Below are 56467 nucleotides of genomic sequence, written 5' to 3'. Positions count from 1 at the left end.
AAAAAGCATTCACACGACACACAGCCTCTCAACACTGCTCAACATTACAATCCTCCCAGGGTTTAAAAAGCATTCGCACGACACACAGCCTCTCAACACTGCTCAACATTACAATCCCCCCAGGGTTTAAAAAGCATTCACACGACACACAGCCTCTCAACACTGCTCAACATTACAATCCTCCCAGGGTTTAAAAAGCATTCACACGACACGCAGCCTCTCAACACTGCTCAAGCGTCACTTGTTCTGAGATAGTTTACATATTGCAGCACAATCACCCAGTAGGAAGGTGAAGCATATTTAAGTTTGTTTTAATCTTGTCTGAAGTAATGAAAGGTGTCTCGAGTAATTGGCTCACCACAGAATCACATATTTCAAGTAAAAATATATTTCTTATCAAAGCAGCACCAAAGGCTCCTAATGTTATATATATATATATATATATATATATATATATATATATATATATATATATATATATATATATATATATATATATATATATATATATATATATATATATATTGAAACACATGAGATTTGGTTCAATTTAATTATTGCATGTCTGCCTCAGGTTACATTAAATGCTTGATGGTGCTTTTTGAACAAAGAAAAAGACTACTTGAAATTTCAAAATGATTTTATTTAAATCACAAGTTACATAATATACTTAATCACAAAACATCAAAACTTACACCAAATATGTCATGCACGTTTAGACTAGGGATGGTCATTTCAGTGTATTTTAATAATCGAATACACGTAACCCAGTGATTACACTGTTATACTTTATAGAGACGCGTCACTGGCTAACAATGCTAACATAATACCCAATGAAGTAATACATAAAAAAATAAGATAAAACTATCATTGAAAAAATAACAATTGTTATTTAACAGTACTTATCTTTAGCAATGTATAGAAGTTACGAATTAAGAACGTTTTGAAAGGATATAACTCTTGCTGGGTATTTTATAGTTTACTCCACATTTCTGTCACGTTCGCTCAAAACAATTTCCTTTTTTTTACATACAAAATATAATTGGGATCTGTTCTTGTTTGGAGTTTTTAAATAGTTTTTCCTACCAAATTTGCTGGCAGTGATATTTTAGGTTTGTAGGGAAATAAGCACAGCTGGTAACATGTCCTTCGTGCTTCTTCCACAAGGGGTCGCCCTCTACCTATTTTATCTCTAGCCAAAGCCAGGAATCAGCTTTTATTATTATTATTTATTTCTTAGCAGACGCCCTTATCCAGGGAGACTTACAATTGTTACAAAATATCACATTATATTTACATACAATTCCCCATTTATACAGTTGGGTTTTTACTGGAGCAATCTAGGTAAAGTACCTTGCTCAAGGGTACAGCAGCAGTGTCCCCCCCACCTGGGATTGAACCCGCGACCCTCCCGGTCAAGAGTCCAGAGCCCTGACCGCTACTCCACACTGCTGCCTCTGCCTTTTCCTTTGCTGTCGACGAAGTGAGACACATGTCGCCAGTTGAGACGTTTCTTTTTTACGCGACGGTCTTGCTCTACCACAGCTGGATGTCACAAACCAACATCTGCTGTGAGAAGAATCTGGTGTCCAGTCTGTTCTATCAGTTAGACGTAGTTCTGTTTGAACGTGTTTGAACGTGTTTGAACTGTCTCCCTTCCTGGAAGGATAACAGCAGGCTTGTAAGAACCAGTCCTGAAGCTCTTAGGTAGAAAACACAGGCTCGCAGGAAATATTTTAGGTTCCTTTTGTCAAAGAAAATGTTACTTTAATAAAATGTCTGGTTAGAAAGGATTTTTAAATTTAAATACATTATGAATGGTTTGTTTTTCCTTCACAAGACCAAGGAAAGAGACTCATTGAAGCAACCTGAGCTGATGCATCATTATGTAAATGCATTGTATTGTACTGAAGTAAAAACTGGGCTGTGGGTTTTTCAGTGATGTATCTCTTAGAACACGGCTCCTAATCCTCCTGATCTTCGAATTCAACTTTAACAATAATTTTTTGTTTTCTTCTCCTCCCCTCTTTTTCCTTCTTCAGCTCCCCCTTTTCTGTATGCTCTCTCTCTCCTCTGCTCCAGCACTCTGGATTTCTCCCTCTCTCTCCTCTGCTCCAGCTCCTCCTCCAGCTCTCTCCTTTTCTCTTTCTCTCTCCTCTGCTCCTCCTCCAGCTCTCTCCTTTTCTCCCTCTCTTTCTTCAACTCTTGCTCCCCCTCTTGTGCTCTCTTCAGCTCCCTCTCCTGCACTCTGGATCTCTCCCTCTCTCTCCTCAGCTCCAGTTGTAGCTCCAGCTCTCCTGGCCTCTCCTTTAGCAGTTTGCTCTTTTCATACCCCACCCTGTCAATCTGCTCATCTCCCTTATTCCCTATTAATCAATTCTCTGCCTTTTGTATCCGAGTACATCTCCATGGTGTAGCAGCCTCCACTTCCCTTCACCATGTTGTCTATCTTGTCCAGGATCTGTGTGACCTGAGTGCGATCGCTCCTGTCCTCATTGTTGAAAACATGATACCTGTTCCCACATTTCTCAACAAGCTGCTGGAGCTCCTCACCAGCTTCCTCAATGTGCTGCTCAATTGTCCTGCCTCTCAGACGATCCCTGTAGGTGAAAAGGATCATCGTGTTCCTCACAGCTCTCTCACCAAACAGCTCCTGCACTTTATCCAAGGGTTTGCAAACCCACGATCCACTGAGAGTGTCTTTCATTCCTGTTAGATACATGGGTATCACCAGGAGGAAAGCGTGGGGTCCTGGGGCAGACAGAGAAACACATCTCTCAATCTCGACCCGGTCTGTGTCTAACAAGTCTGGAGTGTCGGCCACAGTGACCCGTCTCCCAAACACTTCTCCTGTTCTCTTCACACACTCCCTCGTTACTGCAAAGAAGCTGAATTCAGATCTGAACTCCTCTCTGCCCAGGATGGTGTTTCCTGCTGCACTCTTCCCAGCCCAGCGTCTCCCAAGCAGCACGATCCTCAGCTCAGAGGGGCTGTGCAGCTCTTGAGAAACAGTTTCTTCAGCCTCTTGTTCTGCAGCCATGATTCCCCGCCCTGTTAAAGAGAAAGAACAGTTTGTTCCTCTTAGAAATTAAAGCTTTCCATGTGAAGCCCTGGATTAGTTTTCTCCTCTTGTTGTCGTGCTGTGCTGAAAGAACACTCCCTGTCACACACAGCACTGGCATGTTCCTGTATGTGTGGAGCTGCTGTACAGGGACACAGCTAGCAAGCTCTTCAAACAAATAGTGCACATTAATCAGGAGAATCAGTGAAGTGTCTGAATTGTTTGTCAGCAGGGTTGTAGCATTAGCGGTTTGATTTCTTGTTTGTTCTTTCATGTGCGGGTGTAACAGTGTCCTAATAATTTGTCCTGAGAACCTCAGAACACTCAGAACTAGATTTTTTCACACTAATTATTTATTCAATTTTTTTTTTTTAAATTTAGTCGTTGCCAATTAGTTTTATTATTTTCTCCCCAATTTGAAATGCCCAATTACTTTTCGGCTCAGCTCACCGCTACCACCCCTGCGCTGACTCGGGAGGGGCGAAGATGAACCCACGCTGTCCTCCGAAGCATGTGCCGTCAGCCGCCCGCTTCTTTACACTCTGCAGACTCACCGTGCAGCCGCCTCAGAGCTGCGCCGTGAGCCGAGGACACCCTGGCCGACCTAACCCTCCCTCCCCCGGGACGACGCTCGGCCAATTGAGCGCCGCCCCCTGGAAGCTCCCGTCCACGGTCGGCTGTGGAATAGCCTGGATTCGAACCGGCGACGTCCAGGCTGTACAGCCTGGACGCAGGGGTGGTAGCGGTGAGCTGAGCCTAAAAATAATAATTGGATATGCCAAATTGGGAGAAAAACTGTGTAAATCAATTGGCGACTACTAAATGTATTCAAAGAAAAACACAAAGTCTATCTAGTATTATAAACCCTGATTAACCTTCCTTTATAACCTTTATAGGTAGCGTACAGATAAGTATGGCAGGTATTTCATTTGAAACACAGAGCGCTCCCTGTGGCACACACTGGGTGCGTTAAGTAAGTGAGCCGCTCAGAGCGGCTCAGTATAAGAATCATTTTAACAGCTTGCTCAGTTCCGCTCCCGCTGAGCTGCTCACAGCGCTCCTGAGCATTTTTCATCAGTGATCACAATGAGTGCACGGGGATCGCCACCTGCAGGAAACAAGTGGAGGTGACAGACGGAACTGACAAATTTACTTTGTATGTCACCGATGATGAATTGGTTCGACTTAAAGAAGGTATGTATTAATACATAAGATAGTAAAAATTACTGTCTTCGAACTTTTATCATTTAATTTCATTTTTCTAAATTTAGCGCTGTTTTATAGTTATTGATATAGCGCTGTGTTATAGTTATAAATGTATTATTATTATTTGTAGTATTAATATTATTATTGATTTTCAGATCAATCCTAAGCAATGTCGGTATTAAACACAGTCAGATATAATGCTCAGTCCAAACAGAGCACCGAGCTCAGTGAGGTGCCGGGATCGGGGCAGTAACTTCACACAGGGCAAGATACTTTGTATTTATCTCTTTATATACTGTGTGGATGATTTAAAATGTAGCATCTTGGCATATTAAGATTTATCGGTCGTTGCATTGTAATTTGTCAGTTGGAGTAAAATACCAACACAATTAAGATTCATTTTAAAATGAAACATTCTTAATGTGTGCCCTCGTAAACTCAACCGGAGGAATCTCTTCGGAGCGCTTCAGAGCGGTTCTCTTTAGTTTTTGAACGACCTAATAATTAACGACTTAATACTGATAGTACTATTATTAACAATTTTTTTACATGAGTTTTCAACTCTTAAGTCTAATACTACTGTAATTATTACTGCTGCTCTTCAGTTTGATTTTTATTTTTTTTGTGTGCGGTGGTACTGTTTAAAAAAAACAAACTGGTTAGTGCTAATTGGTGTTGAACAAGGCTAGCGTGTAGACAACGCTGCCACGCTGCTGTTGATAGAACACGGCCGGATTAACAAGGAGCAGCTCTACAAACCTGGCCAGAAGAAACGTGTCTGGGACAGAATAGCATTAAATATTCAGGCGGTTGGATACAGTTTTGTTCAGTAGTGTGTGACAAAAAATTGCGACATTTTAAAATAACTTACAAAACTGTGTCCGACAATAATAATAAAACCGCGAGAGGGAACAAAAACAAAAAACAAAAAAACGTGGGAATATTTGGATGTAATGAATGAGATTCTTGGTAGGGATCCCTCAATAACCAGCTGCTGTGTTTGAGACGATGCTGCTTCAGCAAAAAACACAGCCGCAGCAGCATCTCCTGAAATGCAGGCCGAACCTCTAGTAACATCTACATCTGCATCAGTATCACCCAAAACCCCTCAAAATCTAAAAGATCAGAGTAGCCCACCATCATGGTTTAAGAAATACGCCAATGAAAGAGGACAGTGCCCAAAAATGTAATAAATTAATAGAAACAGGTAATAAACAACTGGATATATTAAAATGAAAGGAATAATTTGCTGAGGGATGGATTTTGTGGTTTTATTTTATAATAATAATAATAATCATAAATTACAGTGCTCCTCACACCAAGGTCTCTCAAGCCCTGTGCAATTTTATGTCCAAGAGTGACACATTTTGGAACCAAGCATTTTAAAGTCGTAATATATGTATTGATAATAATCTGTAATTGCATATATGAAATTAACAGAATTTGTTAATAAATTTAATGAAATTAATACATGTATCATTTGTGTTTTTTTTATTTTTTATAAATCTTAAGATACATAAAAAAAACTGCATTTCTGTCTTTGTTTATTTCTATTCTTAGACAATAAATTTAAAATACAAGTATCTTAGAAATAAACATAGAAATAAATTGCAGCACGGTAGTCCAGCTGTAAACAAAAGCAATGGTGTAGGCATTTCATAAATAATTATTTTATTAAAATCAAAAAAGGCTACTTGTGATGGATTGGGGTTGTTAAAGCGGCTGAAGCAGGCAGGCAGCAGGCAGCTGAGAGCCGGAATGGAGGCACGGAGACAGAGACGCGGTTTGAACAGGCGCGCAGCATTTATTTACAAGACACAAACACCACTCACGTACAATACCAATCATGGTAAGGTACGGAGAACATATACGGCGAGCGTATTAAAAAGCAAAAATAAACACATTTACAAACAAAACAAATCAAATGGCCTTGGACGGGGCGTCACGCAATTACAATGACTAATTAATCAATCTGTGTACATTAATCACAGTAAATCACAGTACATTTTCTGCAGCAGCACTGCTTGTTGCTGGTCCAGCACACCCGGTAAGGGCTGCTGGTAAAATATTTTCTATATCATCGTCTATGGTTAATATTCCTGATTTTAGGAATTCAATACCAACGAGACCCTCATTTCGTGTCATTTCATCAACCATAACATCACAAATATCAAAAAGCAAATAATTACGAGTCACCATTTTAAAAGTCGCTCAGCGCTCTCGTTTAGTAGAAGTCGTTTAAATTCAGCTCAGTGTGCTTTCTGAGCGTTCTCACTCTGAGCGGCTCACTTACTTGACGCGCCCAGTGCTAGGGGGCGGGACGGGTGGAGGCTGTTAACTACCTGTAATATACTTTTTATTGTTTAAGGATGGGATCCTTGGAGTCGGATTGAGAGGAATCAGTCTACACTGTATTGTTTCCATGGCATTGTAAATGTGAAGCTGGCATGTGAAATGCTTTATGAGATATTAGCAGGTGAAGCTGCAGCAGTGGTGGCAGAATGACAATTACAAACAAGCGCCCCCTCTGGCCAGTTTTATTACTGCATGTCCTGTAAATGAAAGATGCCGTGTCTCCTGGTGTATCTAAAACATGAGAACTCGTCTAAAACACAGAATACCTGCTCTGCTGGACAGGTCCATTTCCACCTCACACAGCATACACTGTATATATACAGTATAACAGTCATTATTAGCTAGTGGAAGACAGCTCCATTTCCACCTCACACAGCATACACTGTATATATATAACAGTCATTATTAGCTAATGGAAGACAGCTCCATTTCCACCTCACACAGCATACACTGTATATATATAACAGTCATTATTAGCTAGTGGAAGACAGCTCCATTTCCACCTCACACAGCATACACTGTATATATATAACAGTCATTATTAGCTAATGGAAGACAGCTCCATTTCCACCTCACACAGCATACACTGTATATATATAACAGTCATTATTAGCTAGTGGAAGACAGGTCCATTTCCACCTCACACAGCATACACTGTATATATATAACAGTCATTATTAGCTAGTGGAAGACAGGTCCATTTCCACCTCACACAGCATACACTGTATATATATAACAGTCATTATTAGCTTCTGGAAGACAGCTCCATTTCCACCTCACACAGCATACACTGTATATATATAACAGTCATTATTAGCTAGTGGAAGACAGCTCCATTTCCACCTCACACAGCATACACTGTATATATATAACAGTCATTATTAGCTAGTAGAAGACAGGTCCATTTCCACCTCACACAGCATACACTGTATATATATAACAGTCATTATTAGCTAGTGGAAGACAGCTCCATTTCCACCTCACACAGCATACACTGTATATATATAACAGTCATTATTAGCTAGTGGAAGACAGGTCCATTTCCACCTCACACAGCATACACTGTATATATATAACAGTCATTATTAGCTAGTGAAAGACAGGTCCATTTCCACCTCACACAGCATACACTGTATATATATAACAGTCATTATTAGCTAGTGGAAGACAGGTCCATTTCCACCTCACACAGCATACACTGTATATATATAACAGTCATTATTAGCTAGTGGAAGACAGCTCCATTTCCACCTCACACAGCATACACTGTATATATATAACAGTCATTATTAGCTAGTGGAAGACAGGTCCATTTCCACCTCACACAGCATACACTGTATATATAGAACAGTCATTATTAGCTAGTGGAAGACAGGTCCATTTCCACCTCACAGCAGCTTAGCTGATAAGAGTTTATCTGTCTTTCTTTCTTTCTGTATTATTTCACCTTGATGAAACAAACTCATTTCTATCGTAGAAGAACAATTACAATCTCACTCACTGTCGGGGGGGTTGAACTCCTTGCTTTTTCTTCTCCTGACAGGCAGCTTGGATTCCTCTGATTCATTCTCCACCTTGCTTTCAGACACTGCAAAAGAACAAGACAGGTCCATTTCCACCTCACACAGCATACACTGTATATATATAACAGTCATTATTAGCTAGTGGAAGACAGCTCCATTTCCACCTCACACAGCATACACTGTATATATATAACAGTCATTATTAGCTAGTGGAAGACAGGTCCATTTCCACCTCACACAGCATACACTGTATATATATAACAGTCATTATTAGCTAGTGGCAGACAGGTCCATTTCCACCTCACACAGCATACACTGTATATATATAACAGTCATTATTAGCTAGTGGAAGACAGCTCCATTTCCACCTCACACAGCATACACTGTATATATATAACAGTCATTATTAGCTAGTGGAAGACAGGTCCATTTCCACCTCACACAGCATACACTGTATATATATAACAGTCATTATTAGCTAGTGGAAGACAGCTCCATTTCCACCTCACACAGCATACACTGTATATATATAACAGTCATTATTAGCTAGTGGAAGACAGGTCCATTTCCACCTCACACAGCATACACTGTATATATATAACAGTCATTATTAGCTAGTGGAAGACAGGTCCATTTCCACCTCACACAGCATACACTGTATATATATAACAGTCATTATTAGCTAGTGGCAGACAGCTCCATTTCCACCTCACACAGCATACACTGTATATATATAACAGTCATTATTAGCTAGTGGAAGACAGCTCCATTTCCACCTCACACAGCATACACTGTATATATATAACAGTCATTATTAGCTAGTGGAAGACAGCTCCATTTCCACCTCACACAGCATACACTGTATATATATAACAGTCATTATTAGCTAGTGGAAGACAGGTCCATTTCCACCTCACACAGCATACACTGTATATATATAACAGTCATTATTAGCTAGTGGCAGACAGGTCCATTTCCACCTCACACAGCATACACTGTATATATATAACAGTCATTATTAGCTAGTGGAAGACAGCTCCATTTCCACCTCACACAGCATACACTGTATATATATAACAGTCATTATTAGCTAGTGGACGACAGCTCCATTTCCACCTCACACAGCATACACTGTATATATATAACAGTCATTATTAGCTAGTGGAAGACAGGTCCATTTCCACCTCACACAGCATACACTGTATATATATAACAGTCATTATTAGCTAGTGGAAGACAGGTCCATTTCCACCTCACACAGCATACACTGTATATATATAACAGTCATTATTAGCTAGTGGAAGACAGGTCCATTTCCACCTCACACAGCATACACTGTATATATATAACAGTCATTATTAGCTAGTGGCAGACAGGTCCATTTCCACCTCACACAGCATACACTGTATATATATAACAGTCATTATTAGCTAGTGGAAGACAGCTCCATTTCCACCTCACACAGCATACACTGTATATATATAACAGTCATTATTAGCTAGTGGACGACAGCTCCATTTCCACCTCACACAGCATACACTGTATATATATAACAGTCATTATTAGCTAGTGGAAGACAGGTCCATTTCCACCTCACACAGCATACACTGTATATATATAACAGTCATTATTAGCTAGTGGAAGACAGCTCCATTTCCACCTCACACAGCATACACTGTATATATATAACAGTCATTATTAGCTAGTGGAAGACAGGTCCATTTCCACCTAACTATATATATATATATATATATATGCGCCAATTAAAACATCAAAAAACATCAAGTAAAGATTTACAAAGATACAACCTCAATTACGCTGTTGTATTGTACAAAACTGACACAAAACAGTTGCTGCTTGTGCATTGAGCAGACACCTTTGTTGTCTTTTCTTGGCAGTCAGCCACGTTGATGTTTGTGTACTCGGATAGTCAGGTCTTTTTTTGCCGATTTTAATAGACGCATCACTGTACTGGACTCGAATTTAAGACGCCAAAAATGATTAAAAAAGCATTTCTTAAATAAGAAGGTAAAAATGTATATTCAGTTAAGTTTTTTTTTTAATAAACAAATAAAACAGACTACCTCTATTTTCTTCGAGAGACATCCTCCCTCTCCTACGTGTCGAGACAAGTTATACACACACATACATACACACACGCACGCAGACACGCACGCACACACACACGGACACACACACACACACACACACTAGGGCTTCTGGCTTTCACTGTTTTCTTCTGACTTTTTGCTTCTCCTTTACAAATTAATTTCACAATTAAGAGTTTCTCTGTTTTAATTCAGAAAACAAATAATTTACGGCAGTTCTGACAGCACGCGTGAAGAAGATGCCAGCGCCCAGAGTGAAAGGAAAGTTAGCTTCCAAATGTTTTTTAAACCTCATTCCGTTTAGAAAAACGTCCTTGTTTACACATGTACCAGCAGAGAAAGTTGAATTGATCACAACGAGCGATCACATTCATATCCCTTATATGCAAAAAAAACCTTACTGCATATAATTCATTATATTTTAATATTTTGCCAAAAGACACGCATTTTTTTGTTTTGTTTCAAAAATTAGATGTAAAGAAATGTTTCAAAGCTATAAAATTGAAAGGTCACCACATTACTTTTTTTTTTCTGTATGCCTAGAAGGCTAAAGAAAGCAGACAAATTTATATATTTAAAAAAAAAACATTTTTTCTAATGTTTTTATGCAAAAAACAACAAGGTATGTCTTTGCTAAAGTTCACAAAACTAAATTCAATGTACAGTCATCTTTCAGACAAAAAAAAAAATTGGTTAAGAACAAATAGGTAAATAGATATTAGTCTTGTTAAAATGAATTACTGAATATAAATTTGACCTTTGACCGAATGCATATAAAATGACCCAATCTTAATTAATTGTTAGTAATTGGCTGGAAATAACTTGTGCATTCAGTGTGCAGACTACAGGGAGAAAGGCAGCGCGACGTTATTCAACAACCAGGAGCGCAAGGAAACCCAGACCAGTAAGGTGACTTATTACTAATGGGATTAAATAATGTTACTCTGTATTTCTTGATGTTCGTTAGACTGAATGTGATAATCAGAGTCAATATGGAGGCTAGGGTTACTACTGTTAATTGCCATTTAGGTATGAGCTGCTCTCTCAAAGCTCCACTGTGCAAAGTTGTTTTTTTTTGTAATTTGCAGGATATGATTTCTGAGCACCTCTATTTAAAAAAAAATAACAGAACCCCATATATATATTCCTTCTAATTTAAGATGCACTTAATGACCCAGTTAAGATTTTTAAAATGTGGCCCATATTTCTTTATTAAACTGTAAGACAAATTCAGAGGGAGATTCAATAAAATACAAAGCCGCTTCATTCCCCAGTTCTATGGTGGTATTGTGAGAGCCTGTGAAAGTTTTCAAAAAGTTGTAGAACAATTTTACTTACTCTTGGGGGGTAAGAATTCTTTACTGTGTCTTCCCCTGACAAGCAGCTTGGATTCCTCTTTCTCCAGCTCCTCTTCCTTCATTTGATTCAACTTCTCCATCAGCTCCTCTTCTCTCCTTCTCTGTTCCTCCTCATATTTCTGTTTCATCTCCTCTTCTCTCCTCCTCTGTTCCTCCTCATATTTCTGTTTCATCTCCTCTTCTCTCCTACACTGTTCCTCCTCATATTTCTGTTTCATCTCCTTTTCTCTCCTCCTCTGTTCCTCCTCATATTTCTGTTTCATCTCCTCTTCTCTCCTGCTCTGTTCCTCTTCATGTTTGTGTTTCAGCTCCTCCACCTCTCTTTGTTGTTCCTCTTTATATCTCTGCTTCATCTCCTCCAATCCCTGATGCTGTTTCTCATAATTCTGTATCACCTCTTCTAGCTTTCTCTGCTGTTCCTCTTCAAGTCTATGCTTCATCTCCTCCACTCCTCTGCACTGTTCTTCATACCTCTGCTTCAGCTGCTGCTCATTCTCACTGTATTCCTCCTCATATTGCTGCTTCAGCTCCTGTTCTTTCCTCAGCAGCTCCTCCTGATGCTTCTGCTTCAACGTCTCCACTTCCCGACGCTCTCTTTCTTCATACTCCTTCTTCTGCTTCTCTATCTCTCTGTGCAGCTTGTTGTTATACCTGTGCTTTATCTCCTTGATTTCCTCGCTGTGTTCCTCCTCATGCTTCTGCAGTGGTCTTCCTTCCCTCTCTCTGTATTTCTGTTTCAGCTCCTCGATCTCCCTGCGCTCTTCCTCTTCATATTTCTGCTTTAGTTCCTCTGCTTTGCTCCACAGTTCCTCTGCAAACGTCTTCTTCAATTCTTCTACTTTCCTAATTTGTTCTTCTGCGTATTTCTGTATTTGCTTCTGTATATTTGTACACTGGGTTTCGTACTTGTGTTTTATCTCCTGTGCATTCCTGCGCTGCTCCTCTTCGTATTGCTGCTTTTGCTGCTCTGCTTTCACTCGCTGAGCTTCGTATCTCTGTTTCACCTCCTCTGCTTTCCCAAGTCTTTCCTCCTCAAGTTTCTGTTTCATCTCCTCTGCTTTCCTCTCCTGTTCTTTGTACTTCTGGTTCAGCTCCTCCTCTTTCCTCAGCAGCCCCTCTTCATACTCTTTCTTCAGCTCCTCCACTTTCCTGCTCTGCTCCTCTTCATACTTCTGTTTCAGCTCTTTTTCCTTCTGATGCTTTTCCTCCTCATATTTCTGTTTTAACTCCTCTACTTTCCTAAGATGTTCCTTTTCATATTTGTGCTTTAGCTCCTCTTCTTTCCTACACTGTTCTTCATAACTCTGTTCCCTTCGTGTCAGCCTTTCTTCTGCCTCCTGGTACAGGAAGCTGCCTCTGTTTCCCTTCACCATGTTGTCTATCTTGTCCAGGAGCTGTGTGACCTGAGCGCGATCGCTCCTGTTCTTATTGTTGAGAACATGATACCTGTTCCCACATTTCTCAACAAGCTGCTGGAGCTCCCTGCCCTGTGTCTCAATGTAATCTTCAATGGACTGTTCCTCCAGAAAGTCTCCATGAGTGAAGAGGACCATTGTGTAGGCCAGGGCTGTCTCACTGAAGATGTCTTCCATTGCTTGCAGAACTGTCTTTTCTTCATCAGTGAATCTCCTGGCTTGTAGCACCAGGAGGAAAGCGTGGGGTCCAGGTGAAGACAGCAAGATGCATCTTCTAATCTCGTGGCAAATCTCCTTCAGACACCCAGTGATATGAAGCAGGTCTGGCGCGTCGATGACAGTGAGCTGCCTCCCAGCCACGTCTCCTCTTCTCTTCTCACACACCCTGGTTACTGAGGACCCGCTGATCACTGATCTGAACTCCTCTCTGCCCAGGATGGTGTTTCCTGCTGCACTCTTCCCAGCCCCAGTCTTCCCAAGCAGCACCATCCTCAGCTCAGGGGGGCTGGGAGGCGCTTGGGTAAGGGGAGCCTCTCCTTCACCTACAGACACTGAAAAACAACAAGAAAAATGTACAGTACTGACACAAAGTATGAACACAACAAATGATTTACAGAACGACTGGGGGTGGGGATTGTATTGCCCCTGTTTTCCTCATTCAGACCCCTGAATGACTAAATATTTTGGTATCCCTAAATAGATAATTGTTTCCTCTTCAAAAATCATGCTAAATATTTTAATTTCTCACAAGTAGAATGGTTCCCCGAAATGTTCTGCTTTTTCTAGGAAAGCAGCACCACTGCAGACAGGGATTTGTTGGTGGATAACTTCACTCAGGCGACTCTCTCGCTAAATATCTTGATATCCCTGAATAGACAAACGAATGTGCAGATTTTAATGAACAGCCTCTCTCATAAGTTCTGTGGTACCTGAAACACGATCCACGTGCTCCCAATGCGAAATGACATTTCCTCTTCATTTTACCATCAGAAATAGGACAGCCCTGCCTTGAATATTGTCCCAGCATCGGCAGTCGGCACTCAGAAAAATCATTTTTTGGGTAAACTAGAGAGCAAATCCTCTACCTAGTCATTCTGCATTGTTAGTAAATTAAATCATATTTAGGGTACCATTGAACTTGTGGGACAGATAGCTCATTAAAATATTTAGCATATTGTTAATGAGCAGATAATTATCTATACCAATATAATAAGTATGGAAGGGGCTGGTGGTGCAGTGGTTAAAGAATGGAGCTTGATACCAGGACGTTCCAGGTTCAATACTAGCCACTGACTCCCTGTGTGCGTGCGTGCGTGTGTGCGTGTGTGACCCTGAGAATATTACAATATTATTATTTTAACTGAACTTACTGTTGGGGGGTAAGAATTTTGTGCTGTTCCTTCTCCTGACAGGCAGCTTGGATTCCTCTGCCTCTTTCTCCAGCTCTCCCTCCTTCATTTGCTTCCTGAAGTTCTCCATCAGCTTCTCTTCTCTCCTCCTCTGTTCCTCCTCATATTTCTGTTTCATCTCCTCTTCTCTCCTCCTCTGTTCCTCCTCATATTTCTGTTTCATCTCCTCTTCTCTCCTCCTCTGTTCCTCCTCATATTTCTGTTTCATCTCCTCTACTGACCTGCTCAGTTCCTCTTTGTGTTTTTTATTGAGCTCCTGTTCCTTTAGTCTAATCCTTTTTTGTACCTCCTGGTAAATATAATTTGGAAGGTAGAAGTCTCCACTTCCCTTCACCATGTTGTCTATCTTGTCCAGGAGCTGTGTGACCTGAGTGTGATCGCTCCTGTCCTCATTGTTGAGAACATGATACCTGTTCCCACATTTCTCAACAAGCTGCTGGAGCTCCTCACCAGCTTCCTCAATGTACTGCTCAATCATCCTGCCTTCCAGATGATCCCCGCGGGTGAAAAGGATCATCGTGTTCCTCACAGCTCTCTCACCAAACAGCTCTTGGACTTTATGCAAGGCTTTGCAATCATGTTGTACTATAAACTCCCACACTGCAGTGTGACCGTTAATAAATTCTTTTGGATACACAGGTATCACCAGGAGGAAAGCGTGGGGTCCCGGAGCAGACAGAGAAAGACATCTCTCAATCTCGACCCGGTCTGTTTTTAACAAGTGTGGAGTGTCGACCACAGTGACCCGTCTCCCAGACACTTCTCTTGTTCTGTTCTCACACTCCTGTGTTCCTGTAGAGAGGTTGGGTCCAGAACGGAACACCTTTCTGCACAGGATGATGTTTCCTGCTTCACTCTTCCCAGCCTTACCATACGAGCTTCCCCCAAGCAGCACGATCCTCAGCTTAGAGGGGCTGTGCAGCTCTTGAGAAACAGTTTCTTCAGACTCTTGTTCTGCAGCCATGATTCCCCACCCTGTTAAAGAGAAAGAACAGTTTGTTCCTTAGAAATGAAAGCTTTCCATGTGAAGCCCTGGATTAGTTTTCTCCTCTTGTTGTCGTGCTGTGCTGAAAGAACACTCCCTGTCACACACAGCACTGGCATGTTCCTGTACGTGTGGAGCTGCTGTACAGAGACACAACTAGCAAGCTCTTCAAACAAATAGTGCACATTAATCAGGAGAATCAGTCAAGTGTCTGAATTGTTTGTCAGCAGGTTTGTAGCACCAGCAGTTTGATTTATTGTTTGTTCTTTCATGTGCAGGTGTAACAGTGTCCTAATAATTTGTCCAGAGAAGCTCAGAACACTCAGAACTAGATTTCTTCACACAAATTATTTATTCAGTTTGAAACCCCCCAAAAATCTGAGGTTTCACAACTGTATTTCCAGTACTAATTAAAGGAGCAGTGGTCCATAGTTTATAAAGAGATGACACTGTTATGAGCTCATGTTTAAAATATATATGCTAATTAAAGGAGCCTCATAGTTTATAAAGAGATGACACTGTTATGAGCTCATGTTTAAAATATATATGCTAATTAAAGGAGCCCCATAGTTTATAAAGAGATTACACTGTTATGAGCTCATGTTTAAAATATATATGCTAATTAAAGGAGCCCCATAGTTTATAAAGAGATGACACTGTTATGAGCTCATGTTTAAAATATATATGCTAATTAAAGGAGCCCCATTGTTTATAAAGAGATGACACTGTTATGAGCTCATGTTTAAAATATATATGCTAATTAAAGGAGCCCCATAGTTTATAAAGAGATGACACTGTTATGAGCTCATGTTTAAAATATATATGCTAATTAAAGGAGCCCCATAGTTTATAAAGAGATTGCACTGTTATGAGCTCATGTTTATTAGATACCTGTGTGAAAACAAGCAAGTAGAAAATCCTCAAACTCTTTCAATTCTAATTGAAGTAAACTAACCTTTATATTTAGATTTACTTTCACATTCACTCTGAATCATTTGCATACAATTATACTGTGCTCAAACCTTCAATACATATCTGAACAGAACAGAGAGGGTTCAATTCATCATCTAAACAGAATAAGATACAGATCAGGATCCAAAGTGCATGTAAATGGTATTACATTTCCCTATTGTCCAGTTTTTATTGCTGCCTGTCGGACTCTGTCCTGTAAATTTAAGGTGTGGTGTCTTACATTTTGAAAAACAGCATTGTATATCTACAGTATGAGAACTCGTCTAAAACACAAAATACCCGCTCTCCTCCCTGCCCTCCGGGTTTAGAAATCACATTGTTTAATTGAATAGTTCTGCTCGTTATTAGATTTATTTTGGAAATTAATTGATCACATTTGCCATGTTAAAAAGCTGACTTCATGTTTATCCAACAGGAATCGTGTGTGGCCAGGCGTCCGTGGATGACGTGTCATTTTCAGTTTTGAAAACGTATTTTATTAATTTAATTAAAATATTAAAACCAAAAAGATACAGCCTTAGGAAGGTTTCTAAAGAACAATGCCATTGTATATTGAAAGCTGATTTCATATCCAGCTGGAATGGTGGGTGCCCAGGCTTCCATGAATTGTCTCATTTATAATTTTTTATGTTTATAAAGTTTTTGTTTTATTACTTTAACTTAATTTTCAATACAATTTAAAAGCAAGCGACAGCCTGAGCAAGCTTTGAAAAGCACAAGGCTGGATCATTGCACCGTCTCTAAATACCTGAACTGGAAAGCAAACCTGCCCTGCCCAGTCTCTCACATTGATTTCTAGCTTGTTACTTTTCACTGTTTCTCACTCAGTGACTCTATACTTGTTATAAGAGTCCTGCCGTCCAGCACAACATTAAGTGAACCGATTCTTTACAGAAATGAAGATCTGAAGAAATAACTCACCAGGGTCTGAACCGGCGGCCGCCATCTCTCCCTTCTTCTGCTCCCTAGTGAAGACAATGGCGCTGGAGTCCAAAGGGAGCTTGATCTCTACAGTTGTTAATTCTTTAGTGCCATATCACCTGTACTTACATGGTTTTACTGTTTTATTGCTGTAAACAGTCTACTGCCAGTGAGCAAAGTTTCCTGTTCACTCAATAGAGCTGACACACTTTAGACAGAGTCCATTTTACATTCAGTTGATTGCTTCATCAATATATAGTACTTTATAGGTACCATGATTTCCATTACATGAGAGTAGGTGTTAAAACTTAATGCTGATATTGGACTCAGCTCTTACCAAGATAAGCACCAACTGAGACGTAGCTTCATTTACTGTAAACTAATGTGATCTATCTGCGTCTCCTTCCAATAGATGTAGAGATCCTTCTGTCCGGTGTTGATGGCTGAAGTGTAATGCTGGCTCCAGGGATCAGCTTATTTTGCCTCCCCAGCGCATCAGCACACACAACGGCTGCAATGCTGGCTCCAGGGACCAACTACAGTGCAGCCTCCCTAAAAACCGTCTGGACTGAGCTGAGTAGGGTACATCTCTGGGGTCTTCAAATGGTCACCTTCCACGCTTGGTGTTTCGTCGACGGACCCACGACACCTTAAGAGGGCTTGACAGTTATTCTGGCATCCCAGCATCACCCCCCTCCGTCCCCCACTCAGCTCAGCCCAGCTTACTTACCTTCCTTTACATCAACGTTGTTTTCTTTCTACTGTGCTTGAGATCCCCAGAATCTTTTAGTCTCAACCACAGCCAGTTGCTGCTCCATTAATGGTACTGTAATTTAGAACACTGATTCTATCCAAGAAGCATCATGTATATTAGACTAATACTGAACATAAGACACACTAGAGGTCCTGGACTTTATACAACACTGATTCTATCCATGTCGCATATATTTATTATACTGCTGGAACGAACGTGCTGTTTACATGTTCAGATACTATTGTAGTTACATTGCAGTTACTATGGGCTGCGATATTCAGAAAATAATAACATGGCAGAGACCGCATTGCAGAACAAGCTGAATGATAACTGAGTTATAATTAAAAGATTGCTCTCGTTTAAATGGAGGGTATAGCAAGCTGCACAAACACAGACACACCTCAAGTCACATCAATAAATGAGATACAGTTCAAAATACAGGTGCAATAATTACATGGTATACTGTAGTTATAATTTACTAATATTTACTGCATTCTCAACAACACAGAGAAGAATTCACATTGAAACAGGCGTTTATTATTGAGAGCCCCTGAGATCACTACAAACCCTGCAAATGCATGTGAATTGTAAAGGGCTTGTTATCCTGTATCCAGGGTCAGACTGGAGAATGAAGGGATCCACACACAGGCTTGCAGGTAGTCTATAGTGACACTTTTATTAATACACTGCTTGGTACACACACCTTATAGTCCTCTGCTATACACAGCGTCTCTGTGCTTAGCTGCTGAAGGAATATTTATTAGTATAAAACAGGGTGTATTCATTATACACTGGAAAATAATATTCCACTTTGGAATAATGCTTTTTACATTATTTACATTTTATTGTTAAATATCATTTAGAGAAAGCATATCAAATCATGCAGATTTATCAACAAGTAGAAGTCTGAGACAAACTTTCTTATTTCATTTCAACTAAAAGAAAGTGACCTGTTAGTTCAAATAAAACAAAATGAAAATCAATATTTCTTACGTCATGAATATAATCTTACCCTTGACCTTTTCTCGTGCAGAATAACTCAGAGCAGTGAACTCCCGCAGACACACAGGTTCAGTTCTGTTCTGTTCACTGATTATAGCTCTTAAGCTGAAGGAACACGGAGTCACTTTGTGGCTTGTAACTTGGTTTCAGGAGACGAGGTTTCAGGCCACTGCGCGGCACACCAGGGGAGACTTGGGGTTTGATACAGCAAAGCTGCCTCAAACTAGGTCTCCCGGTGATCTCCTGGAACCAGGTTTCAAGCCGCTGCTCCTCACTTCCTGTTCCCTCAGCTTCACATCTTGTTGATAAGAAAGCAGATGATCATAAACATTGATTATCACAGTGGTGAGCAACACATTCAAATCAGGGTTCAGCTGTTTATATACATTGATCATCACAGCGGTGAGCAACACATTCAAATCAGGGTTCAGCTGTTTATATACATTGATCATCACAGCGGTGAGCAACACATTCAAATCAGGGTTCAGCTGTTTCTATACATTTTTTTTTTTACTGGAGCAATCTAGGTAAAGTACCTTGCTCAAGGGTACAGCAGCAGTGTCCCCCACCTGGGATTGAACCCACGACCCTCCGGTCAAGAGTCCAGAGCCCTAACCACTACTCCACACTGCTGCCCTAGAACAGTCCCCCCCTGTTCAAGAACCTCACCCCCTCTCAATAACACCACCCCCTGTTCAATAGCAGCACCCCCTGTCTCACTGCTCTTGACTGGGTTCCTGTGGTGCTGCCTCTATTGCTTCTGCTACTGTGTGCAATACTGTCCCGATCGCAGCCCCTTCTCTCAGTGCTGTTGCTACTGCACTGATCACTGCCCTTTGAGCTGCTCCTTCTCTTACTGCTTCCTTTACAGTGTGCATTACTGCCCCTAGTGCTGTCTCTTGTCTTATTGCTCTGGATACTGTGTGTAATACTGCCCCTACCTCAGCCCCTTCTCTCAGTGCTCCTACTACTGCACTCATCACTGCCCCTAGTGCTGCCCTTTCTCCTCTCGCTTCAGCTGGCTTTTCATATCTACTTATAAACTCATTGGCTCTCTCTGCTTCTCGTCTAAGGATTTCCTGGTAGCGTTGCCTGACTGCCTCTATCTCTCTTCTGTGTTTCTCCTCGTACTCTCCCCTCTCTCTCTCCCCCTTCTCCATGCACTCCTCCTTCTCTCGCTCCGCCCTTTCTCTCTCCTCTCTCTTTCTCCTCAGCTCTTCCTCCAGTTTGATCCTGTGATTCTCTTCCTGTTCTTTCCTCAGCTCTTCCTCCAGCTCTCCTATCCTCTCCTCTAGCTCTCTGATCTTCTCATCTCGTTTCTGGATTTCCAATCTCATCTTCCTTTTCGTGTTCTCCAGTTCTTTCTGGTGCTTTGCCCTCAATTCCTCTTCCTCCCTCAATATCGGCTCTTCCTTCTCCTTCAGTATCTCCTCTTGTCTTTGTCTGATCTTTGCTTCTGCTTGCTGGTACATCTCACTGGTGTAGTAGCTGCCGTTGTTTCCCTTCACCATGTTGTCTATCTTGTCCAGGAGCTGTGTGACCTGAGTGCGATCGCTCCTGTCCTCAGTGTTGAGAACATGATACCTGTTCCCACATTTCTCAACAAGCTGCTGGAGCTCCTTGCTGCCTGTCTGAATATAATCCTCAATGGTCTTGCCTTGCAGTTTGTCACTGTGTGTGAAAAGGAGCATCATGTGCCTCCTCACAGCCTCCTCACTGAATATCTCCTGGACTGTCTCCACTGCTCTCCTCTCTTCCTCTGTGAATCGGCCCACCGGTATCACCAGGAGGAAAGCGTGGGGTCCCGGGGCAGACAGAGAAACACAGCTCCTAATCTGGAGTTTGTCCTGAGAGAGCTCTGGAGTGTCGATCACAGCAACACGTCTCCCAGCCACTTGTCCTTTTCTCTTCTCACACTCCCTCGTTACTGCAGAGGAGCTGGCTTCAGATCTGAACTCCTCTCTGCCCAGGATGGTGTTTCCTGCTGCACTCTTCCCAGCCCCAGTCTTCCCAAGCAGCACCATCCTCAGCTCAGGGGGGCTGGGAGGCGCTTGGGTATCTGCAAGGGGAGCCTCTCCTTCACCTCCAGACACTGAAAAACAACAAGTGTATTGTTTCAGAAAAGTGAAATGTCACATCTGTGACTGTGCTTGACTTTGCTAACGATGTCTCTAAAGCACCACAGATATTCTATGATTAACCTGCAAGTCAGATGTCTACATGAAATATTGCTGTAGTATTCTACAATATTGAAAAACACTCTTTATAGAGAGTGACAGGATACAGAATGATTTATTAGTATTTTTTCTAATAGTTTATTTGCTATTATTTAAAGCATCAATCAATATTTCTTTGTTCTAGAGTCGCAAGCAAGCTTCAATGTCACAACTAATAACACAGACTGACTGCAGTTCAATACAGCAGGTAAGCTAGCAATGATTTTGCCTCAAGAGGTCCCACAGAAAGACTGAACTTCGTATTTGTCTCAGAAAGATGATTTTACTGAACTGACAGTCGGGGGGGGAATTAAAGGAATACTTACAGTTGGGACGATGTCCTTCAATGCTGTTCCTTCTCCTGACAGGCAGCTTGGATTCGACTGCCTCTTTCTCTAGCTCCTCCTCCTTCATTTGCTTCCTCAACTTCTCCATCAGCTCCTCTTCTCTCCTCCTCTGTTCCTCCTCATATTTCTGTTTCATCTCCTCTTCTCTCCTCCTCTGTTCATCCTCATATTTCTGTTTCATCTCCTCTTCTCTCCTCCTCTGTTCCTCTTCATATTTCTGTTTCATCTCTTCTCTCCTCCTCTGTTCCTCCTCATATTTCTGTTTCATCTCCTCTTCTCTCCTCCTCTTTTCCTCCTCATATTTCTTTTTCATCTCCTCTTCTCTCCTCTTCTGTTCCTCCTCATATTTCTGTTTCATCTCCTGTTCTTTCCTGCTCAGTTCCTCTTTGTGTTTCTCATTCAGCTCCTGTTCCTTTAGTCTAATCCTTTCTTCTACCTCCTGGTAAATCTCAGATGATATTGGGAGGTAGCAGCCTCCACTTCCCTTCACCATGTTGTCTATCTTGTCCAGGAGCTGTGTGACCTGAGTGCGATCGCTCCTGTCCTCATTGTTGAGAACATGATACCTGTTCCCACATTTCTCAACAAGCTGCTGGAGCTCCTCACCAGCTTCCTCAATGCGCTGCTCAATCGTCCTGCCTTCCAGATGATCCCCGCAGGTGAAAAGGATCATCGTGTTCCTCACAGCTCTCTCACCAAACAGCTCCTGGACTTTTTCAAGGGCTTTGCAATCCTGTTCTACTATTAAATTAATAGAGTCAAGCATTTTTTTTGGATACACCTGCATCACCAGGAGGAAAGCGTGGGGTCCCGGGGCAGACAGAGAAACACATCTCTCAATCTCAACCCGGTCTGTGTGTAACAAGTCTGGAGTGTCGACCACAGTGACCCGTCTCCCAGACACTTCTCCTGTTCTCTTCACACACTCCCTCGTTACAGCAGAGAAGCTCAATCCAGATCTACCCTCCTCTCTGCCCAGGATGGTGTTTCCAGATGAAGTCTTTCCAGCCCTGCTTCCCCCAAGCAGCACGATCCTCAGCTCAGAGGCGCTGTGCAGCTCTTGAGAAACAGTTTCTTCAGCCTCTTGTTCCGCAGCCATGATTCCCCGCCCTGTTAAAGAGAAAGAACAGTTTGCTCCTCTTAGAAATGAAAGCCATGGCTGCTGCTGACGCTGTGACGCGCTCGGGAGATGTTTTACATTCACTTTGTATAATTACAGACATGTGTGGTAAAGTATCACACTCGCGGGGAATGAAAATCAGCCGCGGAGAAGCTTTTATACTGCAGATTATCCGACTCGATAAAGTAGGCAACGTCGAGATGTACTATAAAGAAGAAAAAGCGTGTATTTTACCAAATAAGACTGTAAAAAACTATGAACTGTAACAACTGATTCTGTGCGAGCTCGTTTCAAACTGAAACCGAAAGTAAACTTGTTCTTCTTTCTTCCCTTTAACCTGATAAAACTCTTGTTTCGACGCAGTCTCGTAATTATTACATCGCCCTCGACTTTAATAAGACAGTCATGTTTTTAACTCACCGGCACCGGGTTCAAAACCCGCAGCTGCCATCTCTCTACAGCGGCGCTTTGACGAGGCTTTTCAAACGGCAAGGAAGCAGGGGGCGTGTCTCTGGGACGTGACGTCAGGATAAGCCGCAGCCAGGTGTTACAACACCGGCACAGAAGCGGATCAAACCAACCGCTGAGGATCTGTTAATATGAAGGGATCGCTGCTGTACCGACATGAGAACGGATTGGATCAAATGCGCTGGCGAGGCTTCTTCAAATTGTAATGCGCGGATAATACAAGAATGATATTTAAACAACAGGGACTAGAACCTGTAGAAATGTGATACAGCCCAGCCCAGCGCATTGCAGTTAAAGAACTACAGCTCCCAGCATCCCTCACCATGGCCGCGGGCGCAGAGGCATGCTGGGAGCTGTAGTCCTATAGCCAGGGCTGTCTCGATTCACAATAACTACGACAGCGCAGCGAGAACTGAAGCGCACTGAAACACAGACGCCCACACTAGAGCAAAACCAGATTTCTATACACAACCATTGAGTAAAGCCACAGTAAAATGAAGTTTCTTAAAACGAAAACAAAAAAATAAACAAAAAAATATACAAAAGCATTTGAAACTTTACAAAAAAAACACACTCACTCGCACAATTCTACCGCTGCCTCACTTCTGAAACCTAACATTTTTTAAAACACACAGGGTTACTATGAATCCAGTTAAGGCAGAATTAAAATAACATGGAACAATTAACCGGGACAGAATCGTCAAGATTGTGTAAAAGTTTATATATATATGGATATGTATTATGGATTTTCTCGTTGTTGCTGTATCTTGTAAAGCTCTTTGTGACGGGGGTCCGCTATGAAAGGCGCTATATAAAATAAAGATTGATTGATTGATTGATCTGGATAGCAACACATTTCTATTGAATTTTTTTTTTCCTTCACACGGACGCAGGGGGAGCGGCGGTCATGTGACTGAAAGACAGCGCTAAAATTATATTACTAATGCTAACTAAGATTTTAATTTAAATTAAAATACAATTAAAAATGATGCACATTTCCCTAAAATTAGTACAAATAATTAATGAAACAACAAAAAAACATTTACATTTTTCAAATAAACAAAAAAATAAATAAATAAATAAATATTTGTTTTAAAACAGTGCTGTGTCTACGACATCCTCTTTACAACCACAATAATGCGAGCACAGGCTCCACCCCCTGCCCACCCCCTCTCCCCTCCCTCCTCCCACCTCCCCCCTCCCCGTCCCTTAGAGAAAAGGCAGGTCAGAGAGCCTTCTTAAAAAGACAGGAAGCTTGAGAGCTAAACAAATAAGCTGTTAAGTGAGTTCTCAAGAACTCAGAATAATAAATAAATGCAACATCAATAAAGATACAATCAATAAAGAATACTACAACTACTAATAATAATAATACTAATAACAAACTCACCTCAAAACAAACTCAGAATATATTGTTAGGTCTTCATTTCTGGAAATGCTTTTGACATGACCCAACCCATATATAGATATCACAAATAATAATAATATAGAGAAAGCAGAGCGGGGTTTGAGAAGGGAGAGGTTTAGGGTAATGATGACATTCAGAAAGCAGAGCGGGGTTTGAGAAGGGAGAGGTTTAGGGTAATGATGGCGTTTCTGAAAACGAAAGAAAACTTTTAACTTCCCCTCAGAATCGTGTTCTCCTTTTTAATTGTTAATATTCCGACATATTGTACCGCCCTCGTATTTTATTAAAAACACAATCAAAATACACAACTCACCAGCGTCCGGGTCTAACCCTGCAGTAGCCATCTCTATACAATAACGGTAATGTTTGCGTCTTTCTCCAGTTAAAGATGCTGCGACACTGTTTACAGGAAGACTATGACAAGCACTCAGTGACAGGATGTTTGTGGGTTTCAATACGCAGATCAGAGCGCCCTCTGAAAAAGAAACAGTTTAACACGAACAAGGCTTGTATCGTTTCAAATGTTTGACACAGAATTAGACCAAACTCTCTAAGCATTCTGGTGTATATTAATTTTCTCTACAGCCTAGAGATCAATAAATAAGCAAGCAAGTACCAGACTGTTAGATGTGCTCTCAAGAACTCAGAATAATAAATAAATGTAACATTAATAAAAATACAATCAATAAAGAATACTACTACTGCTACTACTAATAATAATAACAAACTCACCTCAGAATATATTGTTAGGCCATTTGAATGTCTTCATTTTGGAAATGCCTTTGACATTATTATTATTTTTTATTTATTTCTTAGCAGACACCCTTATCCAGGGCGACTTATAATTGTTACAAGATATCACATTATTTTTACATACAATTACATTATTTTTTACACATTATTTTTTCATACAATTACCCATTTATACAGTTGGGTTTTTACTAGAGCAATCTAGGTAAAGTACCTTGCTCAAGGGTACAGCAGCAGTGTCCCCCACCTGGGGCTGAACCCACGACCCTCCGGTCAAGGGTCCAGAGCCCTGACCGCTACTCCACACTGCTGCCCTATGACATGATCCAACCCATATATAGCTATCATAAATAAGTCAGTTCCTTTCTATATATATTGTGTATATATATAGATGTATATTATATAATGATACAGACCTGAATGAGGGAGACGCTCGCTGCCGTTGAAGCTCCCGGCTCGCGCTCCTCCTCACTCAGCATTCCAGAGCCGTGCTGTTTCTTTATTGCTGCCCTGCAGTTTTCCCGCCTGGGCAGAGCTGCCTGGTAAAGCCATCAGGCTGGTATTCATGTAAGGGAAAGGCTGCAGTGGCTTCTTCGGGTTCCTTTCTTTTCGCTGAACTCCTGTCTCTGGAATTGCAGGGGAAGTCTGTGGCTGTTTGTCCCGGTTTGAGTTTCAGCACCCGGGACAGTGTGAGCGCGGCTCCAGTGTTTGGAAGCAGGGGGCTGGGTGCTGCAGTCGGAGTGGAGCTTGCCAGGTTTCTGAGCTGAGCTCCTGAGCCGGAGCGGAGCTGGAGGTGGGGATGTGGAGCTGAGGTTTCGGAGCAGCTCCACTATTTCCTGCCTTTCACATTTAAAAAAAAATCCTTCCTGAATGATTCAGTTTAGAATCAACACAATAAATAAGTAAATAAAATACCTACATGTAAATTCAGAAGTACTTTATAATGTACAGAATATTTCTGTTGATATAAGGGGCTGTCCAGAAGGATCAACTAAAATCATGTATTCTGGTATCTGCAGCCATTACCTTTCATAAAACCCAGTGCAGGCTTATAGAGAGGATCCTCATAATCACACAGTAAGAGGAGAGGGAGTGATAGATTATAGTGCTTATAGAGAGAGAGAGGATCCTCATAATCACACAGTAAGGGGACAGGGAGTGATAGATTGTAGTGAAATACCATCTGAAACGTACACAGGAGGCTGGAATTGAATAATAAAATAATAAAGCTTGGTGAAGATTGGTAACAAATCAAGGCAATGATGTTCACAATGTCGTGTGTGACAGACAGGCTGTGAAATGTATATTAGAGTAACACTGAACATAAGACACACTAGAGGTCCTGGACTTTATACAACACTGATTCTATCCATGTCACATATATTTATTATACTGCTGGAACGAATGTGCTGTTTACATGTTCAGATACTATTGCAGTTACATTGCAGTTACTATGGGCTGCCATATATAGAAAATAATAACATGGCAGCGACCGCATTGCAGAACAAGCTGAATGATAACCGAGTTATAATTAAAAGATTGATCTTGTTTAAATGGAGGGTATAGCAAGCTGCACAAACACAGACACACCTCAAGTCACATCAATAAATGAGATACAGTTCAAAATACAGGTGCAATAATTACATGGTATACTGTAGTTATAATTTACTAATATTTACTGCATGCGCTTCACACCCGATTCTGTTATTGTAAGGATGGAGCTCCATACATTAACAACATGGGGGTTATTATTGCAAGTACATTTACTAAATAATGTAACTGAATATATTTTGAAGTGTATCCAATACATGTATTAAAAACATCTTTGCAATGCGTCTCTTCAGTCATTCTGCACTCTATGCAAACCCACAGGCACAGAAGCATTACTTTGGAATAAATCAACAAATCCATACAACAGGTCAACTTTCCAGCGACTACAATATCCCTGAGAAACTTGACCAGCTGCAACCAGTTTGCTTGTTGAACCCGCAAGACAATTCATTACTAGTATTGTACATTTCCAAACAAACCAGGCTAGATGCCAGGTGAACAGAATACCTTCCAGCCAGGATCTGCGCATGTGCACAATCTGTCCTGAAGAGGGCAGCCGAGTCAAGCATTATACAGCAACACCGAACAACACACACAGGGCTCTATGTAATAAACGCAATACTGAAACCAACGAGTTTGAGATGTTACATACTGAGTGACAGACCCCTAATGGGTAAATGTATGAGCCGAACCCTTTAGTTTCACAGCTAACCTCAACAAAATAAGGGTTCAAGAGAAAAGCGCCGAACTGAGAATGTGATTTTTATTGCAGCAACTCCAGCGCAGCGAGACAGAATATCTCAGTTTAACAGCGTGTTCCCTGGACCGTGTCTGCTGGCTGTTTGTGAACCAATTCCGCTTCGTGTCGGGCAGCCTTAAAAATGAATGCGCTTTGTAGCGTCACTCTTTATAGAAACTCAGTCTGACACGAGTGACCCAAGACAACGCGAATATGCCAACAGACCCTAATTTCACCGGGGCAGCCCCGATCACAATCCTTACTAACATCCGACAGGAAAAGGGCGCCGTTGCCAGGCAACGAAAACAAAAAAAAAAGGATTTCTGAATAAGAACCCGGGCTAATAAGAAATACATTTCCACACATTTTACCAAAATACAAAATCCACACCTGAATATAAAAATTTTTTCATTCATATTTAAACTTTTTAAATTACATTTAAACACAACAACGGTCGCTGACTTCATAAGAAATCAACGTCATCTCAATTTACCAAAACACAAAATTCAAACCCGAACTATTTTTTTCATTCATATTCAAACTTTAAAAAAAAAATTAAAAACATCTCTTAACCCATCCGTAACCCGATAATAATATTAATAATAAAAATAAAAACACCTACCTGATAACTTGTATTTTCTCCACAGATTCCCCTTCGTAGGCTAATGCTGACCATTCTTATATTCCGTTAATAGAAACATTTTCACACAACCACCCGGTGTAAACGAGACTTTTGAAATGTATTGATACTACCGTATATTATTTTAAACTGTATGTACTAATATCTTATTTATTGATGTGTAATCTTTAACTCCACGCTAATATATTCAGGCAGCGCCGCTTCAGCCGTTGGGATTCGAACTCCTCCAGTTTGAATTGGCAGCTCGCGCTGCTCAGGGTCCGCGCCGCTGTGTTGTTTGTTCATTTTTGGCGGGCAATGCCGAGGAGATGTAAACGGTAAAAGCCCTCAATAAAAGCACATCCTTACAGGTGTCGATACAAACAGCAGCAGCCCGGGGCTTCTCCTACCAGTTCTCTCCTCTTCAGTAGTCAGCGCCGTCATTTTTTCCCCCCCCGAGTTGTTCTCCCGTCTGCAGCGTCACGGAGGAGTGTATCGGGGTTTGAACAGGTGGCGTTACTGTGGGTTTGATGTGGAGCGGTGAAACCTCAAATACAGTCCCGGGGCGGGACCGCTGCAATGCGCGCACTGCAGCCTAAACTAGACACCCCCCAGACTGACCCCCCCCTGCACAGCACAGCCTGCCTTTGCGTATCAAGCGCAGCCTCGTCTCTGCAATTGCAGGGGGACGCTCTGGCTGCTCGTCCCGGTTTGAGTTTCAGCGCCCCGGACAGTAAAGGGTTAATCGGAACCAGACTCAGGCTGGGAATCAACGCTGTGGTTAAACTGGTAACACAATGATTTAACACGAACATCAAAAATAATGTTTTCTTAAAATCGGTTTTGATTAATTAAAATTAACTAATTAACTGAACTACTACAGAGTGTTGTTGAAACGCCAGAAGTGAAACTGATCAAATCACTGTGAAGCTGTAAATACTCCCACAGGGTAGGCAATGGGAATCTTCTTCATGTAAAACCTGGACTGGCTCAAACCGCTCTGCAATAGGATCCACGCTGTCATCCTGTATATATTGAAGGTTCTTAGTAAGCAAGAGTCTTTGTGTTCTCTCTTTGTAAAGCCAGTTGTTTTGAATCACTGATCCAGTGCAATATGTGCCCCGCAGGTAAGAGAGGAGTGTCATCCCATTGCACGCTGGTACCAGGTGAGAGCTGAATCAACACCAGCACCCTCCCCCTCCCTGTATCCCAGGTCAGCTCTGCAAATCACAACCTGCTCCCTGGGACTCCCCCACCTGCTTTAATGAAGGGGCTGATCACACACACTGAACAACAACACAGAGAAGAATTCACATTGAAACAGGCGTTTATTATTGAGAGCCCCTGAGATCGCTACAAACCCTGCAAATGCATGTGAATTGTAAAGGGCTTGTTATCCTGTATCCAGGGTCAGACTGGAGAATGAAGGGATCCACACACAGGCTTGCAGGGAGTCTATAGTGACACTTTTATTAATACACTGCTTGGTACACACACCTTATAGTCCTCTGCTATACACAGCGTCTCGGTGCTTAGCTGCTGAAGGAATATTTATTAGTATAAAACAGGGTGTATTCATTATACACTGGAAAATAATATTCCACGTTGGAATAATGCTTTTTACATTATTTACATTTCTGTTCTGTTCACTGATTAAGCTCTTAAGCTGAAGGGACACGGAGTCACTTTGTGGCTTGTAACTTGGTTTCAGGAGACGAGGTTTCAGGCCACTGCACGGCACACCAGGGGAGACTTGGGGTTTGATACAGCAAAGCTGCCTCAAACTAGGTCTCCCGGTGATCTCCTGGAACAAGGTTTCAAGCCGCTGCTCCTCACTTCCTGTTCCCTCAGCTTCACATCTTGTTGATAAGAAAGCAGATGATCATAAACATTGATCATCGCAGCGGTGACCAACACATTCAAATCAGGGTTCAGCTGTTTCTATACATTAATCATCACAGTGGTGAGCAACACATTCAAATCAGGGTTCAGCTGTTTCTATACATTTTGAAACGGACCGAGTCCCTGAACAAGGAGGTTCAAATACATGAGAACATAAGAAAAGTGACGAACAAGAGGAGGACAAGCAGCCCGTTCATTCTCAAGAATAAAACACCTGAGTGTTTGTGCTCACTGAAGTGCTCCGAGTGTGGCTCCTACTGGCCGTGTGCACTGAAGTGAGCACTCGCCCTCAAGTGTGGTTTCTGAATATGGACGTTACAGTGCAATTCCATGAGCCCAGAGAAGAGGGCGCTGTCTCTTTAAATCCAGGTACATGCGTTCAGAACGTCTGCAGCCTCGTGTATTTTATTATTTGGTTGTATACTGACATCTAGTGGTCCAGTGCGATATTAACAGTGACAGCAGTGTTTAAGCCTTCATTGATATGGAGTCCCTATTGTAACAGCTTGTTAGTGTTACTCAGTGTTTATATTGTTACAGGTGAAACAGAACGAGGAGGTGTTGATATTGAGGGAGGGGGGGGGGGGTGGTCATATAAGACAGCCTCGATTGTCTTTTGTTGAGAGCAGGGATCTCGTAAACGTGTAAACCAACAGAACCGCATTCTTGTGTCCCGAGCGATTACCTGGTGAGATCAGCAGGGACATTTATATTGATAAATCACATTGCATTCGGCACATTCCACATTAACTGAACAGGACAACACGAATACGAACAATTCACTTTGAACTGCTTTGATTTCTTTTATTTTTTTGGTAGCAATGCTCCTGAGCCGAGTAGACATTTACAGAGCCTATTTACACAATATTACAATTCACACATTCACACAACACACAGCCTCTCAACACTGCTCAACATTACAATCCTCCCAGGGTTTAAAAAGCATTCACACGACACACAGCCTCTCAACACTGCTCAACATTACAATCCTCCCAGGGTTTAAAAAGCATTCACACGACACACAGCCTCACAACACTGCTCAACATTACAATCCTCCCAGGGTTTAAAAAGCATTCACACGACACACAGCCTCTCAACACTGCTCAACATTACAATCCTCTCAGGGTTTAAAAAGCATTCACACGACACACAGCCTCTCAACACTGCTCAACATTACAATCCTCCCAGGGTTTAAAAAACATTCACACGACACACAGCCTCACAACACTGCTCAACATTACAATCCTCCCAGGGTTTAAAAAGCATTCACACGACACACAGCCTCTCAACACTGCTCAACATTACAATCCTCCCAGGGTTTAAAAAGCATTCACACGACACACAGCCTCTCAACTCTGCTCAAGCGTCACTTGTTCTGAGATAGTTTACATATTGCAGCACAATCACCCAGTAGGAAGATGAAGCATATTCAAGTCTGTTTTAAACTTGTCTGAAGTAATGAAAGATGTCTCGAGTAATTGGTCTACCACAGAATCCCGAATTTCAAGTAAAAATATAAGGCTCCTAATGTTATATATATATATATATTGTATTTAAAACACATGAGATTTATTTCAATTTAATAATTACATAAAATGCTTGATGGTGCTTTTTGAGCAGACAAATAAAAAAAAACTACTTGAAATTTCAAAATGATTTTGTTTAATCAGAAGTTACATAACATATTTAATCACAAGACACAAGCAAAACATCAGAACTTATACCAAACACATTTAGACATGAAATATCATCAAACCCTTTAAACATAATTATAGCAATAACCCGCAACACATTTTGGCGGAAAAGCGTATTACTATTGAGTACATTTTAAAAATGTTTTTATTATTATTTTTAGATCATTATTATTTATTTATTTTTAATTTAGTCATTGCCAATTATTTTTTATTATTTTCTCCCAATTTGAAATGGCCAATTATTTTTAGGCTCAGCTCACCGCTACCACCCCTGCGCTGACTCGGGAGCAACGAAGACGAAAATACGCTGTCCTCCGAAGCGTGTGCCGTCAGCCAACCACTTTTTTTCACACTGCAATTGAGCGCTGCCCCCTGGGAGCTCCCGTCCACTGTCGGCTGTGGAATAGCCTGGATTCGAACCGGTGACATCCAGACTATAGAGTGCATCCTGCACTCCATGTGGAGCGCCTTTACTGGATCCGCCACTCGGGAGCCCCATTATTTTTAGATATTTAAAGTTATTCTTCTAAGAAATGTTCAAAAAACTAAAAATATGACAACCCATGTTTTATACCCTTTGGTAAGTAAAGTTCACATTTAAAATCACTTTTAGACTAGGGATGGGCATGTCAGTATATTTTAATAATCAAATACACGTCATTTACATGATTACACATTTACAGTCAGGTGAATTGAGAGCATTACTCTGTACTTATTCATCACAGACACAGACAGGGAAGGCTGTAAGAGTTCAGCATTGGAAGCCTGGTGCAGTTTCCACATCAGTGTGCTCCATGTTATCATCACTGTGTTTTGTGCATCTCTTTTACTGCCTGTGCTCCTACCTCACCTCCTGTCACTGTTCCTAATGTTTCTACTAGTGCTACTCCTACCATAGCTCCTATAACCACTCCTGCTGCAGCTCCTATTGGCCCCCATACAGCCCCAGCTACTGCCCCTACTACTGCCCCTACTGATCCTCCAATTACTACTGATGGCCTTAGATATTCACTCCAAGTTGGCTTTTCATTGTACTTCTGCAAGTTAAACTTTCCCTTCTGCTCCCTCCTTGCTCTCGCCCCCCCCTCTCTCCTCTGCTCCCCCCTTGCTCTCTCCTCCAGCTCTCTTCTTTTCTCCCTCTCTTTCTTCACCTCTTGCTCCCCCTCCCGCTCCAGCACTCTGGATCTCTCCCTCTCTCTCCTCAGCTCCAGTTGTAGGTCCAGCTCTCCTGGCCTCTCCTTTAGCAGTTTGCTCTTTTCATACCCCACTCTGTCAATCTGCTCATCTCTCTTCTTCCCTATCCTCACATCTCTGGCCCTTTCTTCTGCTTGCTGGTACATCTCACTGGTGTAGTAGCTGCCGTTGTTTCCCTTCACCATGTTGTCTATCTTGTCCAGGAGCTGTGTGACCTGAGTGCGATCTCTCCTGTTCTTATTGTTGAGAACATGATACCTGTTCCCACATTTCTCAACAAGCTGCTGGAGGTCCCTGTTCTCTGTCTTAATGTACTTCTTAATGCTCCGTCCTTTCAGTTTGTCACTGTGTGTGAAAAGGAGCATCATGTACCTCCTCACAGCCTCCTCACTGAATATCTCCTGGACTGTCTCCACTGCTCTCCTCTCATCCTCTGTGAATCGGCCCACCGGTATCACCAGGAGGAAAGCGTGGGGTCCCGGGGCAGACAGAGAAACACAGCTCCTAATCTGGAGTTTGTCCTGAGAGAGCTCTGGAGTGTCGATCACAGCAACACGTCTCCCAGCCACTTGTCCTTTTCTCTTCTCACACTCCCTCGTTACTGCAGAGGAGCTGGCTTCAGATCTGAACTCCTCTCTGCCCAGGATGGTGTTTCCTGCTGCACTCTTCCCAGCCCCAGTCTTCCCAAGCAGCACCATCCTCAGCTCAGGGGGGCAGGGAGGCGCTTGGGTATCTGCAAGGGCAGCCTCTCCTTCACCTCCAGACACTGAAAGACAACAAGTTTATTTTTCAGAAAAGTGAAATGTCACATCTGTGACTGTGCTTGACTCTGCTAACGATGTCTCTGAAGCACCACAGATATTCTATGATTAACCTGCAAGTCAGATTTATACATGAAATATTATTGTAGTATTCTGCAATAATGGAAAAACACATTATAGAGAGAGACAGGATACAGAATGATTCATTAGTATTTTTTCTAATAGTTTATTTGCTATTATTTAAAGCATCAATCAGTGTTTCTTTGTTCTAGAGCCGCAAGCAAGCTTCAATGTCACGACTAATAACACAGACTGACTGCAGTTCAATACAGCAGGTAAGCTAGCAATGATTTTGCCTCAAGAGGTCCCACAGAAAGACTGAACTTCGTATTTGCCTCAGAAAGATGATTTTACTGAACTGACAGTCGGGGGAATAAAAGAAATACTTACACTTGGGACGATCTCCTTCAATGCTGTGTCTTCTCCTGACAGGCAGCTTGGATTCCTCTCCCTCTTTCTCCAGCTCCTCCTCCTTCATTTGCTTCCTCAACTTCTCCATCAGCTCCTCTTCTCTCCTCCTCTGTTCCTCCTCATATTTCTGTTTCATCTCCTCTTCTCTCCTCCTCTGTTCCTCCTCATATTTCTGTTTCATCTCCTGTTCTCTCCTCCTCTGTTGTTCCTCATATTTCTGTTTCACCTCCTCTTCTCTCCTCCTCAGTTCCTCTTTGTGTTTCTCATTCAGTTCCTGTTCCTTTTGTCTAATCCTTTCTTCTACCTCCTGGTAAATCTCAGATGATATTTGGAGGTAGCTGCCTCCACTTCCCTTCACCATGTTGTCTATCTTGTCCAGGAGCTGTGTGACCTGAGTGCGATCGCTCCTGTTCTTATTGTTGACAACATGATACCTGTTCCCACATTTCTCAAAACGTTGCTGGAGCTCCTCACCAGCTTCCTCAATGTGCTGCTCAATCGTCCTGCCTTCCAGATCATCCCCGCAGGTGAAAAGGATCATCGTGTTCCTCACAGCTCTCTCACCAAACAGCTCCTGCACTTTATCAAAGGCTTTGCAATACCGTTCTACTATAAACTCATGGTGCGTGTCAATCATTTCTTTTGGATAGACGGGTATCACCAGGAGGAAAGCGTGGGGTCCCGGGGCAGACAGAGAAACACATCTCTCAATCTCAACCCGGTCTGTGTATGAGATGGCTGGAGTGTCGACCACAGTGACTCGTCTCCCAGACACGTCTCCTGTTCTCTTCTCACACTCCTTTGTTACTTCAGAGGTGATGAATCCAAATCTAAACTCCTCTCTGCCCAGGATGGTGTTTCCTGATGAACTCTTCCCAGTCTTGCCTCTCCCAAGCAGCACGATCCTCAGCTCAGATGCGCTGTGCAGCTCTTGAGAAACAGTTTCTTCAGCCTCTTGTTCTGCAGCCATGATTCCCCGCCCTGTTAAAGAGAAAGAATCAGTCAAGTGTCTGAATTGTTTGTCAGCAGGTTTGTAGCATTAGCAGTTTGATTTCTTGTTTGTTCTTTCATGTGCAGGTGTAACAGTGTCCTAATAATTTGTCCAGAGATGCTCAGAACAAGATTTCTTCACACAAATTATTTATTCAGTTTTAAACCCACCAAGAAATCTGAGGTTTCACAACTATTAAGTTTAAGGACACTCAATAATAGCCACAAATAGCCATCTTAGCTCATCTCTTTAAAAAATGAAAGTTAACTAAAAATGAAATGACAGATTTGTTTCAATCATCTTATAAACTTTCACAATATTTCCAAAAACAAACTGTGTGTCCAAAATGGAGGGTCTTGTATTGTTTTTATACAAAATAATTTGGACTCTCTTAATTCTGCAAGCAATGTTATTTATTACCAAATATATCATCTGGTTTGTGAGCCTGATAATAAAACCAAATATAGCAGAGAATCCCAAACAGCAATGACTCCTGAGCGCTGTTTCAATCCACAGCGCTTGAGATGTTAGCGAGCAGAGAGAATAGAAGCGATCCTGTGAAGAGACCGAGTTCACTGACCGCCGAATCTCACACTGTTCCACTGTCTCCGGAAAGCCATGGCTGCTGCTGCTGACGCAGTAACGGACTTTTTGTTACTTTCACTTTGTATAATTAGACGTGCCGTGTGGTATTTATACACATTCGTGGCAAATGTGGATCAAAGTAAGCAACGTCGAGATGTGTTATAAAGAAAGAAAGCGTTTATTTTATCACATCAAATAAGATTGTAAAAAAAACCCTGAAAACTGTAACAACTGAAACCGAAAGTAAACTTTGTATTCTTTGTTTCTGAAAACCTAATAAAACTTGTTTTTTTATTGGTTCAATAAAGTCTGTTAATTATTACATCGTCCTCGACTTTAATAAGACAGTCATGTTTTTAACTCACCGGCACCGGGTTCAAAACCCGCAGCTGCCATCTCTCTACAGCGGTGCTTCGACGACGCTTTTCCAAAGATCTGGGAATCTGGGAATCTGGCAAGGAAGCAGGGGGCGTGTCGCTGGGACGTGACCGCGGGACAAACCACAGCCTTAAAAATGAACGCGCTTTGTAGCGTCACTCTTTATAGAAACATTCTGACAGGAAAAGGGCGCCGTGAAAAGCAACGAAAAGAAAATTGTTTGCGAATAAGATGCTGGCCTATAAGAAATCAACTGCCACACATTTTACCTAAATACAAAATCCACACCTGAATATAACATTTTTTCATTCATATTTAAACTTTTAAAATTACATTTAAACACAACAACGGTCGCTAACTTAATAAGAAATCAACGTCATCTCAATTTACCAAAACACAAAATTCAAACCTGAACTATTTTTTTCATTCATATTCAAACTTTAAAAAATATAATTAAAAACATCTCTTAACCCATCCGTAACCCGATAATAATATTAATAATAAAAATAAAAACACCTACCTGATAACTTGTATTTTCTCCACAGATTCCCCTTCGTAGGCTAATGTTGACCATTCTTATATTCCGTTAATAGAAACATTTTCACACAACCACCCGGTGTAAACGAGACTTTTGAAATGTATTGATACTACCGTATATTATTTTAAACTGTATGTACTAATATCTTATTTATTGATGTGTAATCTTTAACTCCACGCTAATATATTCAGGCGGCGCCGCTTCAGCCGTTGGGATTCGAACTCCTCCAGTTTGAATTGGCAGCTCGCGCTGCTCAGGGTCCGCGCCGCTGTGTTGTTTGTTCATTTTTGGCGGGCAATGCCGAGGAGATGTAAACGGTAAAAGCCCTCAATAAAAGCACATCCTTACAGGTGTCGATACAAACAGCAGCAGCCCGGGGCTTCTCCTACCAGTTCTCTCCTCTTCAGTAGTCAGCGCCGTCATTTTCTTCCCCCCCGAGTTGTTCTCCCGTCTGCAGCGTCACGGAGGAGTGTATCGGGGTTTGAACAGGTGGTGTTACTGTGGGTTTGACGTGGAGCGGTGAAACCTCAAATACAGTCCCGCAGCGGGACCGCTGCAATGCGCGCACTGCAGCCTAAACTAGACACCCCCCAGCCTGACCCCCCCTGCACAGCACAGCCTGCCTTTGCGTATCAAGCGCAGCCTCGTCTCTGGAATTGCAGGGGGACTCAAAATTGCGGATTCAAAAAATACAATCAATTAAATAAAAAATAAACACCCTGTGTGTGAGTAATTGCAGTGAGAAGCATTGCGAGTGATTGCACGCATCGTAACAATGTAAGGGGACAGTAACAAGACAATGGCATCTGAAGCTTTAACATGAACAGCAGCCTTATATAAAACCGCAGCAGCGAGACCCTAACCTGCTGTTCTGTTAGCGGAGTCCTTTAAAATCACCGGGATACGAAACTGTGTCAATAAACACACAGGCATTTCACACCCGCTGTGTTACACGGCTGCGTTTTCTGGGAGGCGTTTTTATAACACAAAGATTCAACTCATGAGATTTTTAAGGATTTTTTAAAATTATTATTTTTTATGAAGTAGTTTTTGCTGAATTAAATAAAGTCTGATATTCACAGCTCGTCGCTGGCTGATTGAACAACAGTTTCTGAAGACCGCGTTGTGTTTAATGCATCAACACAGACTTCAATAAAGGCTTCAGTATTTCACAGATGTCAGCTTTGTGTCGCTAGTGCTGATTAAACACAGCAATGATCATGATCTCATTAGCAGCTATCGCACCTGCTGACGGCAACAGCATTTTACACCAGAATATGCATTCAGAGAAATGAAAAATAAAAACGGGACGAGGTTTTAAAAGTGTGATATTATTGTGTATTATTATTCATGACTTTATTATCTCCTGAGTAGACATCTCTTTTACAACGCTGTCTCAGGGAATCAGAGCACAGACAATACACACACACACACACACACACACACACACACACACACACACACACACACACACACACACACACACACAGAGAGAGACACACACACACACACTCCTACACTGTTTGTAATAGAGTCGGATGTTTTCAATAGTGAAGCAGCTGACCTTGTTCTGCAGCTCGGAGCCCAAGGCTAACACGCGGGCTGGTTACTGATACACATCTTTACAAGAACATCACAGGACGCCCTTTATTTTAAAAGGTGTTTATCTCGCTCACAAATACATATAATGAACAAAATATATATACACACATACAGTCACCTTCAAAATGATTGATCAAGATGAGCTAAAAAGGCTCTATAAAATAAACAACACAAGGTAATGCGCTATATTTTATGCTCAAATATATGGGAAAACCATGTTCTTTTATTCTAATACAATTGCTCAGAGAAAAAAAAACATTTTATTAACAAGTAATAAAACATTTTCTCAAAAAGATAGGTGTCAGAATTATTGGCACCCCTAAAGATTCTTATGAATGAAATCAAACAAAATTAAAACTGCGTTAACATTCTACTTCTTTAAGTAACTGTATTGTGTCCTTTTATTTTAAAAGGTGTTTATCTTGCTTACAAATACATCTTATAAACAGTACATATATATATATATATATATATATATACACACACACACACACACACACAATACAAGCAGCCTGCATTTGAACTGTTCTCTTTCATTTAAAATATGTGTAAAATATACATGTGGTTATAACAGCAAGGCTAATCCTTAAACCCCACCCCCTTTTCAATAACCTCACCCCCTGTCCAATATTATTATTATTATTTATTTATTAGCAGAGGCCCTTATCCAGGGCAACTTACAATTGTTACAAGATATCACATTATTTTTACATACAATTCCCCATTTATACAGTTGGGTTTTTACTGGAGCAATCTAGGTAAAGTACCTTGCTCAAGGGTACAGCAGCAGTGTCCCCCCCCCACCTGGGATTGAACCCACGACCCTCTGGTCAAGAGTCCAGAGCCCTAACCGCTACTCCACACTGCTGCCCGGTTGAAATACTCAGGACCTAGGCAAAGCACATGCTATTGACAGTGAGTCAGTCAGTGACAGAGCTGGGATTTGAACCAGTGTCCTCCTGGTTACAAGCCCTGGACTTTAACCACTGGACCGCACTGCCTCCTAGATTCACAGCCGTTCATCTGTCACTGTGATTCTGCAGAGAGATTTTCCATTCACCAGCTTGCAGTGGTTTCTAGACATTGATTCAAATCCATTGATAAAGTGTGCATTTCCCAGCGAGTTACAGCTTTGCAGGAGGCTCACAGTGCTCGACTCAAACCTGACATTGTGCTGTGAAAGCAAGGCTCTGGATACGCAGCCGTGGAGACAAACACAATCATATTTAACAACATGTCATTATAATGAGCTGCTTGATGAAGCTTCTCCTAATCACATAAAAAGGGCGAGGATTACGAGAACACTTGGATGTCTCTTTAGTCAAGAAAGCCAGCTGGCTTTTAATGTCACCCCGACAGGAAATGTCGTGTCATCATGTGACTCGGGGGTCCTCCCACACATTTCTTTCTGTCAGCTGTGAGCCCTGGAGGGGCACAGGGGGTGAGGTTAGGAGTTTATTTGAGCTCTCTGCTTCTCTGTGTGTGTGTGTCTGAGCTCTCTGCTAATCCTGACCTGGCTGCTCCTCCTATCAGAGCTCCTACTTGGGCTCCTGCTACAGATCCAATAGCAGCTCCTGCTGCAGCTCCCAATGGACCCATCAGAGCTCCTGCTGCTGCCCCTAGCAGTGCCCCTGCCGCTGCTCCCAGTAATACTGCTCGGTTATCTGCAGTGGGAGCCTCTCCTTCACCTCCAGACACTGAAAAACAACAGGGCAAGTTTATTTCTCCAAACATCTAAAAGTCATATCTGTGACTGTACTTAACGCAGCTAACTTCTCTAAAGCACAACAGATTTCTGTGATAAATCAAATCGAACGTTATTATTAATATTTAATAAACAATTTTTTTAACATTCAATCTCACTGTCATCCAGGGACGCACCCCTTTGTTCATCAGTACATTACAATATTATCATTATAGAAAATTATACCACCCTGTTCTGCAGGGATCTGAATATCACACCATCTGACTTTGTGTCAACTTCTATAAGAAATACAAATAAACAAAATCAATTAATGCTATTCATTTACAGTTTTTTTTGTCAATTTCCAGGTAACCCACTGAGATGAGTCTCAGAAAAAGAGGTTTAAATGGACTTACTGTTGAGTGGGAGCATCTCAAAGCTGTCCCTTCTCCTGACAGGCAGCTTGGATTCCTCTGGCTCTTTCTCCAGCTCCTCTTCCTTCATTTGCTTCCTCAACTTCTCCTTCATCTCCTCTTCTCTCCTCCTCTGTTCCTCCTCATATTTCTGTTTCATCTCTTCTCTCCTCCTCTGTTCCTCCTCATATGTCTGTTTCATCTCCTCTTCTCTCCTTCTCTGATCCTCCTCATATTTCTGTTTCATCTCCTCTGTGATTCTACACTGTTCCTCCTTATGTTGCTGTTTCATCTCCTCTTCTCTCCTACACTGTTCCTCCTCATATTTCTGTTTCATCTCCTCTGTGATTCTACACTGTTCCTCCTTATATTGCTGTTTCATCTCCTCTTCTCTCCTACACTGTTCCTCCTCATATGTCTGTTTCATCTCCTCCTCTCTCCTGCTCAGTTTCTCTTCATGTTTCTGTTTTAGCTTCTCCACCTCTCTCTGATGTTCCTCTTTATATCTCTGCTTCATCTCCTCCACTCCCTGACACTGTTTCTCATAATTCTGTATCACCTCTTCTAGCTTTCTCTGCTGTTCCTCTTCAAGTCTCTGCTTCATCTCCTCCACTCCTCTGCACTTTTCTTCATACCTCTGCTTCAGCTGCTGCTCCTTCTCACTGTACTCCTCCTCATACTGCTGCTTCAGCTCCTGTTCTTTCCTCAGCAGCTCCTCCTGATGCTTCTGTTTCAGCTCCTCTTCCTTCCTAAGGTATAGTTGTTCATACTCCCTCTTTAGCTCCTCTATTTTCCTGTGCAGTTTCTCTTCATACCTCTGCTTTATTTCCTTTATCTTCTCCTCATGGTTCTGCTCTGGCTCTTCTTTCTTAAACGGCAGCTCCTCTATTTCCCTGCAAACTGTCTTTTCATATTTCTGCTTCAGTTCGTCTCCTTTGCTGTGCTGTTCTTCATCCAGCTTCTTCTTTAGCTCCTGTAACTCTCTAGGAAGTTGTTCTGCGTATTTCTGTAGTTGCTCTGTTATTTTCCCACACTGTTCTTCATACATCTGCTTGATCTCCTGTGCATTCCTGCGCTGCTCCTCCTCGTATTGCTGCTTTCGCTGCTCTGCTTTCACTCGCTGAGCCTCATATCTCTGTTTCACCTCCTCTGCTTTCCCAAGTCTTTCCTCCTCAAGTTTCTGTTTCATCTCCTCTGCTTTCCTCTCCTGTTCTTTATACTTCTGGTTCAGCTCCTCCTCTTTCCTCAGCAGCCCCTCTTCATACTCCTTCTTCAGCTCCTCCACTTTCCTGCTCTGTTCCTCCTCATATTTCTGTTTCAGCTCCTGGACTTTCTGACTCTGTTCTTCTTCATACTTCTGTTTCAGTTCCTCTACTTTCTCTCTCTGCTCCTCTTCATACTTCTGTTTCAGCTCTTTTTCCTTCTGATGCTTTTCCTCCTCATATCTCTGTTTTAACTCCTCTACTTTCCTAAGATGTTCGTCTTCATATTTGTGCTTTAGCTCCTCTTCCTTCCTACACTGTTCTTCATATCTCTGTTCCCTTTGTGTCAGCCTTTCTTCTGCCTCCTGGTACAGGAAGCTGCCTCTGTTTCTCTTCACCATGTTGTCTATCTTATCCAGGAGCTGTGTGACCTGAGTGCGATCGCTCCTGTTCTTATTGTTGAGAACATGATACCTGTTCCCACATTTCTCAACAAGCTGCTGGAGCTCCCTGCACTGTGTCTCAATGTAATCTTCAATGGACTGTTCCTCCAGATAGTCTCCATGAGTGAAGAGGACCATTGTGTAGGCCAGGGCTGTCTCACTGAAGATGTCTTTCATTGCTTGCAGAACTGTCTTTTCTTCATCAGTGAATCTCCTGGCTTGTAGCACCAGGAGGAAAGCGTGGGGTCCAGGTGAAGACAGCAAGATGCATCTTCTAATCTCGTGGCAAATCTCCTTCAGACACCCAGTGATATGAAGCAGGTCTGGTGCGTCGATGACAGTGAGCTGCCTCCCAGCCACCTCTCCTCTTCTCTTCTCACACACCCTGGTTACTGAGGACCCGCTGATCACTGATCTGAACTCCTCTCTGCCCAGGATGGTGTTTCCTGCTGCACTCTTCCCAGCCCCAGTCTTCCCAAGCAGCACCATCCTCAGCTCAGGGGGGCTGGGAGGCGCTTGGGTATCTGCAAGGGGAGCCTCTCCTTCACCTCCAGACACTGAAAAACAAGGTGATTGAAAAGTGAAATGTCACATCTGTGACTGTGCTTGACTTTGCTAGCGATGTCTCTAAAGCACCACAGATATTTTATGATTAACCTGCAAGTCAGATTTCTACATGAAATATTACTGTAGTATTCTGCAATATTGAAAACACACTTTATAGAGAGTGACAGGATATAGAATGATTAATTGGTGTTTTTTCAAATAGTTTATTTGCTATTATTTAAAGCAGGGGTTTTCAATCGGGGGTACGCGTACCCCTGGGGTACTTCTAAGGGTCACAGGGGGTACGCAGGATGACTCAGAAATGCACAAATAAAAATGAAAGTAAGGGAAAATAACTATCTTGAATTTATTTTTTAACGGTATTATATATTCTCTAAACAACTGTGTATAATTATTTAATCTTTGTTTAGCAGCTCAAAGTGAACTGCAGTGAAAAATAAACCCCACGCAGAATCTATCAGGTCCACATTCTGCACCTGCACGTGTGTGAGATTGTGATTGAGTGGATTCCACTCTGATAGGTGAAGCAGGCGTCTGGAGAGTGTTCATGTTCTTTGCTGTTTTCAGAAATGTTTCTGCATTTTTTACAAGTACAAATGCTCCGGTAAACATAATTAGTAATCATACTCTGACGGTGTATGTTTTATTTATTACCGCGGCTGGTTTAAAATGCTGTCGGTCTCTGAAATGGATGCATTTCTTACTTGCAAAATAAAAACGAAGGAAGAAAACACACGAGTCTACAGAAAGTGAAAAGCGACAGAAAGTTATAGAGTCCCTTTGGATCATTTTTATGCTGGCTTTAATAATAAAAAAATGTATCATTGTTAGTTATTATAGTTTTATCTTGAGGTTAATGTTTTCGATACTCTAAACATTTTAAAAGGCACATCATTATGCTGAGGTGGGTAGTAAATGGTAAGGTGATAAACATTTACACTGCAGACTGTTTTATATTATTTATAATGATTTTGCAGAACAGAAACTCAATACAAGACGTTCCATTCCTAAATATGCTTATGTCTTTTAATTCTGTGCATCCAGACATGTAATTAAGTTTTAGCAATGCAGCCTGCTGTTTAGTATTCTGTCTTAAACCAGCAGTTTGTCAGTCCCAGAGTATTGTGAAAAGTTAGATATTAAATAAACGCGGGGGCGGGGGGGGGGGGGGATCAGATTAGTCTGCCTTTTGTTGCACCTGTGGTATCATTCAGTGAGTGAAAATTGTAAAGGGTACTTTAGCTGAAACCTCTCGACAGAAGGGGTACAGTTTCAAAAAAAGTTTGAAAACCCCTGATTTAAAACATCAATCAATGTTTCTTGGTTCTAGAGCCGCAAGCAAGCTTCAATGTCACGACTAATAACAAAGTCTGACTGCAGTTCAATACAGCAGGTAAGCTAGCAATGATTTTGCCTCAAGAGGTCCCACAGAAAGACTGAACTTCGTATTTGCCTCAGAAAGATGATTTTACTGAACTGACAGTCGGGGGAATAAAAGGAATACTTACAGTTGGGACGATCTACATCATTGCTGTGTCTTCTCCTGACAGGCAGCTTGGATTCCTCTGCCTCTCTCTCCAACTCCTCCTCCTTCATTTGCTTCCTCAACTTCTCCATCATCTGTTTCATCTCCTCTTCTCTCCTACTCTGTTCCTTCTCATATTTCTGTTTCATCTCCTCTTCTCTCCTCCTCTGTTCCTCCTCATATTTCTGTTTCATCTCCTCTTCTCTCCTCCTCTGTTCCTCCTCATATTTCTGTTTCATCTCCTCTTCTTTCCTGCTCAGCTCCTCTTTGTATTTCTTATTCAGCTCCTGTTCCTTTAGTCTAAGTTTCTCCTCCAGGTACATCTCCATGGTGTTGCATCTCTCTGCTTGCTGGTACATCTCATTGGTGAAATAGCCACCTCCATTTCCCTTCACCATGTTGTCTATCTTGTCCAGGAGCTGTGTGACCTGAGTGCGATCGCTCCTGTCCTTATTGTTGAGAACATGATACCTGTTCCCACATTTCTCAACAAGCTGCTGGAGCTCCTCACCAGCTTCCTCAATGTGCTGCTCAATCGTCCTGCCTCTCAGATCATCCCCGCGGGTGAAAAGGATCATCGTGTTCCTCACAGCTCTCTCACCAAACAGCTCCTGCACTTTATCAAAGGATTTGCAATCATGTTGTACTATAGATTTCCACAGTGCAGGACGAGTGTCAATGATTTCTTTTGGATACACGGGTATCACCAGGAGGAAAGCGTGGGGTCCCGGGGCAGACAGAGAAACACATCTCTCAATCTCGACCCGGTCTGTGTGAAACAAGTCTGGAGTGTCGAGCACAGTGACCCGTCTCCCAGAAACCTCTCCTGTTCTCTTCTCACACTCCCTTGTTTCTGCGGAGACACTGAATCCAGATCTAAACGCCTCTTTGCCCAGGATGATGTTCCCTGCTCCACTCTTCCCAGCCCGATCCTTCCCAAGCAGCACGATCCTCAGCTCAGAGGCGCTGTGCAGCTCTTGAGAAACAGTTTCTTCAGCCTCTTGTTCTGCAGCCATGATTCCCCGGCTACGAAAAAAAAAAAAAAAAAGTATTTCTGAATAAGAACCTGGGCTAATAAGAAATACATTTCCACACATTTTAACAAAATACAAAATCCACACCTGAATATAACATTTTTTCATTCATATTTAAACTTTTAAAATTACATTTAAACACAACAACGGTCGCTGACTTCATAAGAAATCAACGTCATCTCAATTTACCAAAATAAAAAATTAAAACCTGAACTATTTTTTTCATTCATATTCAAACTTTAAAAAATAATTTAAAACATCTCTTAACCCATCCGTAACCCGATAATAATATTAATAATAAAAATAAAAACACCTACCTGATAACTTGTATTTTCTCCACAGATTCCCCTTCGTAGGCTAATGTTGACCATTCTTATATTCCGCTAATAGAAACATTTTCACACAACCACCCGGTGTAAACGAGACTTTTGAAATGTATTGATACTACCGTATATTATTTTAAACTGTATGTACTAATATCTTATTTATTGATGTGTAATCTTTAACTCCACGCTAATATATTCAGGCAAGGGTTCAACAATAATAGTAAGAACATATGATCAGTGTTTGTCAGTTACATTGCCACTGACATCATTAATAGCACAAGCATTGGCAACACTGTGCTGAATGCTGTAGTTTATCTGCTACACAATGATGGTTCATATATTATAAAAACCGCTCTCAGGGGTTACCAGGACCAGGGCTGCACAATGTGCGCCGAAGACCATTCATTCATCCCCACTGAAACATATACATGACTTTGGACACTCCAGCCGAAAAAGGGTCGCCATCCCTGATATAGTATGTTGATGTCCAACCAGAGACTGTTTTGATTTTTAAAATAACCAAATCAAGAAGCACAAGGAAACCCCCAACGAAGAAGATACTGGCTGCGTTCACGAAGACCATTCTGCGCAGATTCTGTGCAGAATCTGACCAATGCTTAGAGGATCATTGGCTAATTAATCGGTCAGGTTCTGCACAGAATCTGCGCAGAATGATCTCCGTGAACGCAGCCACTGCTTTTCAGTAATTGGACTCATCTGTCTTTATCGTGGTCCTGCTTGTTTAGCTGCGGAGGACGCATTTTCTAGTTTAGAAGAGTAACGAGAATCTACAAGGAGTTTCAAAACAGGATTTCACATTTTACACATTTCGATCCTAGAATTGTTTCACGAATTGTGTTTTATTTATGGATAATGGTTGTGACTGAAATTGTAATTCCTGATTTGAGATTTCAATGTATATTAGTACAGGTGTTTGTAAAACAGCCGTGCCCCCTGATAAATATACTCGGTGTGTGACTCCGGGTAACAGCAGATTCCAATGGGTAGAATCAAAGGGTGGCTACTTTTTACTGCTGATACTTGAGTACTTTTGAGATATGATACTTTTATATAAGTAGTTTTCTAAGCAGAACTGGGAAGAGAAACTGGGTACGCAGTCATGAGAATGGGTTCTGTAATAACTGTGGTGAACAAGAAACAGTGGAGCCTATACTCATGAAATGCAATACACCTGATCAGCAAAGAAGCAGATGAAACAGAAAGTTCAGGGATATAGAAATCAGTGTTGCCTTCTATAGAAGGAGACTTTGACTTAATTACATTTTTTCCAAGTATTATTATTATTATTTATTTCTTAGCAGACGCCCTTATCCAGGACGACTTACAGTCGTAAACAAATACATTTCAAGAATCACAGTACAAGTAATAATACAATTAAGAGCAAGATAAATACAATGACTTTGGTTCTAGCAAGTACAAGTGTGACAAAATACGATTCAATAATACAGCAGATAACAGTGTCAGTGATAGTCACATCAGGATATAATTAAATACAAAATACTGCAGATTAAACACTTGGCAGATTACAGTACTCTGAAGTACAGGATTAAATGCAGTAAAATAGGGGGCAGATAAGAGCAAATAAAGCGCATTTAAGGAAGGGTGATAAGTGTCCCAGGGGAAAAACAGAGGAGTTCTACAGGTGCTGTCTGAAGAGGTGAGTAACAGTAACAGTACTTTTACTCAAGTAACACGTTTTAATACCTTTTCCACCCCTGCACACGAGTACAAATGATCGTACCTCGCAAACGTGTAATATTGTACATCACAGTCGCATGATAGCAGACGGGGGACATGCGGTTTTCAAGTCAAGACTAAAAACGCACTTTTATAAGATGGCTTTCTTATCTTAGTGAGTTGCAATGTAAATTTAAAATTGCTGCTTTTGTAGCATTATGCGTATACTGTTTAAAAATGTTATTTAAGAACAAAAGAAAGTTTCCAAACGAGAGAAGGCCCCATTCGGTCCATCTTGCTCGTTTGGTTGTTAGTAGCTTATTGATCCCAGAATCTCATCAAGCAGCTTCTTGAAGGTAATGGTCTGACTGTGGCAGTTGTATGTGTGAGATGTTATACAAATGCATTGTGGGTTGGGTTTTTTCTGCTATGTACTGTAAAGTGTTTTGAGATACTTTTGTATAAAAACCGCTATATAAATGCCATCAATAAACACATAAATAAATACATACATTTTCATAACCAAGTAATTCAGCTAAGATGTATTTGTTTCGCGTCAGGGAATCAAACAAACGAATCTTTTCAATTGATTCATTAAACTGAACTGAATCAGACGAATCGAGTCAGTAAAAATAATCGAACTGCACAGCACTAGTGTGAATTCTACACGTATTGGTTTGGTAAATGACATTACTAATGCCAACTAAGATAATAAAAAATACAAATTAAATTAAAACATTTTGGGTTGAGGTTTCGGGTTATGGCGTTTCTGGTGAAAACGAAAGCAAACTTTTAAATTATCCTCAGAATCGTGTTCTGCTTTTTCATCGTTTATATATCGACATATTATACCGGCATCGTATTTTATTTAAAACACAATACAAATACACAACTCACCGGTGTCCGCGTCTAAACCTGCAGTAGCCGTCTCTTTACAATCGCGCTCATGTATTGTAAAGACCAATACAGGTTTACTGATTGTTAGAGGCTTCCCTCATCTTCTGAACTGAGCTCATTCATATGAACGTGGAATGCAATGAGAGAATCGCCGCTGAGGCAGCTATTTAAAACAGAACTGGGAAGAGGAACTGGGTACGCAGTCATGAGAATGGGTGAAGTAATAACTGTGGTGAACAAGAAACTCATGAAATGCAATACACGTGATCAGCAAAGAAGCAGATTAAACAGAAAGTTCAGGGATATAGAAATCAGTGTTGAAAACTCCACAAAGCAGGAAGTCGCTAGGGAATCTCAAAAGTCGCTGGATCTAGCGACAAAATTGCTACGTTGGCAACACTGATAGAAACTGAAGTAGCAACAGTAAATGATATTCTGAAGGTAGAAGGGAGAGAAAGAGAAATGTAGATTACAAAGTATAACCCCCTATAAGCTAATAACAATAATAATAATAATAATAATAATAATAATAATAATAATAATAATAATAATGTTTATTTTTTCCACAGATTCCCCGTCATAATCTTGACCATTTATATGTTCCGTTAACATTTATGGAAACATTTTTCACACAACCACCCGGTGTAAACGAGACTTTTGAAATGTATTGATACTACCGTATATTATTTTAAACTGTATGTACTAATATCTTATTTATTGATGTGTAATCTTTAACTCCACGCTAATATATTCAGGCGGCGCCGCTTCAGCCGTTGGGATTCGAACTCCTCCAGTTTGAATTGGCAGCTCGCGCTGCTCAGGGTCCGCGCCGCTGTGTTGTTTGTTCATTTTTGGCGGGCAATGCCGAGGAGATGTAAACGGTAAAAGCCCTCAATAAAAGCACATCCTTACAGGTGTCGATACAAACAGCAGCAGCCCGGGGCTTCTCCTACCAGTTCTCTCCTCTTCAGTAGTCAGCGCCGTCATTTTCTTCCCCCCCCGAGTTGTTCTCCCGTCTGCAGCGTCACGGAGGAGTGTATCGGGGTTTGAACAGGTGGCGTTACTGTGGGTTTGATGTGGAGCGGTGAAACCTCAAATACAGTCCCGGAGCGGGACCGCTGCAATGCGCGCACTGCAGCCTAAACTAAACACCCCCCCAGACTGACCCCCTGCACAGCACAGCCTGCCTTTGCGTATCAAGCGCAGCCTCGTCTCTGCAATTGCAGGGAGACTCTCTGGCTGCTCGTCCCGGTTTGAGTTTCAGCGACCCGGACAGTAAAGGGTTAATCGGAACCAGACTCGGGCTGAGAATAAACGCTGTGGTTAAACTGGTAACACAATGATTTAACATGAACATCAAAAATAATGTTTTCTTAAAATCGGGTTTGATTGATTGATTAATTAATTGAACTACTGCAGAGTGTTGTTGAAACGCCAGAAGTGAAATTGATCAAATCACTGTGAAGCTGTAAATACTCCCACAGGGTAGGCAATGGGGATCTTATTCATGTAAAACCTGGACTGGCTCAAACCGCTCTGCAATAGGATCCACGCTGTCATCCTGTATATATTGAAGGCACTTAGTAAGCAAGGGTCTTTGTGTTCTCTCTTTGTAAAGCCAGTTGTTTTGAATCACTGATCCAGTGCAATATGTGCCCCGCAGGTAAGAGAGGAGTGTCATCCCATTGCACGCTGGTACCAGGTGAGAGCTGAATCAACACCAGCACCCTCCCCCTCCCTGTATCCCAGGTCAGCTCTGCAAATCACAACCTGCTCCCTGGGACTCCCCCACCTGCTTTAATGAAGGGGCTGATCACACACACTGAACAACAACACAGAGAAGAATTCACATTGAAACAGGCGTTTATTATTGAGAGCCCCTGAGATCGCTACAAACCCTGCAAATGCATGTGAATTGTAAAGGGCTTATTATCCTGTATCCAGGGTCAGACTGGAGAATGAAGGGATCCACACACAGGCTTGCAGGGAGTCTATAGTGACACTTTTATTAATACACTGCTTGGTACACACACCTTATAGTCCTCTGCTATACACAGCGTCTCGGTGCTTAGCTGCTGAAGGAATATTTATTAGTATAAAACAGGGTGTATTCATTATACACTGGAAAATAATATTCCACTTCTGAATAATGCTTTTTACATTATTTACATTTTATTGTTAAATATCATTTAGTGAAAGCAGTCTAAATCTAAGACAAACTTTCTCATTTCATTTCAACTAAAATAGAAGTGACCTGTTAGTTCAAATAAAACAAAATGAAAATCTATATTTCTTACGTCATTAATAAAATCTTACCCTTGACCTTTTCTCGTGCAGAATAACTCAGAGCAGTGAACTCCCGCAGACACACAGCTTCAGTTCTGTTCTGTTCACTGATTATAGCTCTTAAGCTGAAGGGACACAGAGTCACTTTGTGGCTTGTAACTTGGTTTCAGGAGACGAGGTTTCAGGCCGCTGCATGGCACACCAGGGGAGACTTGGGGTTTGATACAGCAAAGCTGCCTCAAACTAGGTCTCCCGGTGATCTCCTGGAACCACGTTTCAAGCTTCCTGTTCCCTCAGCTTCAGAACTTGTTGATAAGAAAGCAGATGATCATAAACATTGATCATCACAGCGGTGAGCAACACATTCAAATCAGGGTTCAGCTGTTTCTATACATTGATCATCACAGCGCTGAGCAACACATTCAAATCAGGGTTCAGCTGTTTCTATACATTGATCATCACAGCGCTGAGCAACACAGTCAAATCAGGGTTCAGCTGTTTATATACATTTTGAAACGGACAGAGTCCCTGAACAAGGAGGTTCAAATACACGAGAACATAAGAAAAGTGACGAGCAAGAGGAGGACAAGCAGCCCGTTCATTCTCAAGAATAAAACACCCGAGTGTTTGTGCTCACTGAAGTGCTCCGAGTGTGGCTCCTACTGGCCGTGTGCACTGAAGTGAGCACTCACCCTCAAGTGTGGTTTCTGAATACTGACGTTACAGTGCAATTGCATGAGACCAGAGAAGGGGGCGCTGTCCATTTAAATGCAGGTACATGCCTTCAGAACGCGCTGCAGCCTCGTGTATTTTGTTATTTGGTTGTATACTGACATCTAGTGGTCCAGTGCGATATTAACAGGAACAGCAGTGTTTAAGCCTTCATTGATGTGGAGTCCCTATTGTAACAGCTTTTTAGTGTTACTCAGTGTTTATATTGTTACAGGGTGAAACAGAACAAGTGTTGTTTCTGAATATGGACGTCAGATCTTGCTCAGATATTATTCAATAACACCCCCCCCCCCCCCCACTGTTCAATAACCCCACCCCCTGTCCAATAGCAGCACCCTCTGTCTCACTGCTCTTGACTGGGTTCCTGTGGTGCTGCCTCTATTGCTTCTGCTACTGTGTGCAATACTGTCCCGATCGCAGCCCCTTCTCTCAGTGCTGCTGCTACTGCACTGATCACTGCCCTTTGAGCTGCTCCTTTTCTTATTGCTTCCTTTGCAGCGTGCAATACTGCCCCTAGCGCTGTCTCTTCTCTTATTGCTCTGGATACTGTGTGTAATACTGCCCCTACCTCAGCCCCTTCTCTCAGTGCTCCTGCTACTGCACTCACCACTGCCCCTAGTGCTGCCCTTTCTCCTCTCGCTTCAGCTGGCTTTTCATATCTGCTTATAAACTCATTGACTCTCTCTGCTTCTGGTCTAATGATTTCCTCGTAGCGCTGCCTGACTGCCTCCATCTCTCTCCTGTGTTTCTCCTCGTACTCTCCCATCTCTCTCTCCCCCTTCTCCATGCACTCTTCCTTCTCTCGCTCTGCCCTTTCTCTATCCTCTCTCTTTCTCCTCAGCTCTTCCTCCAGTTTGATCCTGTGATTCTCTCCCTGTTCTTTCCTCAGCTCTTCCTCCAGCTCTCCTATCCTCTCCTCCAGCTCTCTGATCTTCTTGTCTCGTTTCTGGATTTCCAATCTCATCTTCCTTTCCATGTTCTCCAGTTCTTTCAGGTGCTTTGCCCTCAGTTCCTCTTCCTCCCTCAATATCGTCTCTTCCTTCACCTTCAGTATCTCCTCTTGTCTTTGTCTGATCTTTGCTTCTGCTTGCTGGTACATCTCACTGGTGTAGTAGCTGCCGTTGTTTCCCTTCACCATGTTGTCTATCTTGTCCAGGAGCTGTGTGACCTGAGTGCGATCTCTCCTATCCTCATTGTTGAGAACATGATACCTGTTCCCACATTTCTCAACAAGCTGCTGGAGCTCCTTGCAGCCTGTCTGAATATAATCCTCAATGGTCTTGCCTTTCAGTTTGTCACTGTGTGTGAAAAGGAGCATCATGTACCTCCTCACAGCCTCCTCACTGAATATCTCCTGGACTGTCTCCACTGCTCTCCTCTCTTCCTCTGTGAATCGGCCCACCGGTATCACCAGGAGGAAAGCGTGGGGTCCCGGGGCAGACAAAGAAACACAGCTCCTAATCTGGAGTTTGTCCTGAGACAGCTCTGGAGTGTCGATCACAGCAACTCGTCTCCCAGCCACTTGTTCTTTTCTCTTCTCACACTCCCTCGTTACTGCAGAGGAGCTGGCTTCAGATCTGAACTCCTCTCTGCCCAGGATGGTGTTTCCTGCTGCACTCTTCCCAGCCCCAGTCTTCCCAAGCAGCACCATCCTCAGCTCAGGGGGGCTGGGAGGCGCTTGGGTATCTGCAAGGGGAGCCTCTCCTTCACCTCCAGACACTGAAAAACAACAAGTGTATTGTTTCAGAAAAGTGAAATGTCACATCTGTGACTGTGCTTGACTCTGCTCACAATGTCTCTAAAGCACCACAGATATTCTATGATTAACCTGCAAGTCAGATTTATACATGAAATATTACTGTAGTATTCTACAATATTGAAAACACACTTTATAGAGAGTGACAGGATGCAGAATGATTTACTGGTATTTTTTTCTAATAGTTATTTTGCTATTATTTAAAGCATCAATCAATGTTTCTTTGTTCTACAGCTGCAAGCAAGCTTCAATGTCACGACTAATAACACAGACTGACTGCAGTTCAATACAGCAGGTAAGCTAGCAATGATTTTGCCTCAAGAGGTCCCACAGAAAGACTGAACTTCGTATTTGCTTCAGAAAGATGATTTTACTGAATTGACAGTCGGGGGGAATTAAAGGAATACTTACAGTTGGGACGCTCTCCTTCAATGCTGTTCCTTCTCCTGACAGGCAGCTTGGATTCCTCTGCCTCTTTCTCCAGCTCCTCTTCCTTCATTTGCTTCAACTTCTCCATCAGCTCATCTTCTCTCCTCCTCTGATCCTCTTCATCTTTCTGTTTCATCTCTTCTCTTCTCCTGCACTGTTCCTCCTCATATTTCTGTTTCATCTCTTTAAGCTCTCGTTCCGTTTGTCTAAGTTTCTCCTCCAGGCACATCTCCACAGTGTAGCAGCCTCCACTTCCCTTCACCATGTTCTCTATCTTGTCCAGGAGCTGTGTGACCTGAGTGCGATCGCTCCTGTTCTTATTGTTGAGAACATGATACCTGTTCCCACATTTCTCAACAAACTGCTGGAGCTCCTCACCAGCTTCCTCAATGTGCTGCTCAATCGTCCTGCCTGTCAGAACATCCCCGCGGGTGAAAAGGATCATCGTGTTCCTCACAGCTCTCTCACCAAACAGCTCCTGAACTTTATCAAAGGATTTGCAATATTGTTCTACTATAGACTCACGACAAGTGTCAATCATTTCTTTTGGATACACGGGTATCACCAGGAGGAAAGCGTGGGGTCCCGGGGCAGAAAGAGAAACACATCTCTCAATGTCAACCCGGTCTGTGTCTAACAAGTCTGGAGTGTCGACCACAGTGACCCGTCTCCCAGACACTTCTCCTGTTCTCTTCTTACACTCCTTCATTACGGCAGAGAAGCTGGATCCGGATCTAAACTCCTCTCTGCCCAGGATGGTGTTTCCTGATGAACTCTTTCCAGCCCAGCTTCTCCCAAGCAGCACGATCCTCAGCTCAGAGGCACTGTGCAGCTCTTGAGAAACAGTTTCTTCAGCCTCTTGTTCTGCAGCCATGATTCCCCGCCCTGTTAAAGAGAAAGAATCAGTGAAGTGTCTGAATTGTTTGTCAGCAGGTTTGTAGCATTAGCAGTTTGATTTCTTGTTTGTTCTTTCATGTGCAGGTGTAACAGTGTCCTAATAATTTGTCCAGAGAAGCTCAGAACAAGATTTCTTCACACAAATTATTTATTCAGTTTTAAACCCACCAAGAAATCTGAGGTTTCGCAACTATTACCAGGACTTTGCAAATATTTTGGAAAAAAATATCAAAGTTTAAGGACACTCAATAATAGCCATCTTAGCTCATCTCTTTAAAAAATGAAAGTTAACTAAAAATGAAATGACAGATTTGTTTCAATCATCTTATAAACTTTCACAATATTTCCAAAAACAAACTGTCTGTCCAAAATGGAGCGTCTTGTATTGTTTTTATACAAAATAATTTGGACTCCCTTAATTCTGCAAGCAATGTTATTTATTACCAGCGTCATTGTATATCATCTGGTTTGTGAGCCTGATAATAAAACCAAATATAGCAGAGAATCTCAAACAGCAATGATTCCTGAGCGCTGTTTCAATCCACAGCGCTTGAGATGTTAGCGAGCAGTGAGAGAATAGAAGCGATCCTGTGAAGTGACCGAGTTCACTGACCGCCGAATCTCAGACTGTTCCACTGTCTCCGGGAAGCCATGGCTACTGCTGACGCAGTAACGGACTTTTTTTACTTTCACTTTGTATAATTACAGACGTGCCTTGTGGTATTTATACACATTCGTGGCAAATGTGGATCAAAGTAAGCAACATCGAGATTTCTTATAAAGAAAGAAAGCGTTTATTTTATCACATCAAATAAGATTGTAAAAAAACCCCTGAAAACTGTAACAACTGAAACCGAAAGTAAACTTTGTATTCTTTGTTTCTGACAACCTAATAAAACTCTTGTTTTTTTATTGGTTCAATAAAGTCCGTTAATTATTACATCGTCCTCGACTTTAATAAGATAGTAATGTTTTTAACTCACCGGCACCGGGTTCAAAACCTGCAGCTGCCATCTCTCTACAGTGGGGCTTCGACGACGCTTTTCCAAAGAGGATCTTGGAATCTGGCAAGGAAGCAGAGGTGTGGTGCCTTGGACGTAACGTCGGGATAAACAACAGCCAGATTTTGCAATACAGGCCGGCATACAAGCTGATCAAATCAACCGCTAGGCAGCGGCACCAACAATTTTTAAAGTGGGGGTTCTGAAAGCTATTAAACAAAACTGTAACCCCTGTATATGATGGAAGCCATGCGAAGCTGCCGCACCCCCGGCACCCAGGAGGCTGTGTGGTCCAGTGGTTAAAGAAAAGGGCTTGTAACCAGGAGGTCCCCGGTTCAAATCCCACTTCAGCCACTGACTCATTGTGTGACCCTGAGCAAGTCACTTCACCTCCTTGTGCTTCGTCTTTCGGGTGAGACGTAGTTGTAAGTGACTCTGCAGCTGATGCATAGTTCACACACCCAAATAACTCCAGCACCCCTGCCACTAGGCTGTTAATATGAAGGTATTGCTACTGTACCTGAACGTATTTGCTAAAATGCGCTGGCGAGTTTTCTTCAAATTGTAATGCGCGGATAATATAAGAATGATATTTTAACAACAGGGACTAGAACCAGTAGAAAATCCACTGGCAGCATCTTTCAGGGCTTCTTATGACCAGTACAAACTGGTTTTAACAGCGTGTTCCCCGGGCCGTGTCTGCTGGCTGTTTGTGAACCAATTCCGCTTCGTGTCGAGCAGCCTTAAAAATGAATGCGCTTTGTAGCGTCACTCTTTATAGAAACTCAGCCTGACACGAGTGGCCCAAGACAACGCGAATATGCCAACAGACCCTAATATCACCGGGGCAGCCCCGATCACAATCCTTACTAACATCCGACAGGAAAAGGGCGCCGTTGCCAGGCAACGAAAAAAAAAAAAAGTATTTCTGAATAAGAACCCGGGCTAATAAGAAATACATTTCCACACATTTTACCAAAATACAAAATCCACACCTGAATATAACATTTTTTCATTCATATTTAAACTTTTAAAATTACATTTAAACACAACAATTGTCGCTGACTTAATAAGAAATCAACGTCATCTCAATTTACCAAAACACAAAATTCAAACCGGAACTATTTTTTTCATTCATATTCAAACTTTAAAATATAATTAAAAACATCTCTTA

At 41.9% G+C, this 56467-nt stretch overlaps 2 protein-coding genes across 3 annotated transcripts; both read right to left on the bottom strand.

Moving 5' to 3' along the window:
• Positions 1 to 2223: 2223 nt before the first annotated feature.
• On the bottom strand, positions 2224 to 45256 carry LOC117970658 (uncharacterized). The gene is made up of 16 exons (XM_059018970.1): positions 44221 to 45256; positions 40504 to 42702; positions 39862 to 40100; positions 36251 to 36392; positions 34289 to 35290; positions 32689 to 33843; positions 29544 to 29573; positions 24942 to 25103; positions 21612 to 22742; positions 19790 to 21161; positions 17314 to 17357; positions 14489 to 15410; positions 11592 to 12895; positions 11076 to 11095; positions 8124 to 8259; positions 2224 to 3051 (listed from the first exon to the last, which is right to left on the bottom strand). Exons 1-16 carry the CDS (start codon positions 45251 to 45253, stop codon positions 2360 to 2362), a joined length of 11583 nt encoding a protein of 3860 aa, XP_058874953.1. The 5' UTR covers positions 45254 to 45256; the 3' UTR covers positions 2224 to 2359.
• Positions 45257 to 49622: 4366 nt separating this feature from the next.
• Positions 49623 to 55969, bottom strand: LOC131727652 (GTPase IMAP family member 8-like). Of its 2 annotated transcripts, none has more exons than XM_059018956.1 (3): positions 55276 to 55969; positions 53378 to 54280; positions 49623 to 52920 (listed from the first exon to the last, which is right to left on the bottom strand). In XM_059018956.1, exons 1-3 carry the CDS (start codon positions 55304 to 55306, stop codon positions 51554 to 51556), a joined length of 2301 nt encoding a protein of 766 aa, XP_058874939.1. In that variant the 5' UTR covers positions 55307 to 55969; the 3' UTR covers positions 49623 to 51553. The 2 variants fall into 2 exon arrangements, with proteins under 2 accessions (XP_058874939.1, XP_058874938.1); XM_059018955.1 differs by having other exon boundaries at positions 49623 to 52929; positions 55276 to 55966.
• Positions 55970 to 56467: the final 498 nt, after the last annotated feature.

This window comes from Acipenser ruthenus, unplaced genomic scaffold (assembly GCF_902713425.1).
Source record: "Acipenser ruthenus unplaced genomic scaffold, fAciRut3.2 maternal haplotype, whole genome shotgun sequence".
NCBI lineage: Eukaryota > Metazoa > Chordata > Actinopteri > Acipenseriformes > Acipenseridae > Acipenser > Acipenser ruthenus.
Note: the sequence above shows the minus strand (reverse complement) of the source record. Positions and strands in the feature narration are given on the sequence as shown.

Coding starts and splice junctions, on each gene's coding strand:
- LOC117970658 (XM_059018970.1), bottom strand. CDS start 45,253: ATGGCTGCAGAACAAGAGGCTGAAGAAACTGTTTCTCAAGAGCTGCAC. Junction 40,101..40,503: donor TGAGATGCTCCCACTCAACA/GTAAGTCCATTT, acceptor GTTGTTTTTCAG/TGTCTGGAGGTGAAGGAGAG. Junction 12,896..14,488: donor CTGATGGAGAACTTCAGGAA/GCAAATGAAGGA, acceptor AGAACAGTGTAG/GAAAGAAGAGGAGCTAAAGC.
- LOC131727652 (XM_059018955.1), bottom strand. CDS start 55,306: ATGGCAGCTGCAGGTTTTGAACCCGGTGCCG. Junction 54,281..55,275: donor AGGTTTTGAACCCGGTGCCG/GTGAGTTAAAAA, acceptor TCTCTTTAACAG/GGCGGGGAATCATGGCTGCA. Junction 52,930..53,377: donor TGAAGGAGAGCGTCCCAACT/GTAAGTATTCCT, acceptor GTTGTTTTTCAG/TGTCTGGAGGTGAAGGAGAG.